This window comes from Lissotriton vulgaris, chromosome 10 (assembly GCF_964263255.1).
Source record: "Lissotriton vulgaris chromosome 10, aLisVul1.2, whole genome shotgun sequence".
In the NCBI taxonomy this organism is placed as follows: domain Eukaryota; kingdom Metazoa; phylum Chordata; class Amphibia; order Caudata; family Salamandridae; genus Lissotriton; species Lissotriton vulgaris.
The window spans coordinates 1018736165-1018808253 of NC_141698.1; the positions used below are offsets into that span (position 1 = coordinate 1018736165).

At 49.3% G+C, this 72089-nt stretch overlaps 1 protein-coding gene across 1 annotated transcript; it reads left to right on the forward strand.

Annotated features, from left to right (window-relative positions):
* Positions 1-13569: 13569 nt before the first annotated feature.
* On the forward strand, positions 13570-25722 carry LOC147689223 (uncharacterized). Its single transcript, XM_086940039.1, has 10 exons — positions 13570-13717; positions 13862-15322; positions 16096-16188; positions 16563-16667; positions 17340-17449; positions 17614-17808; positions 18671-18833; positions 23391-23556; positions 24078-24172; positions 25637-25722. The coding sequence occupies exons 1-10, from the start codon at positions 13570-13572 to the stop codon at positions 25720-25722; spliced, it is 2622 nt and encodes an 873-aa protein (XP_086796165.1).
* Positions 25723-72089: the final 46367 nt, after the last annotated feature.

Consider the following 72089-nt stretch of genomic DNA (forward strand, 5'->3'; position numbering starts at 1 on the left):
AATACCATGGCCTCCCTACCCATCGCCGACAGCCAGCGCGTCCCTCTCTCTCTCTCCTGACCTCGCAGGCATCCCCGCGCACTGACAGCCCCCGCTCTCACATGCTGGGGCCATAAACCCCTCTTCAGCGCAACCCTGCCTCGGAACCCCATCCTGTTCCCAGCTCGACACCTCCCTCCACTCCTTTCATGATCCCGGGTCCTTTGATGAAACCCCCTCTTTCCTCTGTGCCCAATTGTCCTGCTCGTTCCCAGGCCACCACCTGGCCTTGCGGATGCTGTTTATTGCCCCCCCATACAGTAGGGAGCTTCCCCCATCAAAGGATCCACGAGTTGATCAAAGCCCCCACCCCCTGAGACCTGATCGACCACTTACATTCCGGGAATCTTCGGAATGTTCAGCTGCGCGACAATCGTCACCTGTTGTGACCGGGGTGGGGACATCCACTGTAAATGTGTGTGGGAACGGGCCTGAAGCGGGGATTCCGAGGATGTCCTGCCATACTTCAAAGCATTTGCAAGAATGTGCCACATGCAATAAACTATAATAAAGATCATAAACCTGTGTATAAGAGGCCAGGCCTCAGAGATGCGGGGAGAGCACCTTGAGAAGATACCCTGTTGTCTGATTTGATGTGTTCTGCTCCGTCGGAATAAAACTTCTGTTTCCTGCCTTCCAGTCTCCAGCGCCTGCCTCTTTGTTTGGTAAATTGAGTGGTAATAGAGGCAGTTAGCGCCGGGCAACTTTGAAAAAGGTCATCGGCCCTACCTTTTTCCACACCCCCAGCACCCAAATCACTCCCAGAACACAGTCACCCACCCATAGAGAAACCAGACTCCCAAGCAAATACGATTCACAGCCCCCCGCTAACCCCCACTCCTCAAGTACACAGCCACCCCCCAGAGGGGAACACTACTCCCATCCCCAACTAGGCCATAATCCCTCCTCCCCCTCCAGCCTTTCCACAGTGGAACTCTAAGCCAGAGTTAACACCCTCTCCTCCTCCTAACCCCTCCAGAACTGACACGACCTACAGCCCCTCGCCCACAGGGCTCAGCTCTGCCCATCCTCCCCTCCCCCCCCCATGCAAGCTGACGCAACGCCTTGATCTTCTGGAAAAGCAGCTCGCAACCCTGATTCACTGCCTGAAGGAAATCTTATGATCCCCAGGGAAAATCCAGCTGCCGACCCCTCACTCCGCAACACCCCCCATCCCAACGCTTCCCAAAAGCAATGAATCTCCTCCCCCCCAATTGGACGCTGACACCCCCAGGTTCTCGGCCATCACTCACCAAACCCTGGACTGAGTCCCGAGATGACAGACCCAGAAGAACAAATCCCATCCTCTCCCCCCAGGAAGCGACTGTGTTTCGCCTCATCATACGAACACCCCATCAACCAGCTAGCTCAGGCTCCGTCGCCAAACTCTACTCCCATGTCCTTGATCCAAGTAATTACTGGAATGGGTAGGGACCCTCCCCACCGAAGAGCCACCAGACCCCCAAAGTATCTTTCCTCCATACCCAGAGCCCAGCCTGACAATCCGAAAATGATAAACTTTCCATTAACTGTATGCGTATCAACAGCTGTTCTGCCGTCAAACATGCAACGGAAATAGCAGAAGCCATCCTCTCCCACAACCTGGATCTAGCTTTCATCACAGAGACCTGGCTGAACCCCCTGTCCTTCCCCAATATGGACCTGCTGGTGCCGTCTGGTTTATCAATTATCCACAAAGACAGGCCCGAGCAAAAAGGTGGCGGCATAGCAATTATTCAAAAAAGTGACATCTCCATCTTAGAAAGTCCCTCTTGCCTGTATAACTCTTTCGAATGCCTATCGGTCAACATCAAATCGCCCACAATCAGTTCACTACAATGCCACCTCCTATACCACCCTCCAGGCAACTCCAACGAATTTGGAGCTCAGCTGTCGGACCTGAACACCCAATCCGCACTCAACAGAGACAACAGCATAATTCTGGGCGACCTCAACCTAAGATGGAACAAAACAAAAAACCCGCTCAGCCAATCTCTCAACAACCTCCTGCAAGACAATGATATGATCCAACACTGCTCAGAAGAAACACACCAGAGGAGCGATCCTGGATGCAATCTTTGCGGACAAAAATTAAATCACCATTGACCACATCATCCTAGTGGACTGGTCTGACCACCACATCATACTTTTTCATATCAACTAACCCGCCCTATCCCAACCACCTATTCAAGCCTCTCCTAAATGGGTCAGGAACACATCCCAAGTCCCCTGAGAAAAGCTAGAAGAAGGACCAAGCACGCTTCTCCCACACACGGCGGAGCACCTCTCAACCACAGAACTCACCTCGCTCTACTATTCCAACTAGGCACTCACCTTGGACCAGCTGGCACCCTTGAAACTTAAAAAACCCAGAAGCATCCCCTCCAGGTCCTGGTTCACCACAGACATAAATGAGGAAAGAAGACACCTCAGAACCCTAGAATGAACCTGGAGGAATAACCCCTCCTCCTTCCTCCGGGATCAACTCAAGGCAGCACACAGAAACTACTATATACACATCAAGAGCCAAAAGACAACCTTCTTCTGTTCCACCTTTGACAATGCTAAAAACCGCCCGAAAGAACTCTTTAATATCATTAAGAGCCAAACATCCAACCTAGTGACAGCCAACTTGGTGGCATCCAAAACCCACTGCGACAACTGTGCAAGCTTTTTCAATGAAAAAATCACCAAAATTGATCGATCACTCAGCACTAAGCCCTACTCCCCCACGGAGATCCCGACTCCAGCAACAAATTGCAATAACCCAGTGATCACGTCTACCCGTTGGTCATCCTTCCGGCCCGTCCAGGAAGAAGTGATAAGCAATCTAATCGCCTCCGCTAAACCCTCTTCCCACTGCCTCGATCAGCTACCCGCGAGACTGACTAAAGACCTGTAGTTTACACTAGCCCCAATTTGGTGCAAGATTATCAACAGCTCTTTGAGCGAGGGAACCATTCCAGACTGCCTCAAAGTAGGACAAGTCACGCCGCTACTAAAAAAACCTGGCCTTGACACTAAGGACATGAACAACTTTACACCGGTATTGAACCTTCCTCTCTTATCCAAAATTCTAGAAAGATGTGTTCTGCCACAGTTAAACCAACACCTAGAGAACATCAAACTACTAGACCCACACAAATCAGGATTCAGAAGGGCTGCAGCACCTAAACCGCAATCTTAAATGTCGTAGACGATCTTCACATGTCACTTGACTCTGACCAATGTAGCCTTCTCATCCTCCTAGACCTTTCGGCCGCATTCGATACAGTTGACCACACCCTGCTCCTCAAAGTCCTCCAGGAGAGAGCGGGTATTGAAAAGACGGTTCTAAAATGGTTGTCTTCCTTTTTCAACAACCGCACACAAAGAATAAAAATCAATAGCTTTGAGTCGGAACCCCTCCCCATTAGTAGAGGAGTTCCACAAGGTTCAGTACTCTCCCCACAACTTTTCAACATCTACATGGGACCCCTCACCTCACTTCTAATGAACTCCAATGTCCCCTTCCACCTCAATGCGGATGACACACAACTTTTTCTGGAAACCACCTCGATCGCAGACATTCACAGACTTAATGTCACGCTCATTGAGGTCCAACATTGGCTCTCAACCAACTACCTCAAACTCAACCAAGAGAAAACAGAAGTGTTCCTCATCTCGAATAGAGATGAAAACCCCCAAATCATAGAATGGCTCAAAGCCATAGACGCCCTCATTGGTGCCCTTGCGCCAACGGACTCGGTGAAATCTCTAGGGATTACCCTTGACTCCAAACTGGACATGAAAAAACACATCTCAAAAACCGCCAAAAGTGTGTTCCTTAACCTGAAACTGCTCTACAAAATAAAACCCTTCCTCCCCCCGAAAGATCTGAAGCAGACCACTCAGGCATTGGTGCTCTCCAGAATTGACTATGGTATCGCAGCACTGACCGGAACAGCAAAATCTCACCTAGGACCTCTTACCACTACCCTCAACGCCGCAGCAAGAATGGTCACAGAATCGAAGAAATACGAGCACATCTCACCAGCACTCAAGGAACTGAAGTGGCTCCCTATCTACCAACGAGCCAGCTTCCGTACAGCTTGCCTCGCACACAAAGCCTTGCACACAGGCAAACCAGAATATCTGGCCGCCAAACTCAAAAGGGCCGGTCAGTCTAGGAACCTCAAAAGTTCCAACACGCTTCTACTCATCCCACTGAAATCACGGAAACACAAAACCTCAAATAAATCCTTTGCTGGAAACGCTCCTAAGATCTGGAACTCCACCCCCCCATATCAGAATGACCACCTCCTTCCCGAAATTCAAGATACTACTCAAAGCCCTCTTCCTCGAGCGCTCTCGACCGTAACGCGAAATACACGATTGACTAGGGGAAGGACTGCTTTCTCTCCTTCTCGAAATCCCACAGCCTGAAGACGCGCTCTTGAACTCTGTTCCATATTGCTCTCAAGTTGTTGATCTGCAGACTATTATTTCTCTTTCTGCTCTTTGCTCTTGTTTACCGCTCAAAATTTCTTGTTCATAACTGTACATGCTGTGAAGCGCTCTGACACCCTCAGGTCCAGCTAGCGCTATACAAAACTTCAATAAATGAATAAATAAATAAATACTTCAGCATGAAATTTGGATGTCATTTTGTGTTTTTCATTTGCCTCTCATTTTGGGTGTTTCTAATTGCTTCATGTATGACCATCTGGTAGCAGGACATTTAAGGTGAGCAATGTCTATGCAGTCTTACATTTGCGATTACCTTAGGTGGGGCAGTGACTTAGTTCCCTAGCTGGCAATACTTTTTCAGAAGAAAAAAACCTGAAAAACGCAGACGCCATTGCACCATGGTTGGTGAAAGGGTGCCTGTGACCATGGTTGGTGCAAGGGTGCCTGTGACCATGGTTGGTGCAAGGGTGCCTGTGACCATGGTTGGTGCAAGGGCGCCTGTGACCATGGTTGGTGCAAGTGCGCCTGTGACCATGGTTGGTGCAAGGGTGCCTGTGACCAGTTGGTGCAAGGGTGCCTGTAACCATGGTTGGTGCAAGGGTGCCTGTGACCATGGTTGATGCAAGGGTGCCTGTGACCATGGTTGGTGCAAGGGTGCCTGTGACCAGTTGGTGCAAGGGTGCCTGTGACCATGGTTGGTGCAAGGGTGCCTGTGACCACGGTTGGTGCAAGGGTGCCTGTGACCATGGTTGGTGCAAGGGTGCCTGTGACCACGGTTGGTGCAAGGGCGCCTGTGACCATGGTTGGTGCAAGGGTGCCTGTGACCAGTTGGTGCAAGGGTGCCTGTGACCAGGGTTGGTGCAAGGGCGCCTGTGACCATGGTTGGTGCAAGGGTGCCTGTGACCACGGTTGGTGCAAGGGTGCCTGTGACCAGTTGGTGCAAGGGTGCCTGTGACCATGGTTGGTGCAAGGGCGCCTGTGACCATGGTTGGTGCAAGGGTGCCTGTGACCATGGTTGGTGCAAGGGTGCCTGTGACCATGGTTGGTGCAAGGGTGCCTGTGACCATGGTTGGTGCAAGGGCGCCTGTGACCATGGTTGGTGCAAGTGCGCCTGTGACCATGGTTGGTGCAAGGGTGCCTGTGACCAGTTGGTGCAAGGGTGCCTGTAACCATGGTTGGTGCAAGGGTGCCTGTGACCATGGTTGATGCAAGGGTGCCTGTGACCATGGTTGGTGCAAGGGTGCCTGTGACCAGTTGGTGCAAGGGTGCCTGTGACCATGGTTGGTGCAAGGGTGCCTGTGACCACGGTTGGTGCAAGGGTGCCTGTGACCATGGTTGGTGCAAGGGTGCCTGTGACCACGGTTGGTGCAAGGGCGCCTGTGACCATGGTTGGTGCAAGGGTGCCTGTGACCAGTTGGTGCAAGGGTGCCTGTGACCAGGGTTGGTGCAAGGGCGCCTGTGACCATGGTTGGTGCAAGGGTGCCTGTGACCACGGTTGGTGCAAGGGTGCCTGTGACCAGTTGGTGCAAGGGTGCCTGTGACCATGGTTGGTGCAAGGGTGCCTGTGACCATGGTTGGTGCAAGGGCGCCTGTGACCATGGTTGGTGCAAGGGTGCCTGTGACCATGGTTGGTGTAAGGGCGCCTGTGACCATGGTTGGTGCAAGGGCGCCTGTGACCATGGTTGGTGCAAGGGTGCCTGTGACCATGGTTGGTGCAAGGGCGCCTGTGACCATGGTTGGTGCAAGGGTGCCTGTGACCATGGTTGGTGCAAGGGCGCCTGTGACCATGGTTGGTGCAAGGGCGCATGTGACCATGGTTGGTGCAAGGGTGCCTGTGTTGGTGCAAGGGTGCCTGTGACCATGGTTGGTGCAAGGGTGCCTGTGTTGGTGCATGGCAGCCAATTGAGCTCAAGCATAGAGAAAGAGGACAGGAATGCACCGTAGCTGATGGATAGGGTGCATTCCTGCCCTTTTCTTCTGCCCTAAGGCAGTGCAGCAGGAAGGTTTGCAGCGCTGACCTAAGGAGGCCCACAATGCATTGCTTGGGACATTTGCAGTCTCCATATGACACTTCCGGCTACAGGCTTCAGACACCGAGAGTGACCTCAAGGGTTCGTAGATGGACAGGACTTGTAGGTGAAAAACTGCAAAGTTTTCCTCTTTCTGCAAACATGTGACAGTACATACGCTCTGACTCAGCAAATGGTGAGGGGCCCAAGTCGTTTTCAGAAGAAAGCGCAGATCTAAGACATTAGCTATTTATTCACTGTGACCATCGCAGCCCTGGCTCTGATTGTGACAAAGACAAACTAACTACACACATGTCATGTATTCAGGACACGCATGACACACGGCTCAGCGCTGCAGTCTGTGTAAAAAGTGAAACACTTCCCACCTGTAACCCATGTTAGAGTTAGGTTTGTGTACTACTCGTCTGCTCCTGAAGTACTGAGAAGATGTGGCCTAACACCGCCCCAGCTGTCGACTTTGAGAATGGTGAACTAGGTTTGGATCCCAGCGTCTATTCACCACCCTGTGATTCTAGGCAAACCACGTGATCTTCCCGGTCCTAGAAACACAAAAAGGCAAAACGAAACCGACCTTACCAGATATTTAAGCGCACTGACGTCAGCAGTGACGTGTCCGCGTTTTTCAAATAATTAAATGAAGAGGTGTTATGCTAATTGAGGAGTCTTTTCTGTCCCAAAACAAGGTTCTTGAGTAGTGGTCCCCAGCGGGGCCGACTTGTCAGTCCGGTGCTACTTCAACACCCCTCCGCCATCAGAAGAGATGGAACTTCCCAACCGGAGCTGAAAGTTATGCGCCCCTCTGCTTCTGAGATCTCACCTCACAGGAACCCGAAGAAAGGTGTGGATATTTTTACAGTAAAATTCTATGCATATTTGTAATAAAATCAGGAGCTTCAGAATTGAAAGGAGAAACACCCAGAGTGATCTTGTTGCGGGAGCCTGTACTAGGCCACGCCCCCTACACTCCAGAGGTCATGACATTGAGCTCTTTGTGAAACACATACCTGGCCGTGGCCCAGTCCCAGCACCCCTAATGTCACTATATCTAGCTCTGGTGACACACATGGAGATGCTTGTGAAACACATACCAGGCCATGGCCAGGTCCCCGCACACCTGATGCCAACATATCTAGCTCTGGTGTGACACATGGAGCTCCTTGTGAAACACATACCTGTCCATGGCCCGCTCCCGGCACTCCTAATGTCACTGTATCTATCTATGGTGTGACACATGGAGCTCCTTGTGAAACACACACCTGGCCGTGGCCCAGTCCCTGTACTCCTGATGTCAATATATCTAGCTCTGGTGTGACACGTGGAGCTCCCTGTGAAACACATACCTGTCCATGGCCCGCTCCCGGCACTCCTAATGTCACTATATCTATCTATGGTGTGACACATGGAGCTCCTTGTGAAACACACACCTGGCCGTGGCCCAGTCCCTGCACTTCTGATGTCACCATATCTAGCTCTGGTGAGACACATGGAGCATCTTGTGAAATGCATACCTGGCTGTGGCCCAGTCCCCCCACTCCTGATGTCACCATATCTAGCTCAGGTGTGACACATGGAGCTCCTTGTGAAACACACACCTGGCCGTTGCCCAGTCCCTGCACTTCTGATGTCACCATATCTAGCTCTGGTGAGACACATGGATCTCCTTGTGAAACACATACCTGGATGTGTCCCGTTCCCTGCACTCCTAATGTCACCATATTTAGCTCTGGTGTGACACATGGAGCATCTTGTGAAACACACACCTGGCCGTGGCCCAGTCTCTGCACTCCTGATGTCACCATATCCAGCTCTGGTGTGACACATGGAGCTCCTTGTGACACACACACCTGGCCGTTTCCCAGTCTCTGCACTTATGATGTCACCATATCTAGCTCTGGTGAGACACATAGATCTCTTTGTAGAACACATACATGGCCATGGCCCAGTCCTTGTACTCCTGATGTCACGGTATTTATTTCTGGTGTGACACATGGAGCTCCTTGTGAAACACAGACCTAGCCAGGACCCAGTCCCAGCACTCTTGATCTCACCATATCTAGCTCTGGTGTGACACATGGAGCATCTTGTGAAACGCATACCGGGCCATGGCCCAGTCCCTGCACTCCTGATCTCACCATATCTAGCTCTGGTGTGACACATGGAGCTCCTTGTGAAACGCATACCGGGCCATGGCCCAGTCCCTGCACTCCTAATGTCACTATATCTAGCTCTGCTGTGACACATGGAACTCTCTGTGAAACACATACCTGGCCATAGCCCGGTCCCTGCACTCCTGATGTCACCATATCTAGCTCTGGTGTGACACATGGAGCTCTTTGTGAAACACATACCTGGTTGTGGCCCAGTCACTGCACTCTTAATGTTACCGTATCTAGCTCTGGTGTGACACATGGAGCTCCTTCTGAAAAACATACCTGGCCCTGGCCCAGTTCCTCCACTCCTGATGTCACCATATCTAGCTCTGCTGTGACACATGGGGCTCTTTGTGAAACACATACCTGACCGTGGCCCAGTCCCCCCACTCCTGATGTCACCATATCTAGCTCTGGTGTGACATGTGGAGCTCCTTGTGAAACACATACCTAGCCGTGGCCCAGTCCCTGCACTCCTGATGCCACTATATCTAGCTCGGGTGTGATACATGGAGCTCTTTGTGAAACACAGATCTGGCCATGATGTCCCTGTGTCTAGCTCTGGTGTGATACAAAGGTCTTCTTGTGAAAGACTTTGCAGGTCCCTGCACCACTCCTGCGCTCTCTGTGAAAGACAAACCTAAGACCTCCACTACTTCCCTCAACTTGACTGTCACCACATGGAGCTCCTTGTGAAAGACATGTCTAGGATCTGTATCACCTCCTCAACCCCGGTGGAACCACATGAGCTTCTTGTGAAAGTCGTACCAAAGGCCCTGATCCACTCCCTGCACTCCTGGTGTCACCACAGGGAGCTGAGCTCCTTCTGAAAGGCGTAGCTGGAGCCTGCACCTCTTTGCACTCCTAGTTTCACACACAGAGCATTTTGTGAAAGACTTACCTGGGCACCACTTTTCCCATTCGTGAGGTCACCACAGTGAGCGTCTTGTTAAAGACATACCTGGGCACCACTTTTCCCATTCGTGAGGTCACCACAGTGAGCGTCTTGTGAAAGACGTACCTGGGCACCACTTCTCCCACTTGTGAGGTCATCACAGTGAGCTTCTTGTGAAAGACTTACCTGGGCCCCACTTCCCACACTCGTGAGGTCACCACATTGAGCGTCTTGTGAAAGACGTACCTGGGCACCACTTCCCACACTCCTGAGGTCACCACAGTGAGGTTCTTGTAAAAGACATAACTGGGTACCACTTTCCCCGTTCGTGGGGTCACCACAGTGAGCGTCTTGTGAAAGACTTACCTGGGCCCCACTTCCCACACTCCTGAGGTCACCACAGTGAGCTTCTTGTGAAAGACTTACCTGGGCACCTCTTCCCACACTCGTGAGGTTACCACAGTGAGGTTCTTGTGAAAGACTAACCTGGGCACCACTTCCCACACACATGACAGCACCACATGAAGCTCCTTGTGAATGTATGACCCAGGCACCGGCCACCCGGACTCCCCGCACTCCTGGTTCAGCCACTGTGATTTCATTGTACACGGTTGGCCCCTTTCACACCCTCTCTCACAATCAGACTCACTTCCTTACGGCGCTGAGTAACTATTCACGAGGAAACCCCGGCTCGCGGCAGCGCGTGCGGGGGACAAACTACGCACAGACGGTGTCCGTGTGGGAACTGCGTCTCGTCGCCCAGACCTGCCTTGAATATAATAATACTAATAACCATCATCATCATTATTACAAAAAACCTTTTAAATATATGTTTGTCAAACTAAATATTAATTCATCTCTCGAGCTCTACCATCGTGTGTTTATTCTGTTTTTATTACAGTCCACTCTGTCTTCGGTGACCTGTGCCCTAGGAATAAAAATCTCTGAATTTTAAACTTTGTTTCAAGATGAATAAAAGATACGGGTCATTCTTTAGCCCCCTGGAGTGGGAGGGGCTCGGGTGACGGACAGGTTGAGGTGACGGGTGGAGGAGGGAGAGGACGAGGGGGAAATTCCACTAACATTGCTGGGCTACACTCCCCCCCCCCCCCCCCCCCCACCAGCCCCTCCCACCTCAGATTGTGTATAAAACCTGCCCGAGCCGAGAACAGGCAGAAGAGGAGCAGCTGGCCTGCCCTCACAGAGACACCCCAGAAATAGGACCGGAGTCACAGGGCGTCTATCCAGACCAGACCCTCAAGGAGAGACCCTCGGATACAGGAAGCTAGACGACCCTCACCCGAGCAGCCCTCACAGAGGAGAGACAGCAGCGACCCTCACCAGAGCAGCCCTCACAGAGGAGAGACAGCACCGACCCTCACCAGAGCAGCCCTCACAGAGGAGAGACAGCACCGACCCTCACCAGAGCAACCCTCACAGAGGAGAGACAGCACCGACCATCACCAGAGCAGCCCTCACAGAGGAGAGACAGCACCGACCCTCGCCAGAGCAGCCCTCACAGAGGAGAGACAGCAGCGACCCTCACCAGAGCAGCCCTCACAGGGGAGAGACAGCACCGACCCTCACCAGAGCAGCCCTCAGAGGAGAGACAGAACCGACCCTCACCAGAGCAACCCTCACAGAGGAGAGACAGCACCGACCATCGCCAGAGCAGCCCTCACAGAGGAGAGACAGCACCGACCCTCGCCAGAGCAGCCCTCACAGAGGAGAGACAGCACCGACCCTCACCAGAGCAGCCCTCACAGAGGAGAGACAGCACCGACCCTCACCAGAGCAGCCCTCACAGAGGAGAGACAGCACCGACCCTCACCAGAGCAACCCTCACAGAGGAGAGACAGCACCGACCATCACCAGAGCAGCCCTCACAGAGGAGAGACAGCACCGACCCTCGCCAGAGCAGCCCTCACAGAGGAGAGACAGCAGCGACCCTCACCAGAGCAGCCCTCACAGGGGAGAGACAGCACCGACCCTCACCAGAGCAGCCCTCTGAGGAGAGACAGAACCGACCCTCACCAGAGCAACCCTCACAGAGGAGAGACAGCAGCGACCCTCACCAGAGCAGCCCTCACAGGGGAGAGACAGCACCGACCCTCACCAGAGCAGCCCTCACAGGGGAGAGACAGCACCGACCCTCACCAGAGCAGCCCTCACAGGGGAGAGACAGCACCGACCATCACCAGAGCAGCCCTCACAGAGGAGAGACAGCACCGACCCTCACCAGAGCAACCCTCACAGAGGAGAGACAGCAGCGACCCTCACCAGAGCAGCCCTCACAGGGGAGAGACAGCACCGACCCTCACCAGAGCAGCCCTCAGAGGAGAGACAGAACCGACCCTCACCAGAGCAACCCTCACAGGAGAGAGACAGCACCGACCCTCACCAGAGCAGCCCACAGAGGAGAGACAACACCGACTCTCACCAGAGCAGCCCTCAGAGGAGAGACAGGACCGACCCTCACCAGAGCAGCCCTCACAGAGGAGAGACAGCACCGACCCTCACCAGAGCAGCCCTCAGAGGAGAGACAGCACCGACCCTCACCAGAGCAGCCCTCACAGAAGAGAGACAGCACCGACCCTCACCAGAGCAGCCCACAGAGGAGAGACAACACCGACCCTCACCAGAGCAGCCCTCACAGAAGAGACAGGACCGACCCTCACCAGAGCAGCCCTCACAGAGGAGAGACAGCACCGACCCTCACCAGAGCAGCCCTCACAGAGGAGAGACAGCAGCGACCCTCACCAGAGCAGCCCACAGAGGAGAGACAACACCGACCCTCACCAGAGCAGCCCTCACAGAAGAGACAGGACCGACCCTCACCAGAGCAGCCCTCACAGAGGAGAGACAGCACCGACCCTCACCCAAGGGCCCCTCAAAGAAAACGGAGGCGCGGCCCCGTGACGGAAAACAAAGCTCCCCTCCCTCGGTATGTACACACTTTGCGTCTCTGTGATACCTTCCTCTTGGGAACAGCCTGTCCACGCCTGTACCTTTCAGTGTGAGCGACCTGTCCTTGTCTCTCCACACTGCACAGCCTGTCCCTTCACAGTGCTTTACTCTGATCTATCCAGCCTGCCCCGCTCTCACTGTACACCTGTCCCATCTCCACCTGCCCGTCTCTCTGTGGCTCTCACCTCTGGTTCATATTTAACTCCTTAACTCGTTTCACCTCGTGAACTTTCACCAAATTTCAGCTCCTGTTCTCACCTCTAAGCTCCATTTTACCTCCTGCCCTAGTCTTAGTTTCACTGCCCACCCCATCTCACCCCCTGCACCCCTTTCACTGGCTGTTCTCATTTTACTACCTGTCCCTGCTCCACCTCCCCCCCGGTTCCTATCTCAATTCTGGATCGAATTCTGCCCACTGTCCCACTCTCACAAGTGTCTTCGATCACACTCACTGTCCCACTCTCACAAGTGTCTTCGATCACACTCACTGTCCCACTCTCACATGTCTTCCATCTCACCCACTGTCCCACTCCCACAAGTGTCATCGATCTCACACACTGTCCCACTCATGTCTCTTCCTTCTCACTCACTGACCCACTCTCACGTCTTCCGTCACACTCACTGTCCAACTTTCAAATGACTCTCATCTCATCCACTGTCCCTCTCTAATCTGCCTTCAATCTCACTCACTTTCCCACTCACATGTGTCTTCCATCTCACTCACTGTCCCACGCTCATACCCTGTTCCCATTTCACCTCTGTCTGATATTAAGCCTCCGCCTCCTGTCTCACCCCTGTTCCCCATCTAACCTTGTGCACCAATTTACCCACCCAGCTACCCGTCTTCGATCTCATTCTTACCCCCTACCCCTCTCACCTCCTGTCCCAATCTCACCTCTTGTTCCCTCTCACCTCCTGTTCCAATCTCACCTCTTGTTCCCTCTCACCTCCTGTCCCAATCTCACCTCTAGTTCCCTCTCACCTGTGGCTAATTTCTTATCTTTTGCCCTCTCTCCCCTCCCCAGGTCTGCCACTCAACATGGAAGGCTTCGCCTCTGTCTACTACAGTGAACCATCCGTCATGGGCTTCCTCGCCAACGTCATCAGCGCCTTCCTGGTGGCCCTACAGAACTTCTTTTCCTTCCACACCAAAGTGAACGCTGAAGGGGTGGAGAACATCCTGGCAGGTGAGTGCGGAAGCCACAGATCACACAAAGAGTTACAGGTGGCTCTGGGATAACATGCATAGGACACTTGGAGGGAGGGGGTACACACTTGCGCACCCACACACACACGCACGCGTTGTTCAATGCCTGTGTTATCTCTTGCAGGGGTCCATCTCATCCTGATTGGAGGACTGACACAGCTCATTGCAGGCTTCCTGTGCTTCCGGAAGTACGATCACCTTGGGAGCACCGCCTTTGTGGCATTCGCCGCCCTCTGGAGCAGCTACGGGGCTACACGTGTCGCCCTGGGCGCGTACCCCACCATCCACAACACCACACAAACCCTGAACATTTCTAGCAGCCAGACCATCATGGCCGCCTCCCCGCTTCCGGTTGCTGAGAGCGCAGTAGCAGGGCTGGTGGCGTACACCGCCGTCGCCTTCATCCTCTCCTTCTGCTCGGCCACCGTTAACTACGTCATGCCCTTCGTGTTTGGCGCCATCACCCTCACGCTGGTCTTCGAGGCGGTGGGGCTCTTCGGACAGTGGGCGCTGGTGGTCTCGGGGACCCTGGAGCTGCTCATCGTGTTGTTTGGTTTCTATGGCGCCACTGCTCTGCTCCTGAAGGGTCTGACCCAGAGGTACGTCCTTCCAGGCTTCGGGAACCCCTTGTTCAGCGTCTTGCTTCTGGGCTCGGCCAACAGCACCTCTTCCAGTGGCATCGGGGAGGAGACCAAGAAGAACTCCAAGTACGCGGAGCCCATGGCCTTGGGACACATCGCCGACGCGGTGGCCTCGCTCATCTTTGCCTTTTATTGCTTTGGGTACATGAAGACCTTCTACATTGGCGCCATTTGGGTCAGCATCAATGCGCTGTCCCAGCTCTGCGCCAGCTACTACAGTTACTTGAGAGAAGACGTCTACCACACCACCAAGCTTGGGCTCCACAGCCTCTTCTGGCTGCTAATGTCCTGGGAAGAGTTCATCCTCACAGTGCTCCTCACGGGGGACAATGTGGACAAGAGCCGAGCGGGCATGGTGGGGGGCTGGTTCTTTCTGGTCGCCGCTTGCATCCTCTGCCTGATGTCCCTCAACAGAGACCTCCTGGAGGTGCTGCAGAATTCATGCTTCCTCCTCCTCATGGTCTCCACCATCCACCAGATTCCACTCCTGGGATCCCATATCTTCTTCGGAGTGGTCTGCAGCATCTACACCGCCACCTCCCTCTACGCCACTTTTGCCAGCCTCATTAACTCCATCGCTGATAAGTCGCTGATCTCTACTGGACCCCAAGTGATGTCATCGGCTACGCTCCAGGACTTGCTGCTGAGCCTGAAGCGCGTCACCAGCAGGTCTAAGGAGGGCCAGGAGGTCAGCACCACCAGATGCCAGCTCCCTGATGCCCTCTTCTTCTTCTGCAATGGCCTGGCATCACTCTCTGCCATCCAGGGGTCCCTCAGTGACCCCACCAGAGCCCACCTCTCCATCCCTTGGGTGCTGATCCCCGGCGCTCTCTTCCAGTTGTACGTCTGCAGGATCGTGGTCCAGAGAGGGCGAAGATTTGGGTCGGTCCTACCATTCTTTTACGCTGCTGTATGGGCCACATGGGCGTGGCTACGACTCGCAGGTAACTTATGATCTCCTAATCTTTACAATGTGTAAAATGTATTCACAAAAGTCCTAGGGATCCAGTGTCATGAAGCTTCTGAGTGGTTTAGATCCTCAGGCACACCAGTAGGGGCAGTGGGGGATGTATATTTCTGGTTATTGGTTTCATTTGGAGCAGCCATGCATGCAGGTAGTTTCTTGATGACATCACATGCATTCTTTGTCTGACTGGGGGGCCCTTGTGACCTGATGAAGTACCTGGGAGGGGTCATATGTGATGGCTGCCAGGTGGGGGCCAAATGGTTGAAGAGGAGGTGGCCACTAGGAGGGGACTAATGACTTATGGAACCATTAATAGGTCTGGATAAACTATTGATAAACTATTGTTGATAATCCAGGTGTGGGAAGAACTAAAAGGCATGAATATCATTGTTCAAATAACTGGTCATTTCTTGTACCCTGGGGCATATTTACCAGAATGTAATTTTCGCTTGTCTTCTGACTCATGCGAGAAAACGCCTTATACTGGGATAAGGAGCTCAGGGAAGTGTGTATCAAGAAATCGGGGCGCACCTGTTCAGGGTGGGGAGGAAGATACAGTTTTGCACATCATCAAAAGTCAACATCCAGCCCCATGATTGGCTGTTAGATGATCGAGGTGTTGACAGTATATGGTCCTCTCCATCTCTTGTCTCTGCTCCTGGCCCTCTCCTGCCTTTGAAGGAAGAGCTCCTTCCTGTGTTCTGTTTCATCCATGACTAACCCTCTGCCCCCCTCCTCTTCCCTCTCCAGGTCCCCTGCTGAATATCCACGTCGACAGTTATGGTGCATTCACTGTTGGTGCCGTCACCTTCCTGGTCATCAATGTCTTCCTGATATCCTTGGGTAAGTCTCTCCAGATACCGAGGTCCATTCATCCCTCTGTTGAATCCTTGCGGCCCAGGTGGCCTAGAGCGTCTGACCTTGCCATACTGCCATATGAACCTTATGAAGATCGATTCAAGATGTTTAATCACTCTCTCTTCTAAGAGAAGAGGTATAGCCCGGAACAGGTACTATACCTTGGGAAACATAGTCATTTTTAAAACGTTCCGGCTGCAGTGGGTATAGGCCGGAGTCTGTCCCTCGATGGTCCATATGGACAGTTCAGGGGCATCGTAGCGTCCTCATCTAAAGACTTAAACAACTGCGAACCCCGCTGACCTCTGAAATATGTCATTTCCGGCCTCTGACGCCATCTTGTTCTGCTTGTTCCACAGTCGCCTATGCCAACGTGGTGCTGGTGCTGCTCGCGCTGCTGATGGAGGCGGCGATGGTCTGTTTCCTGCTCTTCACCTTGGAATGCATGCCCCTCGCGCTCGAGAGTAAGTGGACGCCTTGACTGTGGGTTCCTCTTGTGTGTTAATGCATGTCAGTGATCTCTAAAGGGTTAATAAACAGGCAATATCGATCAAGTGCCATCCCGAGTCCAAATGCCATGTGGTGGGGGCTAAAGGGAAGTGGTCTGTAGAAAGGACTGGAGTGCGCCTGACAAGCCTGTGCTTCTGAAGGGCTGTGGGGGGTGAACAGTCAGTTACGTGTCAGACTCTGCTAGAGTTGGTCTCTTCAAGGCAAGGTGGGCTGGAATGGAGTCAGTCACAAACCTGACATGTGTCTAGTTCTCTGCCAGACCTCCACGTGTCTTAGTTTCTGTACCTGTCTCTCCACTGCTGCCTTAACATCACCTTCTTATAATACGAAGAGTTGAGGTGAGCCCGATAACACTAGGAACCAGGATAATTAAGTATAAACCAAGATAGGAGTTCCTGTACCAGTTTAAATGTTTTACCACACTTAATTTCGTACAGACAGAAAATTAGTAAAAAGTAATCTGTCTTATGTTTTTATTTTATTGCCTTGGGTGGCATTTCCCTTCTTGAAATCCCTCCTGAAGGGAACCCCGTCTTGGTTTAACATTAACTTGATCAGCACACTTGTCTCTTTTGTTGATTTTATGAACATTATGTCTAATTTTCCCCTCTTTGTGTTACTTTCAGTCACTATATTGTCCGTCTTCAGTGTCGTCTGTATCTACGGAGCGGCGGCATCTCTTGGAAACTGCATTTTCAGCAAGGACCTAATTCCCATGGGACCCTCTTTCTTCAAGGTACAGTGATAAGTGCATGCAATATGTTACGATCACTATTCTTTCCGATATGTATTTCAAATATAAGTCCATCTCTGTCCTCTAACTCTGTGATGTGCATGTGCTGCTCAAAGGCAGCTGTAGATGGCGCTGTCTCACTCCTTGTCTGCTCTCTGTCTTTTTAGGAAACGAAGTCAGAGGAGAAAGTTGAGGCGTCCGACTCCTGCGTGTGCCCCGATTCCTATCGCACCGGCAGTCTAAGGACCATCGCCGCCCTGCTGGACAAGGGTGGGGTGTGCGGGGTCCCCACAGACACGGTCTACGCGCTGGCGGCCTCCTACAAACACCCCGAGGCCATCCAGAAGATTTACACCATCAAGGTGAGCACCGAGGGGCGGACTTCCAGCGGAATTTACCGAGTCCGAGACAGATGCTCTGTCATTGAAGAATAAGGGACCCCTTTTACCAGAACAGTTAGAAATCACCCTGTGTGCGGAGACATTGTCATGGAAACGTCAGGGTGAAACCATTCTGCAGGGGTGTGATTACCATGGTGATACCAGCCTGGAGTATGTATAGTTGGAAATATTGACATGGAAATTACAGGGCAAAACCATTCTGCAGGGGTGTGATTACCATGGCGATACCAGCCTGGAGTATGTATATATAGAGATATTGTCATGGAGACGTCAGGGTAAAACCATTCTGCAGGTGCGGGGTTACCATGGTAATATCTGCATAGAAAGTTCCAGTGTCAAAACTTAGTTAATTATTGGAAGCAGCCAGGGTACTTGTTATCAGATCATCCTGTGCAGAGAGTGCTGGATGGGGGTGATAAGGGAGCCGAGGGCTCAGCCCACGCATGGCCTCAGGAGAAAATCCTGCTTCGGGGCCAGAAGTGACCAATTAGAATCTATCACATGCACAAGAAAGATGCTAATGCCCCAGAGCACACAGCGAGTCTGCGTTCTCAGACTATGAACCCACTGTGCAGATTCCAAAGCACTGACTTCTGTGGCCAGTGTCTGTCCGCTGTAGGTCATTACAAGGTCCCACAGGCTTTTAACTTGTACAATCTCTTGGCTAGCACTAGAGACATTTAGTTTATTTTCAGAGGTGGTGTGACTGGGTCTAAGCTCATTTTTAGGTATCACGTGACCCTGCACAGAATGTCTGAAGGTCATGACCTCCCTCTTCTCTCTCTAAACCAATCATTTCTCCCCTCTCTTACATCCTCTGCAGGACCGACCCCTGGAGAAGCCCATCTGTATCTGCATCTCCCACCTGGACCAGCTGCGGGCCGTGAGACCCCCCTTCAGCCCCCTGCTGTGGGACTTCATGGGGAGCGTCTACCCTGGGGGTGTCAGCTGCATTGTCCAGAAGGGGGAGTGGCTGAAGAGGATGGGTGAGTGTGACCTCTTCTGCATGGTCTGTTTCTTTCTCCAAAGAGGGGTGGGCTGGGGAGGGTAGAGGGGTGAGGGCTACACATGCCAGAAGTTGTGCCTGGGGACGTTCAGGGGTGGGCCACTTCATATAAGTGCTGCTTGTCTAGATCATGCTTCATTCACCCCGCACCCCCAATGTGTACCGACCCACATCTCATGCAGGTATTACACCCACCTGTCACTCCATTCACCCCCCCCCAATGTCTATAGACTCCCAACTCTTGTAGGTATTGTTTGAATGTATTACACTCCATTCATGCCCCAATGTCTACAGACCCCTTCTCATGTACCCATTGCATGCACATATCAAAGTCCAGTCACCCCTTTAATGTGTGCAGACCCCCACTCATGCAGGTATTACTTGCACATTCACCCCCAATGCGTACAGAACCCCCATCTCATGTACCCATTGCATGTACATATCAGGGTCCAGTGACCCCCATTCTGTGTACAGTCCAACATCTCATGTAGTTATTGCATGTGCATATGAGGGTCCAGTGACCTCCATTCTGTGTACAGACCCCTGTCGCATGTAGCTATTGCATATACATATCAGGGTCCAGTCACCCCTTTAATGTGTACAGACCCCTGTTATGCAGGTATTGCATGTATATTCACCCTCCTGATGTCTACAGACTCCCGGCTCATGTCACTGTTGCATGTCCATATCAGGGTCCAGTGACCCCCATTCTGTGTACAGTCCAACATCTCATGTAGTTATTGCATGTGCATATCAGGGTCCAGTGACCTCCATTCTGTGTACAGACCCCTGTCGCATGTAGCTATTGCATATACATATCAGGGTACAGTCACCCCATTTATGTCTACAGATTCTAATCTCATGCCGGTATTACATGCACATTCACCCCTAAACCCCACAGACCCCCCATCTCAAGTACCCATTGCATGTACATATCAGGGTCCAGTGACCCCCCATTCTGTGTACAGGCCCCTAACTCATGCAGCTGTTGGTTGTTTAGACCACACTCCTTACACAGTTCTTATATAAGTATTTGCATTAACTTCTGGTTTTCTTGTAAGGTCTCAGGCTCTTCAGTTCATCAGCTGGATCTGTGCAGCTCTGTATAAACACAAATACATATATTGCATAGTGTCCTTTGTTTCAAGTAACCATCATTCCACATTTATGCAGCAATATATTGATGCTGAGTCGTTTCCTGTTTTGTGTGTGTAGCTTCTTAGATGCTGTTTTACTTTGCATTCTGGTATTTGTAGTCCAGCATTTGTAATGAAAAACAAACTGAATCAGAACTCAGTTGAAAACATTATGGGACAGATTCCTTCTCTTCCATGAGACAACACAGGGGCTCTTGTCTGTTTGGACTGGAGATCCAACTCTAAATCTAAATGTGGCCATGTCAGTGCCAGGCCAGGCAGGCGCAGTGGCGTAACGCATAATGATGGCGCCCCCTACAGAGTGTAAGGAGGAGCCCCTTAGTCTCCCATATCTCACAGATATTCATTGGCTATTGGCTAAATGGGCCCACCTAAAGCTTTTGGGGTCTCTGATGTCTTTGGGGCCACCTGCGCCGCAGAGGCTCCGGGGGCCTGTGTTAGTCCCCTGCCCCGGCGGCCTTACATCAGTGAATAGTAGAGCAGGAGGCGCGATGGAAGCCAAGCTACGGCCTGGCCCTCCCTGGCCCAAACCACCAATGGGAGAAACAACAGAGAGTGCCCATGCCAGGTGATTCTTCCTACACTACTGGAGTTGTTGAACTCCTCGATAGTGACCAGCACAGTTCCACTAACATGGAAACATGCCAGGGTTCGAGCACTCTTGAAAAAAACCTCACCTCGATCCTGCCAACCTCAACAACTATCGCCCTATCTCACTGCTCCCCTGGGCAAGCAAAATCCTCGAAAAACACATTAACACCTCCGTAAACAGGTTTTCGAGAGCAACCACCTGCTTGACATCACCCAAACGGGCTTCCGTCCCAAGCATGGTACGGAGACGGCGTTGGTGGGAGTCACAGAGGAAGCAAGGCGGATCCTAGATCAAGGGGGATCAGTGGCAGTGATCCTCCTTGACCTGAGCGCTGCCTTTGACACGGTGAACCACAAAATCCTCCTTCACCACCTCCTGAGCTTGGGAATTTCAGGAGAAGCCCTGGCTTGTCTCAAGTCCTTTTTAAAAGACCGTACATTCCGAGTCTTCGAAGGAGCCTCAGTCTCCTCAAGCAAGCCTGTGGGGTGCCGCAGGGCTCCTCTCTAAGCCCCACGCTTTTCAACGCATACATGAGACCACTGGCTGAGATTGTTCGTCCGCATGGTATTAAGAACGTTACCTATACGGACGACACCCAGCTAGTGGTCTCCCTTGCGCACAAGAACAGTCAGCATGCACAGACCAGCTTGATTCCCTGTCTGGAACAGGTAAAGAGCTGGATGACGAAGTCATGCTTAAAGCTCAATGGGGATAAAACCGAGCTTATGCTCCTCGGCCCCTCAGCCCCCTCCACCATAGAGCTACTGTGGCCCCCCAGCTTAGGTGCCCCCCCTACACCCAGAGACAACATAAAAAGCCTTGGAATATGGCTAGACAAATCCCTGACATTCAACACACAAGTCACCAAACCATCAGCAACATGCTTTGGTCTGATCAGGATGATGAAAAAAATCCTCCCACTTCTCCCCTTCGAGGCAAAACAGGTAGTCATCCAGGGTCTAATTCAGTCCTGTATTGACTTCAGCAAGGCCCTGTATTTAGGGGCACCTGAATACTGCCTGAACAAACTTCAGCGGATCCAAAACTGTGCAGCCCGCACACTGCTTGGAATCCCCCGCAGAAACCCTATAGGCCCTGGCCTAAAAACTCTGCACTGGCTCCCCGTTAGGGAAAGAATTAAGTTCAAGGCCATGTGCATCACCCACCAAGCCTTTTGGAAATCCGGCCCTGCGGTCAATCATTCTCTGGTCACTCCTCACCACCCCAAGAAAGAGCTTCGCTCCTCCAAAGCCTTCCTAGCCGCTGTCCCACAGATACGAAGATCCAGGGCAGGAGGCCGTTCTTTCTCCTACAACTCATCCAAGCTGTGGAACTCTCTCCCCCTCCATTTAAGGTCCAATCCCAATTTACTAACCTTTCGCAAACAATTAAAAACCTTTCTTTCTAACTAAAAATAACCTACCCCCCCAGTGATCTACTTCAGCAGAAGGTTCATTCTATTCACTAGCGCCTGGAAGCCTCAGGGCAGCTGTTCGCGCTCTATAAAAATTCTTTTCATTTCATTTCATTTCATGCTTGGGGTGTGGCAGGGTTTGGAAGAGGTCCCTTGTGACTTAATAATAATCACTTTTCTGTCGTAATAATGACATTGAAATAACAAGCATTGGCACCATCAATAGGTCTGACATTAATGAACTAATGCAAGCAAGCTGCATTTGTGATTTTACTTTTCTCCATTTATTACCACTTTAAAGCTAGCCCTATTGACTTTACCAGAGCATGCCTGCTTTAAAGAGTTGGACTGTGCACCATTATATATTGTGTGTCTGAGAGTGTATGCATGTGTGTTTGTGTAAACATATAAATATATGTGACTCTTGCACAGGTCCTGAGTAAAACATTAAATACACCCTGCAGCAATGACAAATCAAAACAAAGAAGGGTTATTTTTTGTATTCTGTGCATGCATGAGATACATAATTTATTGTGTGATGAGTCAATGCACTTTGCTGTTGTAAAATTGTCCCTAATGCAGGCAGGCTGATACACTAAACAGCAATAAAATTAGGATGACATGAGGGATAAATACTTTCTGGTTGGAGACTATTGTAAACAATTTATAACAATGTGTCTTGCCGACAGCTGGACTGTCAAGACAGAACAAACCAATGTGTGCATGTTTCTCACAGTTTGTAATACTTTCGTAGTAGCACAAGTTCTTTCATACTAAATGTACAAATGTCTGTCCACTGCACAACCAGTGAAATCATGTTTCCAAGGACCTCAATTAAGTGTCGGTGTTCCGAAGCGAAACCATTCAAACATCAGCTCAAATTAAGCACTGTCATCTGCAGGCCTGCCAGCTCCAATGGTGCCACCGTGTGACCCACCACATCGGCTCCCTTCACACGGTCATCCGGTGAGGAGCCGATATCACACGGTGACAGAGAAACACGCTGGAATCCACTTAAACTGTGCATGTCCAGCTTGCTCCGGAGGCTTTGAACTACCCCCGCCATTAAGGAGTGTGAAAACACCACAGGACATCAGCAACAGCCTCAAGCAAGCTTTCTATTGGAGGAGAGGGCTTGGGGCAGGGCGGAGCCAGAAGCACCTCTTAGGCACTTCTAGGCACGAGGCTCCACCCCTCCAAGGCACTGACATTATGGTGAAAATGCTGCTTTAGTTGTTAGGGCTGCATCTGGTGGAATTGCTATACAGCACCTCAGTTAAGGATGCAGAGTAAATAAATACAGTCAAACACAAATGCTCACTCCCTCACACCTGGCATGTTGCGGATTAATTTTGTTATTTTCTCCTCCTGCAGGAGTTGGACCAGCTTATGACATTGTGGGCACCAAAGACTCCATCATGATCCGAGTGCCGGACCACACTATCTCTGCCCACCTGACCGACATGACCGGCCCTCTGGCCATCACATCTGCCAATCCCAGCGGGGAGTGTGATAGCACCCACCATGACATGGTCATCTCGTGAGTACACACTCAGAACAGGGGTTGGATTCAGGAAAAGGGTGTGACTGGACCTTCTGTGGATGTGATGGTGCCTGGGGTTTGAGAGTTACTAGATGGCTGCTAGGGGCTGAGGGCAGGGGCAAGGGTTGCTGAGGGCGTGAGCTGAAGATTCTGAAAGGTTAAAGGAAAAGCGTAGGAGTATTGATGGGTGATGTGCTACTTTGAATGAGTTCTGTTTTTTTAAGGATTGGGCTAGCGTTGAGCGTTACTTGGTGTCTTCTGAATGGTGGGTGGTTTACTGGTTCTATTGAAAGGTGAAGGAAGGGGTAACAGTGTTTGTGATATCACAGCTATATGTAAGGGTGTTTGAGATGCTTGGCATAAGCCTATATGTGGGCGCATTAAACACAGGTGTGTTTGACCGGTTGAGGTCAGGTAGATGTTTGCCAGCCTGCAGCTTCCCCTCAATCCCCAGCACCTGAGCCTTTGTCGATGATTACTTTAAATTAGTGATTTTGTATTTCCTCTCTGTGTTCCAGGCGTCTTCGACACAAGCTGGAGGGGGTGCTGTGTGATGGCGACTCCTACGAGATGGTGGGCTCCACGGTGGTGAACTGTCTGAGGATAGACGAAGGTGGGTCTCAACCAATGCTTGTTTCTGTTTCATCTCTCCCCCTGCTATTCCCAAAGTAGACTCAGGAGCATCCATGGATGTGAACAGAGTGCTCTGCTCCCCACCCCCCCTCCCCACCCACCAAACACCTGCCATGAGATTTGGGAAACACCAGTCCTGGTCCAGTGCATTCCTGGTGTCCAAGGCAGACAGGCCTACAAAGCCCACAATGAAGGGACAGCTGAAGCATGAAAGGGGCCAGAATGAATGTGTAACTAAAAGATGCACTATATTGAGCCCCTGAGGAAAACTCCAAGCGCTTGGTATAAGTTTGCAGGGATGCCACCTGAGTTTTCCTACCTGTGCCGACTCCTGACCCCCACTTTCAAATTAACAAGCCTTTCTCTTTATCATTAGTCTGCACCATTGGTGTAAAATGTTGCATAATTTGTTTCACAAAATTTTGCAAAAATTACATAAACGGTTGGAAAGTGAGGATATGTATGGCTATCTCTTCTTTCTCCATTTATATACGGATCAGATGTATGAGGATAAAACATTTTTTTTTTTAATTACATGAACGGTGTAAAATGTGGTTGCATGAAAATTTCATGGTGGTTAGTACATACTGCACATTAAAAAGTCCCATTAGATACTGGCAGACGACTTAGACAAAAATGTTTCTTACGGAGACATTTTATGCTCAAAGCCGTCTGCACTGATGAAGAAATGATGCAAATTTCCTAACGCAAATTTGGCAAATTTTGGAATAGTAATTAAAAATTCACCCAAACTTAGTCAGCACATGGACCCAGAGCCTCCCTCAGTAAGACAATATCCCTCAAGGTGGGATCTTTATATTCCTCCAACTCATCGTTCTTTCTCGGGGACAATCCTACCCTGCCGGAGTTACGCGATACTGAAGGTTCTTACTCTGATCCCATCTGAAAATAGAGACGTCGGAATCGCAGATTTATGAAACATTGACGTACACAAATATACACAAATGTCTCTTTAAAGAGCATTCGACCTGTTAAAAGTTCCTAATTCCAGTGAGACTCGCATCCTAATCATAGGAATACAGAGTTAACTTACTATTCAATCTCCTATCTGAGTTTATTGGCCAAGTGCTTGATAGTGAGTTTACTGCTGGTCGACATTTTTGTAGGGAGACAGTTTTGTGTGGAAGATATTTTGGCCGTGGAAGTTTTTGAGTCTGTGTTTTAGCAGTTTGTTGTTTCCATGATATCCCACCCTGCCCCAGCCATTCAATGTCTCCTTGAGGGCGCAGACCCATGCTTTCTCCTGTCGGTATATGCCATGTGAGAGGGCGGCCCCACCTGTACTCCTTCACCCATTGGTTCCTGAGGGGCCAATCCCCAATGTGCTCATTATGCTTGTCTCCTCCCCTCCCTCTGCTGCTCACAGACCTCAGACCTGTCCACACTCTCTCAATCTCATGCTGTTGTGCTTCTTTCTTTCCAGGGATCCTGAGCATCGTGAGGGAGGGCTGCGTCCCCACCACCCACATCATGCAGACGTTCGAGCGCGTGAAGAACGCGCAGGTGTGAGGCTCCCACGTGCTACGACCAGTCTTGTTCTACTGACCACAGCAGCATCCACACAAGACCTGAGCCAGCTGCCATTTGCACTTTATTAACCGGAAATGGAAGCATCACAATCTGAGGCCGTATATCCGCATCGAGACTGGGCCGAAAGGAAGACATTACCAGAACAGACTTACAGACCGCAGTGGAGTCGGACATTCTTACAGACAGCTCACAATACTTTTTTGTCATCATACTTCATTTGGATTGATAGGCAGATGTTTTCTACCCTTCACTCTCCAACAAGGCATTGACCTGAAAGTCAGTGCTTGATGATGTGTACAGCGACAGATCCTCGATTCCACGCCCCTCAGGATGCACGGGCACAGATCCAATGTATATATACTGTTGCATTCTGTTTGCGTTCTTTGCTTGAATATTATATTTTACCCTCTGTCCTTTTAATTTAATTTTAATGTAATGCTGATATCGATATTGATGATAAATTCTATTTATTTTGGTACTCTGAGGATGTCTGGTCCGGTCAGATCTCACCAGACTCGTGTGACAGAATACTGCAGAGACAGAGATCTCATATTGTTACAACCACAACTATTGGCTTCACTGGATGGTGCCGGCCACCAATCGAGAGAGCTTCAAGAATCACTGACAGAAGTTTTTCCGTCCCAGTGACCTACACATAGTATTTAAGTTATTTAATATATTGGAGTTTGTATTTATTGAAATAAAATTGCCCTTAAAAAGAAACTGTCTTTTCTCTTTGATGCCAGGGGGACCCATAGCATGAATCCTCCTGTGTTGCAGCTGTGAAAGAAAGGTGTCATGTGTGTGTGAGTGTGTGTGTGTGTGCATTTTTTTTTGATAAGCACATTTTATTGATTTTAAAAACTTGTAAACAATTCAGCCAATACACGGTAATAATCAGTATAAATTCATTCACACAAGCACTGTACTCCCCAATCACGATCCCCATAAAAGAACACAGCCGAAATTCGGAATCAGGTTAGTCAAGACCCTCCACAGTCCCCAACCACTTCATCCACACTTTACAGTATTTCCTGACACACCCCTTGGTGTTTTAAAGGGCCTTTTCTTGGGTTGCACACCAGTCTACCCCTCTTCGCCACCGCTCTAGGTTAGGAGGGTCGGGGCTTATCCAGGCCACCGCAATGTCCCTCTTGGCCACCATCATAGCGTTGTTAAAAAACAGCTTGTCATTCCTGGACCCATCCAGCCCATCAGTGAGCCCCAGCAAGAAATGACGCGGGTCATGAGGAACCTCCTAGCCCAATACCTCCATTAGCTCCTCTTCAATCGATCCCCAGAACTGCCCCAAGCGGGGGCACAACCATACCAAGTGGAGGAAGTCAGCCGGGGCATGGTTACATCTTGCACGCAATGCGTCTGGGCACAAACCCGCTTGATGCATGCGCAGGGGAGTGAGATACGCAGCGTGTAAATAGTAGAGCTGAATCAGCTTGAGTTTGGCGGAGAAGGTGACTGTTCTGGGGGCCATAAGGGTATCACGCCAGTCTGCCTCGTCAAGGGGGCCCACCCTGTCCACCCATTAATCCCTCAATTTGTCTAGGGACGTGGGAGTGTTGTTAATTAGGGTGCAGTAAATACGGGAGACCCCCCCTACCTAAGTCTCCCATCATCGTCTGCGCCGCAGTAGGGCTGTATTCGGGGAGCCACGTGTCGCCCGTGATGTGTTTGTGGAGGGCATGTCTCAACTGCAAATATTTATAAAACTTGGACGAGTGTAGGGAGTAGCAAGTTTGGAGCTCCTGGAAGAACAACATATGGCCCTTTGCCTATACGTCCCCTAGCTGGGAGATACCAATAAGATCCCAATCTTTAAACCCCTGCAACCCACTAACCTCCCGAAGCCAAGCGCCCTGCCACAGGGGAGTACATTGGGTCAACTTCCCCATCCACGTGGTGTGGCGGAGCGAGGCCCGCCATGCCAACAACACAGAGTGCGTCACATCAGGCAATCGGGTCGGAATGGGTTACCCGTACAGTATGGCTTGGATGTTCGTAAGCCCCAGCTCACACAATTCAAGCCTGTAGGCTGGGTCCGACCAGCCCCGATTGAACCAGTCACAGACAACTAGTAGGCGTACCGCCAAGAAGAACAGGTACAGGTGCGTCATCCCCATGCCGACAGAGCCACTCAGACCCGTCCTCCGCTCCAGAGAAATTTGGGGATTAGACTATCCAGTTCCCTGAACCAAGCCTTGGAGAAACAGAAGGGAGTATTCTGTAAGACGTAAAGGAACCTGGGGAGGATCATCATTTTAAACAGGGCCGCCCTCCCCAGGGGTTTCAGAGGCAGCTTCTTGTCTAACGGGGCCACATTGAGCGACCATCCCAGCTCGGGAAGAAGGGTGATCCAAATCCCCAGATATTTAAAAGACTGCCTCCGGAGTGGTATGGCAGACTGCCAATGGAAGCACTCTCTAGAGAGATGAAGGGGGACCAACACAGACTTCCCAGGGTTTAGCCGCAATCCTTAGGCCTGCGTGAAGGCATGCAGGATCTGGAGACACTGGGGCCCGGAGGAGGCGGGGTCGGACAGGAAGATAAGAACATCGTCCGTGTATAATGCAATCTTGTCCGTGTCCGTATTGGGCCGCTCCCATTCACGGAGGCGGTCTTCAGCTCGCACCAGGGACGCCAAGGGCTTCATCGCCAGGGCAAATAGCACAGGAGAAAGGGGGCATCCCTGCCTAGTGCCCCTGGCAATGGGAAAGGCCTCGGACAGTACCCCGTTAACCAAGACTCTCGCTCTCGGGTGGGTCTACAGGACCTGAACCAAAGAGCGGAAGTAGGGCCCGAACCCCATCTCGGTCAGCACGCCTCGCATGTATGTCCAGTCCGCCGAATCGGAAGCTTTTTTGAAGTCCATAGACAGGAATGCCAAGTATGGGGTAAGCAGGTGCCGATTTTCCAGAGCCAGCTGAAGCCTTCGGAGGCAGTGGCGGGTCCCCCGCTGAGGCATGAACCCGCATTAATCCGGTTGCACCAATGAGGCCAAATAGGGTTTCAGCCGTTGGGCCAGAATGGTGGCATAAAGCTTAATTTCGGTATTAAGGAGGGATATGGGGCTGTACTCTGCACACAGTCGGGAGGGAGGCTGGGACTTCGGGAGAACCACAATGGTGGTGATATATGCCTCCGGTGGAAACAAACCTTTCTCCACAGTTTCTTTAAATAAATTAGCGAGGTGGGGTGCTAGGGTGCCTCGGTACGCCGCGTAATACTCCTGCGGAAGGCCATCCAGACCCGGGCTTTTACCCTGGGAAAACAGGGTGATCGCCTCCTCAATTTCCTTCAAGGAGAAGGGGCGCTCTAGATCCTTCTGGGCTGCTGGCTCCAGCCTGGGGAGGCACACCCCACCCCGGTCAAGGAGGGCAGCAACGGTCAGCCCGGGGGGTTGCGCAGTGTACAGCTTCCGATAATAAGCAGCAAAGGTATTTGCCAGTGCCACAGGAGCGCATTGCACCACTCCAGCTACATCCGCCACCTCTGGGATAATACAGTTTGCCCTCGGGTATGTGGCCAACCTGTGCAAGATCGCACTGTTCTTGTCCCCCCAGCCGTAAACTCTTGCTACCGAGGACCTCCAAAGGAGCTTGGCCGCATCCAGGGATAATTGCTTATTGTTGTCCCGGATGAGGGCCAATTGTCGGTTCTGAGCAGCATCCTCTGACGTGGATAGTAGCTGTTCCAAGCGAAGCGCCTGCACTTCCTTGGACGAGATCTCTTGCTGCTGTGATTGTCTCTGGAATTTAAGCTGCCGTTTTGTAAAACCCCTTATGGTCGCCTTCCCAACCTCCCACGGGATACCCGTATAGGCTACCGATCCCTCGTTGGTAGCAAAGTATCTTATAAGCTCTTTCCCTACCTCCTTCTTAAAATCTATATCCTGGAGAAACAAGGCATTCGTCCTCCATGTTTGGCGGGCCGGAAGAGGGGGGGCCCTGAGCTAAGGAGTATCGAGGAGTGGTCGGAAATGCCTCTCGGGAGGATCCGGACGTCAGCAATCTGTGAAAAGTCTGGCGCGGGCACAAAGATCGCATCTATGCGCGCTTGTGTTTGGTGAGCCGCGGAGGTGTGTGTAAATTGGATGCTGCGTGGGTGCCATGTGCACCATGCATTCCAAAGCCCCAGAGACTCAGACCAGTTTCGCAGTTGTTTCGCACTCGCCACCCGAGCGGCAGATGGGGATCCCGATGCATCGATGGCCGGGGCTAAGACTGCATTAAAGTCACCCGCAATGACGATGTTGCCTGCGGGCAAGTTATGTAGCAGGGAAGCAGTGTGTGCAAGTGTGGGCGCAAGCATGGAGGGCGGGGCATATATCGACATGAGAGTGAGGGGTGTACCAGCCAGCAATCCACAAACTGTCACAGATGAGCCTTGGGGGTCATGTACCACTTGGGAGAGGACAAAGGGCAGTGTACGCCTTAGAAGGATTGCAACCCCTCGAGAGCCTCTGGAAAAGCCAGAGTGCCATACCCTATGGTAGCCATAACGAGCCAAGAAGGGGCAGCAGTTACCCAAAAGGTGCGTTTCTTGAAGCATGAGGATATCTATGCAGAAACGCTGCACGTACCTTAAAACCGCTGTTCGTTTGTGTTGATCCAGCAGACCGTTGACATTTCACGACAACACATGGAGAGATACCATAGGGGAAGTGTTATCTGTCATAGTAGACGGTTCCTGGTCTAGGCGGGGCGCGCGCTTTGGGTGTACAGATGCGCTTGGGAGCCTATGGTGGTGCATGTGATCGCGTACTGCGGGGACACACCCATCCCTCCCACCGGTAAGTTGCGTCATTCCATGATAGCTGAAACAAAAACCAACAAAAAGCAGAACAACATACAGGGAATAACTTTCCCAAACCCCCTCTTACCCCCACCCCCCACCCTACACTTCAAGAACAGAAGCATCTGTCGACCCCCCAGTAAACAACACCCAGTACACAGGGCGAACAACAAAACTAAAACGCTTCGGAATGGGGAAGCGTGAAGGACCCCTCCTTGTGAGTGGATGCGTGTTTACAAAGACCATCGGAAAGTTAGGAACAGATCAGCGACAGTGCGCTGTCTCCAGCCGCGGAGCAAGGCCCGGCGGGCAAAGACCAGTTCAAGCAGGGTCCCTCAACACCATCGGTCTACAGGAGAGGTCTGTGTCCTGAAGATCAATCGCGGAGGGCCGGGACGCATCCCCTCCATCGTCCAGTCGGGCAAACGAACCTGAACGCCTCCCTTTCGGGGTGGCTGTTGTGTGTCATCCGGCGGGGAGTCTGAGCGGGCCCGCCTCCGGTCACGGCACCTGCGGGAGTGATTACACGGAGGCTGAGGAGGGGAGGGAGCGCAGCAACCTACCTCGCCCCCGCATCCCCCCGCCCATGACACGACCCTCAGCCCGCAGAGGGCATTCCTCCGTCGCCCAGGTCCAAGCCTCCGTCGGGCTGTCGAAGAACAGTGTCTTGTTCTCAAATACCATCCTCAGACGAGCCGGGATGAGGAGCCGATATTGAATCTTAAGTGCCCTTAACTTTGGTTTGACCTCTCCAAAGGAGCGCCGCTAGCCCTGGACCTCACGGGTGTAATCTGGGAAGATCAAAATGGCGCAATTTTCGTGGAGGAGTCGTTGTTGTTTGCGAGCTTCAGACAGGATAGCTTCTCGGTCTTTGAAATTAAGAACCCGCATTATGATCGGGCGGGGAGGAGCGCCCGGTGTTGGCTTGGGGAGCCAGGGACCGATGAGCCCGCTCAATCGCAAACCATGGGGACAAGGCTCCCTCAGGGACTAACGATCTCAGCCACCTCTCAAGGAAGTCCACTGTACGACCTTGTAGGGGGTAGTGAAGTGGTCCATTTTGGTCTGGCTGGAGGGGACTCTCACAGATCTGTCCGCGCTGCCCATGTTTTGCCCCCCAGGGAGGTCTGGGTTCTCAATGACCCCCTGGCCAGACTCCACTCCATACAACCCCCAGCGACCACAAGGGTAATGTCAGTTCCAATACTGTTGCACATGGCGATCACTGGAGTACGGTACCGGACAGCACCAGGCTTGGGAAGGAGAGGTCCAGCCAGGTTAGCCCACCTTGGCCGCAGGTCACAGGAGGTGCGCCAGGAGTGGGGAGAGGGGGAGGAGACACGGCAAAAGGAAGGAAGCCGAGCTGACCAGGGCCCCACGCACCTGCCTTCTGCCCAACCGACGGCTGAGTCCTCCACCCCAACTCAGCACCCCCACTCCTTACCTCCACTTCAAGGCACAGGAGCTCGCTGTAGGCCCCCCACCGACCACCGGTGGGGCCCGCAGCATAGGCCCCAAGGTCAACAGGGGCAAGCAGGGAGCGAGCAGGTCTCACCACTTGGCCTCCGTAGGTCTGTCACTACCAGGGATGGCCACAACCCCAGCACAACCCACAGCAGGCCGGGCCTACCCTACAGGAGAAGTCCGCCCAGGGCCAGGCAGGAACCAGCCCAGCAAGTCCACCTCCGGACTGCGATGGGGGTCCGCAGCATCCGGGTTTCCAGTCCAGGCCCCATGGGGGTCACTTAAGGTAGTCCACAAGTCCAACAACCGCGGTGTGATGGGGCCCCACAGCACCGCCGCATGCAGTCAGGGACAGCGGGGCCCACCGCTGACGCACTCACAAACCTTGAACAGAGTCCCGCAGAGCCAGGCAAACCGTACTAGCACACATGGCAGCGGCAGAGACCTCCACCCCCAGCGGGGTACGTCGCAAACGCCACCCCCCAGCGGCTGCTGGGCTACAAGCACAACAGGGAGGGCCCCCGTGCCCCCAGGCGCAACACTTAGACCCCCAAGAGCACTGGTGACAGTCACAACGGCCCCTGCAGAGCCGAGCCCCGACAGGCAGAGCCAGGTCAGCCCCCGGCCAGTAGCCAGGAGGGATCTTCACCCCCAGCGGGGCACACCTCAAGCGTAAGCCCCCAGCGGCCGCCAGGCCGGGCCTCGAGAGCAACAAGGAAAGTCAAAAGCCCCGCAGGTACATTCTCGCCACACCGAAGACACCAGTCCAAACAGCAGTTGGCGATGGGGCGGCACTGCCAACAATGGTGCACGCAGCAGGGCAAGGTCACATGAGCCTAAGGGGGATCACCCCCCCCCCCCGCAGGCCGCTTCCCCGCTAGGCCGTGGCAGCAGAACAGTCAGGCAAAATCCAGAGTCAACAGCGGGCCGCCGATATCCCCAGGGCCCACAGCGGGCAGCCGATATCCCCAGGGCCCACAGAGGCACACCGACACCAGCTCACCACTCTGTAGAAGATGTCCTGCTACTCTGTACACCCCATGACGGTCAGCAGGAAGGATCCAGTGGGGCCCTCAGGAGCATCACAAGTGGCCCGCGAGCACAGAGACCCCTCGCGGAGCCGCGACGTCACTTACTCCCCAGCTCCACCACATGGGAGTTGAGCGGCTCTAGACAGCCACGTCAGGCCCACAGCATCTCCATGCAGCAGCACTAAGCCCCTGAGTCGGCACCAGCAATTCCCACAGAGGAGGCCACGGTGTGTCCTGGACAGGGAGGGGCACACGAAGGAAGGAGCTCCCCCCGCGGGCATGTAGGAACGCCCGCGGACCATCCAAAGATCTCAAGTCCGTGCTGCCACAGCCGCCATTTTGAGGAGATCCGGGAGACAAGATCCGCCCAAACTGCGTATTCAGTGCTCCACGACTAGAAAGGAGCTGCGGGAGGCCCCCAGGCATCCAGGTACGGGGCACAATGTGTCAAATGTTCCCGATGGCAGCGGCTGATAGAGCGGATGACGGAGGGGTCGGGAGCACATCTAAGGTGCGACCGACATCTTGACACTCGTAGCCACGCCCCGTGTGTGTGCATTTATTGTGCAAAATTCAGTGGTATAAAACCTATATTTACCATGAAGTTTGGAAATTATTTCATAGTTTCATTGAAATATTGTTTTATCATCATAATCACAGCCCCAACAAGCATTTGCAATGCAATAGGTCTCGCATTAGGAAAGTTTGAGGTATTGGTATTGCAAATGACAATTATTTTATTTATGTGTTGGTATTGAAAGTAGGGAAATTACTAGCTTTGTCATTTACAATGCCAATATTTTTAACTTTTGCAAACGTGACACCTATAGAATTCTAATGCAATATGTGGTCTATTTACATGACTTTGAGGTATTAATATTACAAATAACAATGGTGTTAGACCTGACATCATTGGCTTGAGTCTCTCCTCCATTTTTTCTGTTTGCCTCTACTGTTTTTCGATGTTTTGCTGGTATATGCTTTGGGCGCCGTGTCACTGCTGATCAGTGCCATAGCGCAAGTGCTCCCTATGTTAAATTGATGTATCTATTGTATCCATGTTTGGCTTATTTGGTTTACTGTCAGTCCCTAGTCTAGTGCACCAGGAGTGCCGTGGCTTGTAAATACAAATGCCGCTCGTGGGCTTGCAGTACGTGTTGTGCCACCCACAGGAGCGGCCTCGTAAAAGAATGTCTACGGGTCGGTCATTGCGAGACCCACGTGCAGCCTAGTGCTGCCACGCCGGCTGCGCAAGTATACCTACTTGCCAGCCCCCCAAACCTTCCCTTGGCTTCATGTTAGTCACCCCTATGGTAGGCCCGCGGGCAGGGTGCATTGTAAGTCTAAGGAAGGACACGCCTGACCAAGTTGGCATGTCCTAATAGTGAATTACTGCCATCTTCGTTCTTCACTATTGCGAGGTAGCCTGCTCTCCATTGATTAGAATGGGCCGCCAGGATTGTAATGCTATGATCCTAGCTGGCTCGGGGAGCATGGTGCAATGTCGAGTTTGGTATCCCTGAACTCGGGGTTTAATTACGCATCCGTTGGGGTGGATGGTTTTTGGACTCTGAGTTCGAAAATAGCACTTTTAGAAAGTGTCTATTTTCTTGTCTAACCATATCTGGTCTCTGCTGGTCTTGCGTGTGTGTGACAGGAGCTGGGTGGCTCCACAGGTCTGGATGAGTCAGTGTGGGATGAGTGGGACATTTACGTTGAGAGTAGGGGGAGAGTAGTTGTTGATAGCCTGCCTTGCCTGATACAATGCCGGCTCCACCTCCTGCCAAGCGGCTGATGGCTCTGTGCCTGCCATGGACGATCCTAGCCCCACCTCCTGCCAGGAGGCCGATAGCTCTGCTCCTGCCAGTGTCAATGCTGGCTCCACTTCCTGCTGGGCGTCTGAGGACCCAGCCCTGCTCAGTGAATAGGCCAGGTACGTCTGCCTGGCTCCACCCACAACAGACCCAGGATGTTGGGAAACCCCCGGCATAGACAAAGGGATCAAAGACGAAAAGGGGTATAAGAGAAGGACCCCTGAACTAAGAAATCAGATCACTTCTGACAAGGAACCCTGTAACCAAGGACAAGAGGCCTACCCCTTCTGCCGGTGTGCTGTTGTTGGGGGAATCCTGCAGTGCTTCTTTATTTTTGCCAAGGAACCAGGAGAGAGGAACTGTGTGTGTACTCTCACGCTTGCTAAGAAAATCTCCAAGGACTGGAAGAGTTCCAGTCTCCTGCTGAAGTCACAGGGCTAAAGGACTTCACCTGCTAAAGTGCTATTTGCTGGAAGCGAGAATCCAGCACCTCTGAAAGAACCAGCAATCACGACGACCAGACGCCGGGCCCGACCGACGCCAGCAGCAACGCCAGTGAGTGGGAGTACGGCTCTAACTCCAGAGGACCTCGTGTCTGCCCCGCTGCTGATCGCATCACCTGTGTGCCCGTCGACGCCGTGAGCGCTGCTCACTCTGTGCAACTGCATCATCAACGACGACGCCTGCTGAGGCCTGATCGACACCGAAGACGCGACGCCGGATTGCTCGACGCCGCTGATCATCGTGTGCTGCATTTTTCCTAAGGTACTGTGTTGTTGGGGGTCTGTGTGACTCCAGGCTCGACGTAGCGCTCCTCGCGGTCGACGCCGAACCTTTGGATTAACTTTGCCTCGACGTCGTGTAGCCCCCGTGTGGGTTACCCTGTTGCTAAGAACTGTGTTTCCAAGAAGAAGATTTGCTTCATACTAAAGACTTTTGTGCTAAAGAAGAACCTACCTTTGAACTATCCTTTCTCCTTCCCAACGTATTTATTCCGATTGTGTACAGTTTTTCGTTATTGGGTCTTGTGCTAAGCCTTATATAAAAATACTTATTTTTATAATACTACTGTGTCGTGTCCATTTGTAGTGTATTCACTGTATTACTGTATGTGGTCATAATTGCTTAACACACAGCCTCTGAGATAAGCCTGTTCTGCTCTGCCAAGCTACCAAGGGGGTGAGCAGGGGTTATCGAAGGGTGTGATCCCCTTGCCTTGACTAGAAAAGGAGTGTCCCTATTTGTCAGAAGTGCATATCTCTGCCGACTAGAGACAGCCGGTTCTAACATTGGATGCAGCGGTGAGTATTTGGACCTTGCATTTATGACCCATGTACAGTGATTAGTGTGCGCTACATAGTGAAAGCAGACCATAACGCAGTCACAATCTAATTGGGAAGGATCCTATTTTTTGTTCTCCGCTTTTCTGAAACTTGATTTTTTTTTAACACTGCCAGTTTTAACCATGAGTGACAACGGAGTCACTGCCCCTGCTGTTGTTGTGGAGGAGTTTGAGAGGAATAAGCTAAAGAAATACAAAAAAGATGAGCTGAAACACTTTTGCGACCAGTTTAAAGTTCCTACCACCGGCCTCTCGAGAAAAGATGATTTTCGTAAAGCATTACAGGCCTGGTAGGAGTCCAGAGATCCCTCTGATGTGGTGGTGGTACCCACAGAGGAAGGGGATGAGGAGGTGCCAGTGAATGGGCCTGTGTCCTCTCCCGGTAGCAGTGTTTCCTCCAAAGGTCTTTCCCCTGAAGAAAGAGAAGAAAGGGCGAAAGAGCGAGCTTACAACATGGAAATGGCAAGGCTAAAGATAAATGGGCAGTTGGAGTTAGAAAATGCAAGAGGTAGAAGAGAAGCTGATTTGGAGATCAAAAAGTTAGAGTTTGAACGAGAGAAGTTAGCTTTGGAGCGTGAAGCCAGGTTGAGGGAGCTGGATATCCAAGCTAAAAAGTTAGAGTTGAATCCCTCTGGTGGCAGCATCCCATCCGAGCATGCAGAAAGTAAGTTTTACTTTCCGAAAGATGTGATAAAAGATTACCATAGGAATGAAGATATTGGTCAATGGTTTAAAGCATATGAGTTAGCATTGTTGGCCCACCAGGTCCCTGAGAAGAATTGGGGAGCGGGGTTGTGGGGTCGCTTTGTGAATGAGGGAAGAGATACCCTGTTAGACATGCCTGTTGCGGATAGGATGTTGTATGCTCATATGAAAGATGCTTTAATGTTGCGGTATGGCCTAACCCCCGAGAAGTACAGACAAGCTTTTAGAGAATGTAAGAAGTTGCCTGGTACGACGTGGGTTGAATATGTGTCTTATTTTTGCAGAGCCATGGATGGTTGGGTAAAGGGCAGCAAAGTGGAAAGTTATGAAGCTCTTTATGATTTGTTTGCTTGGGAGCATTTGTCGAATAACTGTTTTCCAGAGCTGCGCCAGCACCTGATTGATAGCAAGATATCTAACCCTAGAAAACTTGCTGAGGAGGCGGACCGCTGGGTCAGTACCAGGGTCCACAAGGGTCCAGTGGGAGACTCAGCCAAAGGTGGGCAGGGTCCCCAGCAGAAGAGTGGGGGGGACAAGGGTAAACAGAAGGAGTCTCAGGAAGGGCCCCAAAGTAATCCCCAAGGGAACCAAGGGAAAGGTTCCCAGCCTCCCCCTGAGAAGAAGCCAGGGGCCCCGACGGGTAAACCTGTTCATAGGGGCCCCCTAACCTGCTACGGTTGTGGGCAGGTGGGACACCGGTTTTATGACCCCCAGTGTACCAAAAAGGATTCGAATGCACCGCCGCGTGCACCCCCCGTCAATTGGCGAGTGTAGCCTTGGGAGGGGAGGAGATGGTTGTCCATGGTGGGAGGGGTCCCGCAGAAATGTCCCTGGTCTCGCTAGGAGACATGCAAATGGTCCCTCCACCCCCTTTGCCTAGTAACACTAGTAAATATAGGCAGTGGGTGACCATTAATGGCCATAGAGTGGAAGCTCTCAGAGACACCGGAGCGAGTGTGACAGCTGTCAAGTGTCACTTGGTGTCCAAAGAGCAGGTGGTTCCCCACGCATTCTACCCCGTGATAGCTGCCGTCAACTCCCAGAAAGAGTGTGAGGTGGCTCAGGTTTCCTTTGAATGGGGGGGAGTTTCAGGTACTCTTCAGGTTGCTGTGAGGCCCGCCATGCCTGTCGATTGTCTCCTGGGCAATGATTTAGAAGACTCCCCTTGGGCTAAGGTGGAAAGAGCGGCGCACTTGAAAATGTTGGGTGTGCCAGAGTGGGTGTGTGCAACCACTCGATCCATGACAGCGAGTAAGGGTGTTGATGGGGTCCCGGAGCCTGAAAGTACGGCCCAGGACCCAGCTGTGAAGAGAAGAGGCAGGAGGCGCGGGAAACCGGCCCCCGTAGTTCCCGTGGTCCAGGAGGAGGTAGACCCTGAGGGGGATACCCTGGAGCCCACAGGGGAACAAATTGACGAACTGGGAGACCTGCCCGAGCTGACCCACAGGCAGCAGGATGGTGGTCCTTCCAGGGAGGAATTCTGTGCGGAACAGAAAGTGTGCCCTTCTCTTGTGGGCATGAGGCAGCATGCCTCAGCCCAATCCTCAGGTGATCAGTCAGGGTCACATTTTGTGTACTGGGAGAACGACCTCCTGTATAGCGAGCCTAAGGCTGCTGAGCCTGGGTCAGCCCGTGTGCTGGTGGTACCCCAGCGCTTCAGAGCCTTCCTACTGGGTTTGGCTCATGACGTTCCGTTAGCTGGACATCTGGGGCAGGACAAGACCTATGACAGGCTTGTCACCCATTTTTATTGGCCTCAGATGCGTAGGGATGTAGACATCCATTGCAAGACTTGTCGCACTTGCCAGGCAAGTGGGAAAAGCGGGAGGAAGCAGAAGGCTCCCCTCCAACCTTTTCCAGTGGTCAGCACCCCCTTTGACCGGGTGGGTATTGACATTGTTGGGCCCCTGGACCCCAAGACAGCCCTGGGCAACAGGTTCATCCTGGTCTTGGTGGACCATGCCACAAGGTACCCGGAAGCCATCCCTCTCAGAACAGTGACGGCCCCCGTGGTGGGACGGGCACTGATGGGTGTTTTCTCCCGGATGGGGTTCCCCAGAGAGGTGGTGTCAGACCGAGGCACCAACTTCATTTCGAACTATATGAAGTCTCTGTGGAAGGAGTGTGGGGTAACCTACAAGTTCACCACTCCTTACCACCCTCAAGGAAATGGGCTGGTTGAGAGATTCAACCGGACCCTGAAAGGCATGATTATGGGTCTTGAAGAACCAATGAGGCGGAAATAGGACGTCCTCTTGCCATGCCTGTTGTTTGCTTACCGTGAGGTGCCGCAGAAGGCTCTAGGGTTCAGCCCCTTTGAGCTCTTATACGGTCCCCCGGTAAGAGGACCTTTGAGTCTGGTCAAGGAAGGCTGGGAGCAATCTCCCAGGAAACCTCCCCAGGATGTATACAGTTACATGCTGGCCTTTCGGAACCAGACTCGGCGCTTCAGAGAACTTGCTCAGGCAAATCTGGAGGCCAGCCAGGAGGAGATGAAGCGTTGGTACGACCGGAATGCCACTCTGGTAGAGCTTCAGCCTGGTCAGGAAGTGTGGGTCATGTCCCCTGTGGAACCTTGTGCGCTCAAGGACAGGTGGACTGGACCGTTTAAGGTTGTGGAGAAGAAGAGCGATGTCACCTACCTGGTGGACTTGAAATCTCTCAGGAACCCCTTGCGGGTCCTGCATGTCAACCGTTTGAAGCCCCACTTAGAAAGGTCCGAAGTGGGCATGCTCCTAGCTACAGATGATGGAATGGAGGAGGAGAGTGAGCCTCTTCCTGACCTCCTATGTGCTAAAGAGCAAGATGGGTCGGTGGATGGTGTGGTCCTCTCTGACACACTGACCCTTGAGCAGAAACAGGATTGTCGCCAACTGTTGGGACAATTCCCGGATCTGTTTTCCTTGGTTCCGGGTGTCACTCATTGGTGTGTCCATGACGTTGACACCGGAGACAGCCATCCTGTGAAGCACAAGGCTTACAGGGTGACTGACAAGGTCAGAGCGTACATTAAGGAGGAGGTCTCCAAAATGTTCGCGTTAGGGGTGATTGAGTCCTCTAGCAGTCCTTGGGCCAGCCCAGTGGTCTTGGTCCCGAAGGCTGCAGCGCCTGGTGCTTCACCGGAACTCCGGTTCTGCGTGGACTACCGAGGGCTCAATTCAGTCACGAAGACTGACGCGCACCCCATCCCCAGAGCTGATGAGCTCATCGATCGGTTGGGGGCTGCCCGGTACCTTAGTACGTTTGATTTAACGTCTGGGTACTGGCAGATCGCCTTGACTGATGGGGCAAAGGAGAGGTCCGCATTCTCCACACCAGATGGGCTATACCAGTTCCGGGTGATGCCCTTTGGGATGAAGAATGCCCCTGCCACCTTCCAGAGGTTGGTCAACCAGGTCTTGGCTGGACTGGAGGATTTCAGTGCCGCCTACCTGGACGACATCGCAGTGTTCAGCGCCAGCTGGGAGGAACACTTGCGCCACCTCCAGGAAGTGTTGTTGGCCCTGCGCGGAGCAGGCCTCACAATCAAAGCCAGTAAGTGCCAGATTGGGCAGGGTTCGGTGGTGTACTTGGGGCACCAAGTAGGGAGCGGCAAGGTTGCCCCCCTGCAACCCAAGATTGATACCATCCTGGCTTGGGCGCCGCCCAAAACCCAAACGCAGGTGAGAGCCTTCCTAGGACTCACGGGTTATTACAGGAGGTTTGTCAAGGATTACGGTAACATTGTGCACCCCTTGACTTCGCTGACTTCCAGGAAGCAGCCACGAAACGTGATCTGGACTGATGCCTGTCAAACGGCCTTCGACACCCTGAAAACTGCAATATGCACAGCACCTATACTCCAGGCACCCGACTTTTCGAAAGAATTCATTGTTCAGACGGACGCTTCAGAGCATGGCGTGGGGGCTGTTCTAGCTCAGGTGAATGAAGAGGGCCGAGACTTGCCTGTAGCCTTCATCAGTAGGAGGTTACTTCCCAGGGAAACGAGGTGGAGTGCGATAGAGAGAGAAGCTTTTGCTGTGGTCTGGGCGCTGAAGAAGCTAAGACCCTACCTGTTTGGGACTCACTTCCGGGTTCAGACAGACCACAGGCCCCTCAGATGGTTGATGCAAATGAGGGGTGAGAATCCGAAACTGTTGAGGTGGTCCATTTCTCTACAGGGGATGGACTTTACGGTGGAACACCGCCCTGGTACAGATCCCGCCAATGCTGATGGTCTGTCCAGATTTTTCTGCCTTAGTGATGAGGACTCCCTAGGTCAAGGGTAGTTCTCCCCACATTTCAGCTGGAGGGGACACGTGTTAGACCTGACATCATTGGCTTGAGTCTCTCCTCCATTTTTTCTGTTTGCCTCTACTGTTTTTCGATGTTTTGCTGGTATATGCTTTGGGCGCCGTGTCACTGCTGATCAGTGCCATAGCGCAAGTGCTCCCTATGTTAAATTGATGTATCTATTGTATCCATGTTTGGCTTATTTGGTTTACTGTCAGTCCCTAGTCTAGTGCACCAGGAGTGCCGGGGCTTGTAAATACAAATGCCGCTCGTGGGCTTGCAGCACGTGTTGTGCCACCCACAGGAGCGGCCTCGTAAAAGAATGTCTACGGGTCGGTCATTGCGAGACCCACGTGCAGCCTAGTGCTGCCACGCCGGCTGCGCAAGTATACCTACTTGCCAGCCCCCCAACCTTCCCTTGGCTTCATGTTAGTCACCCCTATGGTAGGCCCGCGGGCAGGGTGCATTGTAAGTCAAAGGTAGGACACGCCTGACCAAGTTGGCATGTCCTAATAGTGAATTATCGCCATCTTCGTTCTTCACTATTGCGAGGTAGCCTGCTCTCCATTGATTAGAATGGGCCGCCAGGATTGTAATGCTATGATCCTAGCTGGCTCGGGGAGCATGGTGCAATGTCGAGTTTGGTATCCCTGAACTCGGGGTTTAATTACGCATCCGTTGGGGTGGATGGTTTTTGGACTCTGGGTTCGAAAATAGCACTTTTAGAAAGTGTCTATTTTCTTGTCTAACCATATCTGGTCTCTGCTGGTCTTGCGTGTGTGTGACAGGAGCTGGGTGGCTCCACAGGTCTGGATGAGTCAGTGTGGGATGAGTGGGACATTTACGTTGAGAGTAGGGGGAGAGTAGTTGTTGATAGCCTGCCTTGCCTGATACAATGCCGGCTCCACCTCCTGCCAAGCGGCTGATGGCTCTGTGCCTGCCATGGACGATCCTAGCCCCACCTCCTGCCAGGAGGCCGATAGCTCTGCTCCTGCCAGTGTCAATGCTGGCTCCACTTCCTGCTGGGCGTCTGAGGACCCAGCCCTGCTCAGTGAATAGGCCAGGTACGTCTGCCTGGCTCCACCCACAACAGACCCAGGATGTTGGGAAACCCCCGGCATAGACAAAGGGATCAAAGACGAAAAGGGGTATAAGAGAAGGACCCCTGAAATAAGAAATCAGATCACTTCTGACAAGGAACCCTGTAACCAAGGACAAGAGGCCTGCTGATCTGAGGACTGCCTACCCCTTCTGCCGGTGTGCTGTTGTTGGGGGAATCCTGCAGTGCTTCTTTATTTTTGCCAAGGAACCAGGAGAGAGGAACTGTGTGTGTACTCTCACGCTTGCTAAGAAAATCTCCAAGGACTGGAAGAGTGCCAGTCTCCTGCTGAAGTCACAGGGCTAAAGGACTTCACCTGCTAAAGTGCTATTTGCTGGAAGCGAGAATCCAGCACCTCTGAAAGAACCAGCAATCACGACGACCAGACGCCGGGCCCGACCGACGCCAGCAGCAACGCCAGTGAGTGGGAGTACGGCTCTAACTCCAGAGGACCTCGTGTCTGCCCCGCTGCTGATCGCATCACCTGTGTGCCCGTCGACGCCGTGAGCGCTGCTCACTCTGTGCAACTGCATCATCAACGACGACGCCTGCTGAGGCCTGATCGACACCGAAGACGCGACGCCGGATTGCTCGACGCCGCTGATCATCGTGTGCTGCATTTTTCCTAAGGTACTGTGTTGTTGGGGGTCCGTGTGACTCCAGGCTCGACGTAGCGCTCCTCGCGGTCGACGCCGAACCTTTGGATTAACTTTGCCTCGACGTCGTGTAGCCCCCGTGTGGGTTACCCTGTTGCTAAGAACGGTGTTTCCAAGAAGAAGATTTGCTTGATACTAAAGACTTTTGTGCTAAAGAAGAACCTACCTTTGAACTATTCTTTCTCCTTCCCAACGTATTTATTCCGATTGTGTACAGTTTTTCGTTATTGGGTCTTGTGCTAAGCCTTATATAAATATACTTATTTTTATAATACTACTGTGTCGTGTCCATTTTCAGTGTATTCAGTGTATTACTGTATGTGGTCATAATTGCTTAACACACAGCCTCTGAGATAAGCCTGTTTTGCTCTGCCAAGCTACCAAGGGGGTGAGCAGGGGTTATCGAAGGGTGTGATCCCCTTGCCCTGACTAGAAAAGGAGTGTCCCTATTTGTCAGAAGTGCATACCTCTGCCAACTAGAGACAGCCGGTTCTAACAAATGGCTTTTATTTGTTTTAATAATTAATACTTAAATAAAAGTTATTGTATTGTATAATGGCAATAGCTTAAACTTTTGTAAATAACTTATGGGAAGATTATGTTCAGTGTATTTTACTGTGATGAAAATCCAAGAACAGAAGTGAAATATTAACATTATTCTGTAACATTTCTAATAAAGCTTAAAACATTGAGAGAACATATTAGAACCAGTTGTTGTTGATTGGTTGCAAAGAGTGATACTGTGGCGTTCAGTGATGCTGTGGCCTTCAGTGGTGCTGAGTGATGCTGTGGCCTTTAGTGGTGCTGAGTGATGCTGTGGCCTTCAGTGGTGCTGAGTGATGCTGTGGCCTTCAGTGGTGCTGAGTGATGCTGTGGCATTAAGTGGTGCTGTTGCGTTGAGTGGTGCTGTGGCATTGAGTGTTGCTGTGGCGTTGAGTGGCGTTGAGTGATGCGGTGGCGTTGAGTGATGCGGTGGTGTTGAGTGGTGCTGTGGTGTTGAGTGTTGCTGTGGTGTTGAGTGGAGCTGTGACGTTGAGTGGTGGTGTGGCGTTGAGTGGTGCTCTGGCGTTGAGTGGTGCTGTGGCATTGAGTGGTGCTCTGGCGTTGAGTGGTGCTGTGGCGTTGAGTGGTGCTGTAGCATTGAGTGGTGCTGTTGCATTGAGTGGTGCTGTGGCGTTGAGTGGTGCTGTTGCGTTGAGTGGTGCTGTGGTTTTGAGTGGTACTGTGGCGTTGAGTGGTGCTGTGGCAATGAGTGGTGCTGTTGTGTTGTGGGGTGCTGTGGCATTGAGTGGTGCTGTGGCATTAAGTGGTGTTGTGGCATTGATTGGTGAAGTGGCATTGAGGGGTGCATTTGGAGGTTGGAGTTGGAGGTTGGAGTTGGAGGGTGGAGTTTGAAGGTGGAGTTGGAGGGTGGAGTTGGAGGGTGGAGTTGGAGGGTGGCGTTGGAATGTGGCGTTGGAATGTGGAGTTGGAATGTGGAGTTGGAATGTGAAGTTGGAATGTGGAGTTGGAATGTGGAGTTGGAATGTGGAGTTGGAGCGTTGAGTTGGAGCGTTGAGTTGGAGCGTTGAGTTGGAGCGTTGAGTTTGAGGGTGGAGTTAGAGGGTGTATTTGGATGTTGTATTTGGAGGGTGGAGTTGGAGGGTTGAGTTGTAGGGTGGAGTTGTAGGGTGGAGTTTGAGTATTGTGAGGGTGAGGGTGTGAGGGTGAGTGAAGGCGTGTAAGGATGAGGGTGTGAGGGTGTGGGGATGTGTGGGTGAGGGGGTGTGAGGGTGAGGGGGTGTGAGAGTGTGTTAGGGTGACTGAGGGTGAGGGTGTGAGGGTGATTGAGGGTGTGAGTGTTGTGAGAGGGGTAAGGGTGTGAGGGTGAGTGGGGGTGTGTGAGGATGTGGGTGTGAGGGTGTGATGGTGAGTGATGGTGTGTGAGGGTGAGGGGTGAGGTGTGAGGGTGAGTGGAGATGTGTGAGGGTGATAGGGTGAGGTGAGGGGGTGTGAGGGTGAGAGGGTGTGAGGGTGAGAGTGTGTGTGATAGTGTGTGAGGGTAAGTGAGGGTGTGTGAGGGTAAGTGAGGGTGTGTGAGGGTGAGGGAGGGTGAGGGTGAGAGGGTGTGTGAGGGTGAGAGGGTGTGTGAGGGTGAGAGGGTGAGTGAGGGTGAGGGGGTGTGAGGTTGAGGGGGTGTGAGGGTGTATAAGAGTGGGATGTGTGAGGGTGGGTGAGGGTGTGAGGGTGAGTGAGGGTGTGTGGGTGAGTGAGGGTGGGTGAGGGTTGTGCACAGAGGAGACGAGTAGGGTGAAAAACGGAGCCATTGCTGGGACTTTTCTGGTAAAATACTTGATGAGAACCCAGGCCAGTATAATGCTGTCTTCTGCGTGCAAGTCTGGGCGCCCCCCTCCAATCGGGGGGCGGGGGCGAGTTGGCAAGCAGCTGGGGAGGGTTTAAATAAGGGCACAAAGGGTGATGTAGCATGTTACATAGTGCCACAAGAGAATTGTAGCTAAGCTTTTATTGTTGTAACCAGAACATGATGATCACGGCTCCAGCAGCGTGCAGGATTTGCTGTGAGGTGTTTGAGGCAGCAGTGAAACAGGGGGCGGTTCAACTCACAAGGCGCACGGTACTTGGTAATTTAGCAGATAACGTTTGTTCAAGTGGGTTGAAGTACGTTCTCAGTTGGAGCAGACAGCAGCTAATTCTTGCTATGGCAGCATACGGTGATAATAAAAAAGTGTTTTCCGTTTCTAAGGTGCTTTTAGAAGTGCAGGTTGTTTTTAATGTATCACAAATTATTGTTTATTGTATACTGATAGGCATGCAAGCACAACAGAAGCAAGTTTAAATTGGGGCAAGATGCTCTTAACAGTAATAACCACAGTGACTGATAGGTATGCAAGCACAATGGAAGCAAGTTTTAAGGGGGGCAAGAGAGGTTCTTCATGGGGCCAGCATCACAGCGGGTTATGAATCCAGTGCAAAGCAGAGAGCGGCCGTGAAAGAAGTGAAAACAATGGAGGAAGGGTGACGAGACGCATGGGGAGCAGCAGCCTTTGATGTGCTGGCCGGCCATGCAGTGAATAATTAGGGGAGGAGAAATGCCGGCCTGAGGCCGAGCGCAAAGCAACAGATGGCTTTGATGTGGAGGCAGGCTGCAAGCTCGAGCACGAGGCGTGCACTTCTCAAAATCCGCTGGAGAGCCCCTTTGGCAGAAAGTATGGTTTGGCTGCATTAGGGCTCTTTTCCTATTCCTGCGGAATAGAAAAGGGGCGAGCCCTAAAAAGCACTCTGCAGCAGAGTTTTACCATTGTCTGGGCTACTAGATTTAGGCTCAATGGAAAACAAAAATATGTGTCATGGCTATCAAAACTAAGTGGAAAGAAAAGGTAAATGATGAAACACATTCTCTGAAAATATTATTTTTATCCATTTGAGATAGAAACAACATTTTCTGTTCAAATTTGCAAATTATGTGTTAAATGTGATAAATTATGCAGTACACTCTGCAGCCACAGAATCACATCAATCCAAAACCCTTCACCGTTGCCCATTATGTACACTTTTATGTTTGCCTTCAAGCCTATCCAGTCTGCTCCCATACAAGCCACTCATGCACATTCATTGTCTTCCTTATCCTGCAGTTTGCCCTAAAGCTTTCCTGTTAATCTCCCCCTGCACTCAATTTCAAAATCATGGTCGATCTCAATTATTCATATAACCTTCTCATGCACATGGTCACTATAGCAGCATATGCTTTTTCATATGATCTAGTTTAATCTGCGGTTCCCTCACCCTTTCTTTTCTCGAAACATATGACCTCGTTTCATATGTTGTTTCCACACCCTTTCATTTCTCAAATTCCCAAGTCACATTAAAGTGTCAAAACTTAAAGTCCCAACCCCTCCATTCATTGCTCAACATGCTACATTTGGTCATCCTCTGTTGCTGTCATTTAGTATTCTAATATCACATCACAAAGTGATGTTTCAGAGACCTTGTTACCACCCTATATTTTAGCACCACCATCCTCATTTATGAGAACATCAGGGTCTCGCCTTTCTCCCCTCCTTCTCTTACCATCTCATTTGACAGGGTCTTGTAATTAAATCCAATCGCTAGAATAACCCGTGTCTCATTCAGATTCCTTAAATAGGCTTCCAGTTAGGTAAACTCATTTCACCTGCAGTGGGGCCTTGAAATCTCCCGAATTCCGCTGTAACGTGGGCGCCATCTTTACCTGGATTCCCGATTGTTGCGCTTGCCTAATCTTAATTTATTTAATTCCTGCCTTATTATATGCAGACGACGCTGTGTTGCTTTCTCCGACTGCTGCGGGTCTCCAAAGTCTTTTAAATTCTTTTATTGATTTCATGGACTCCTTAGACCTTTCAGTCAGTTTTCTAAATCGCATACTATGATGATTGGCGGTTAGAAAACCATTAGCCGCAAGTTCCTCTGAAGGGGGGCAGAACTTACCAAAGGTTCTACTTTCCCTTATTTGGGGGTGTTGTTTGATGAAAGAGGGTCAATGGTGGCACAGAGAGCACTTAAAGAGAACATCCTGACAAGGGCAGCGGGTGCCACTATGGACTCTGCTAAGAGATTAGGGGCTAACCTGTACCCGCCCTGATAAAGGTCTATAGAGAACAAGCACTGGCATAGCCAATAGGTCTCGCCTTTGGGACCTTAGCTAGACTATTGGCTCTGCTAATATGTTTAAGCTATGTTGTAGACAAGTGTGGCTTGTGTGTAGCAAAGTTATAGTAAAAAGTGGTGTAAGCATTTGGTTAACTTTTCTATAATTAAGATGATATGTATAACTAAACAACCTTATTAAAAAAGAATATAAAAATGTTTCTTTTTTTCTTTTTTGGGGGGAATGTTGGCAACTATTTCCTGCCTGTTCTATTGGTTGTTTTCGTTGTTTTGGTTTGTCTATCCCGACACATCATGACTGCTCAGTCGAGTCCCCGCCAGTTCTGGCTGCTCGTGGCCCCTTTATTGACAGCGAAACCTCACCAAAGCCTTGTATCCTGTAGCAGTCTCCTGCATGCACGACAGGTCAAGCCCCAGATCACGAAACCCCATTAGAGCGACTGAGTGCATTCATAATACTGAACGAATTAGCAGCTTTTATTGGTGTAGCAGGTGCTGTGGCCTTGGGGCAATGGCGCGTGAGGGACCCACAGCAACCCAATCAGGCCTCTTTTACGACCAAAACAATTGCAGTGGGAGGAATTTTCCTTCCTGTGCCACTGTTTACTGGTAACGCTGAAATACATGTATATGTGTAGATATCAGCGCTTAGAAGGTACCGGAAGGAGCCATTAGGTGCTTTGCAACACACCTAAAATATGTATGACTGACGGGAGCTGTTACATTGACTTTTCTATTTTTGCCAATGTTAGTGTGCAATAGGTGTGTGTGTGGAAGGGCGGGGGCTGAGTGAGATAAGATTAGGTGGTTTATATTACGAGAAAGAGCCATTGTATAATACATTAGAAAACTTTTGAGGTATTAGAAAAAAAGAGAGGAATAGATGAGGGCGAAGGGGAGAGGAGGGAAAGCGAAGTAGGGGCTAGAGAAGGGATGGTGGAGGGAGGCAGACCTCCTGGGTAGGACATGCAAGAAGCTAAAGTGTAAATGAGAGAGAGGGTTGGTAGAGAGACAAAGGTGAAAGAAGTGTATAAGAATGGGAGATAAGAAAGGGGAAAATAGAAGGAAGGTGGAGAGGCAACACTGAAGGAATTTGGAGAAGTGTAGCAATTAGTGATGGGGAGGGGCAGAGAAAATGAAGCTGGGGAAGATTTATAGTGGAGGGGTAAGAGGGCATGCAGGATTTGAGGGGAGAGGAAATGATCAGGTGAGAGGTGGGTAGCAAAAGACAAGAAGAGGGGTACTAAAGGGTGGAAATAAGAACAAAAGGAGTGGTGGGGTGGGGGAATGAGAGATGGCCGAGAGAGGTCTAATGAAGGGCGGGGGGAAGAGGGATGAAGGCAGGGCGGGAAACGAGAGAAGAAAACGGACACGGGTGGGAACCGGAGGGAGGCGGTATGAGGGCTGAGACGCAGACCTGAAAAGGTGAAAGCACCATTAGCAAGTCGATATTAAACGTGTATATCACCGATTCAAGCACATAGATGCCACGCACTATATTTAGTTAGGGTAACCACAGTGCCCAGCAGTTGAATTAAAGGCTATTCCCAGTAGTGAGGATCGTAGTCAGTGCTCAATCACAAACAGCATATTGTGCACGTAACAGTAGTAAAGGCTTCTCATTAAGAGATGCGGTATGATGGAAAAAAGACCCTGCATCCGAATACGGTGAGAATAGTACCCATTAATGGAAATCTTTATGAGGCATACTGCACACACAAACATAGTGGAGGCTAAATCTCAAGAAATGGGGTATGCTAATATGTGTTGCATGATCTCAAATATGCAGCCACTTTATTCGGCGTCACCATAGGTAACCATATGTTAGATAACATATGTTATGTACTACGTATAAACACATACACTGCAGAGTGCCAAAATACCGTAGATCTAATGACCAGAAGCCGCATCCAAATAGGGCCAATCCTTAACTTAGTCAGATGCGTCCATGAGTATTTCCAAACAAGGATAGGCTGCCCGAGCTGTTCACGAACCCAAGGCCACTACGCCACTGTGATATGAGGGGCATCAAAAACATGTTTTGGCCAGGAACATGGGGGAAAGGGAGGGTACGGAACTTGCCACACCCACAGTGGGACAATATATAATGTTGACTGCAGGTCCACTAGGACAGTCTTATTTGTTGTTTATTAATAATGTCCACCACCGTTTCCTGCTGACCAGATTCAGATTTAATTTTATACACTGTTTTTTAGCTATTCCTAAAGGATTTTCAAAGCCAATTGTTTTAAAGCCCTGTCCTTGTGATAATTTTTCAGAGCAAGAAAACATGCACTTGATATTTTTCTGCGAGTTTTATAGTATTGTACGGAAAAAAAATATCCTTCCGTTGGCAAGGACTTATAATTTTGGACAAGTGAGGCCCGCCCTGGTTTGTCTACAAATACTGTCTCCCCATGATCTGCTTTGAAGTTGCAAGCTTTTTTTCAAGAGCCCTAATACACAGGAAGAAGTTGTTTAAGGAATAAAGAGCTCCTATTTCATTCTGTGTCTAGGGGATTTTTTCACGTATTATTAATTCTGGTATGTATCACAGACTGTTCCCGATTACATCGTTTTCGTGCTTGCACTTCACATGTCCAATTTTTATTCTTCTGATTCTGTGTTTTTGTGTTCTTGTTCTAAAATCTTGATTTTAAGTATGGGCGAATTTTGCGGATATGTGGTCCGCGAAATTGCAAAAAAGTCAGCGAATTCGTGGATTTTCCCGCAAAATCGCAGAATTTTTGGGATTTCCATCTACTCAACTGGAGTACTTTCTACTGGCTAATAAGTAAGTGCTACCTCGTTGGGTAAATGTATAGTGATTTTCCTACACTGCAGCTGAGTAAAGGGCCAGAAGATTTGTCTTCACTGACCATGTGTGCCTGTAACTTTGCCACCGCGCCAAAAGGCGCCAAGGTCCCTTGAGTGAGCTGTCCAACATAGTTGGGAAAGGGCGGGAAGATGTTTGATACCGTTAGTGTGTAGTGGGGGCTTCTGTGCGTGTTAACATGCCTCTTGTGTATAAAGGGTCAGAGAGCGAGCAGGGCAGCAGGTGAGGAGAAAGCAGCCTCCTGGTCACAGGAACTACACGGGGATTGCCCTCGAGAAACTCAGGGATGCAAAGACCTCTCTCGGGTACTACAGCTAATATTCAACGGCAGATATGGGGTTAAAGCACACTTGCCCAGCCTCGACCATGCTCACTAATGCTTTTGGGCTGATTAAAACGTTACTGAATTTGAGCTTCAACTCTGGCACCTGGTTAATTTATATCTGTAAGTGCTTCCTGTTGAGGTTTAATTTTTATGACAGGAGCCTCGTGCCAGAATGAATCCTGCCCTGCATAGTTATCCACGAAGATGCCACCGTTTTGTGCAATACCTCTACTCAACTGGAGTACTTTCTACTGGCTAATCCAGTAAGTGCTACCTCGTTGGATAAATGATAGTGCTTTTCCTACACTGCAGCTGCGTAGGGCCAGAATATTTGTCTCCACTGACCATGTGTGCCTGTAACCTTGCCACAGCGCCAAAAGGCGCTGAGGTCGCTTGAGTGAGCTGTCCATCATAGTTGGGATTGGGAATGGGCGGGAAGACTTTGATACCGCTAGTGTGTGGTGCGGGGCTTCTATTTGTGTCAACATGCCTCTTGTGTATAAAGGGTCAGAGAGCGAGCAGGGCAGCAGGTGAGGAGAAAGCAGCCTCCTGGTCACAGGAACTACACGGGGGTTGCGCTCAAGAAACTCAGGGATGCAAAGACCTCCCTCTGGTATTACAGCTAATTTTCGACAGCAGATATGGGGTTAAAGCACACTTGCCCAGCCTCGACCATGCTCACTAATGTTTTGGGCTGATTAAAACGTTACTGAATTTGAGCTTCAACTCGGGCTCCTGCTTTATTTATATCTGTAAGTGCTTCCTGTTGAGATTTAATTTTTATGACAGGAGCCTCGTGCCAGAATGAATCCTGCCCTGCATAGTTATCCATGAAGATGCCACCGTTTTGTGCAATACCTCTACTCAACTGGAGTACTTTCTACTGGCTAATCCAGTAAGTGCTTCCTCGTTGGATAAATGATAGTGCTCTTCCTACACTGCAGCTGCGTAGGGCCAGAAGATTTGTCTCCACTGACCATGTGTGCCTGTAACCTTGCCACAGCGCCAAAAGGCGCTGAGGTCGCTTGAGTGAGCTGTCCATCATAGTTGGGATTGGGAATGGGCGGGAAGACGTTTGATACCGCTAGTGTGTGGTGCGGGGCTTCTATGCATGTTCACATGCCTCTTGTGTATAAAGGGTCAGAGAGCGAGCAGGGCAGCAGGTGAGGAGAAAGCCGCCTCCTGGTCACAGGAACGGGGATTGCGCTCGAGAAACTCAGGGATGCAAAGACCTCCCTTCAGTATTACAGCTAATTTTCGACGGCAGATATGGGGTTAAAGCACACTTGCCCAGCCTCGACCGTGCTCACTAATGTTTTGGGCTGATTAAAACGTTACTGAATTTGAGCTTCAACTCGGGCACCTGCTTTATTTATATCTGTAAGTGCTTCCTGTTGAGGTTTAATTTTTGGCCCACAGTAAGCACTTACAGAGTTAAGGCAGGTGCCCGAGTTGAAGCTAACTTTGTAACCATTTTAGAATGGCGCCAGCAAGCACTCTGGCAGCTTGCCGGCGCCATTCTAAAATGGTTACAAAGTTAGCTTCAATTCGAGCACCTGCCTTAACTGTGCTTCCTGTGGGCCAAAAAAAAAAATCCGCCCGCTCGCGAATTCGCAAATTTTTCGTCAATTTCGCGAGATTCGCGGATTGCGAAATTGCAGAAAATTCACAAATTTCGCGAGCGGATCGGATTTTGCGCCCATACTTACTTATATTAACTTACCCTCTTACAAAAGGTTTTAGTTTTTTTTATTCTTATCAAATTGGAAATGAACATGCATTATTGGTCTGTTTTTTGAATATCCATGTATAAACAACAAAAAGGATTGGATGAAATGGACAGGATTCAGTTCCACAAAGATAAGGAACAGCAACAATTTACACATGGGGTAATCTCAGATAAATTGACATGGAAATGTAGTTTTGTTTTACACATTTTCCGATTATTAATTGTTTTTATGTAAAAGATTGTGAAAAACATAACATAAGATGTATGATATAAAAATTGAAAAAACGATTTTAATTAATACAATGCACTGATTTTTGTATATTTTCAAAATCTTTTTAGGCCCTGATAAATTCCTTATAAGGATGAAACACGTTGGCTGGGTCTGCAAAAAAAGGGATGTTTTTTAATTGAATAAAGGATCTTAAGATAACATACAACGTTTGATGATTTACTTTAAAATAAAGATAAGAGGCTTGGTATACACAATTGAAAAATGAGTGATTACAGCTACTAAATCGAATAACCAGTAGAAAAGAATAAGAATACATTATTGCCCTCCAATGTATGAAAAAACCATTACATGAGAAATGTAGTGTTGTGCAGTGTGTGCACAATGGAAGCATTTGCTGGGTGTATGTATGCTTGCGAGAAGTAAAATACATGAAGGGTGAAGTGTTTTGCATATGCACACAGGGAATGTGTGTACTGGCAATGGGTGTGTTTGCATGTAGCACACCAGTACACAATACAGAAAGAAAACAGTACTGAGCAGTGCACGCAGAGGGATTGTGTGTGGTGAATTTATGTGCGCCTTGGGTAGCACAATACATGGAGGTGAAAGTACTGGACAGTATCTGTGCTATGTATGTACAATAAGAGCAAGCATGCCTGCAAAGGAAGATTACATGGATGGCCCTGGGTTCCATTTTGGGAAGCCCAGGCCTGCCTGGTGAAGACATGGGGAGTAGAGGAATACCCCAGACAGATCTGTGTATTGCTGCATTCCTGTGAGGAGGGCGGGACAAACTGGAGAGTCCCCGTCTATACTTCAAAAGGCCACCATGAATTCCATATTGGAAGGGCCAAAGCCTGTGCAGAGCCTAGAGACGTCCCCAAATCACAGGAGAAGCTTCCGAAATGTAAGTAGTTCGGAGGGTCATGCCATCCCCTAAGAAATCTGAGCCATGATGCGTGGCAACATGGATTGACCCAGCACTGCCCCTGTGAAACTGAGGAATATGCAGTGTGTGCATCGCTGCATCATCATAACCCCGGCCAGGAGTACAGCAAAACAACCCCTGCCGGTGTGTGGAGCACAAGATTTATTGTGCAGCAGAAGCACTGGTGCACTTCTGACTGCTGTTGCTCTAGCCATCTGTGCGCACTCAGGAGAGAGCTTTGGGTTATGAGTCGAGTTCACTGACCTGTACTCATACTTCCCCCTGTGCGGGAGCCTTGGACTGCTGGAACCTAGCTACCACTGGGAGTCAAGGGCAGAAGGAGCACTTAGCCCAGTTGCTCAGGATCCATAGCAGGATATCAGAAGTGAAAGGATTCAACCCCCATGATTGGTTCAAGTAACCACTGCTTGCCACGAGGCCGTTTGAAAGGGGTTCTGAAACTGTCCTTTCAAATACTTCCCAAGTGTTATATGCAAACCCAGCAGACCTGTCAAACAGGGTTGGAGACTCTAAGAGGATTTGAGATTGTAATGTTAAAAAGGATGCTCACAGCACACCTTTCTGCGGTGATGTATGATAGAACCCCACATGCATTTACCGCACATTCCTTTACAACCCAGTTTCTACCCCGACTACAATGTTATCACGTATTCCTTTACCACACATGTCGTTACAACGACTTGCGTTAGGGGCACTGGACTTTGGAATAGTGGAACTTAACTATTCCAACTCCAGTCTACGCAACAGTAGGGAAGGTGTTGGACTGAAAGTCCAGCACCAGTCCAACAATGTGCCCCCTAAAGCAAGTCGTTGTAACGATTTGTGTGGTAAAGGAACACATGGTAACGTTGCAGTCGGGGTAGTGACTGAGTTGTAAAGGCAGACTGTGGTAATGACAGCGTGGGAAAGGAGTCTTCCCTTTCTGCTGAGCTCAAAGGAGTTATCCTTGCCTATTCCAGTTAAACTATATATTACACAGACTCATTTTTTTAGCTCCTGGGATTAAATTCACAAACTCATTCACACCTTTTTGAATGCTGGTTACAGGGAAGTTGGAGAGCAAATACAAATTAACTTTCAGGAATTTCAGGCAAAGAACTGTATCTTTTAAAAATAGCTGTGCTGAGGTGGCTCCTCCATGTGGGCGTAGGAGCATCGCCTCACTGCTTTCTCGCAGCGCGAGAAGCACAAACATAAAATGGTATTGTGAATGCCATTTAATATTTCTGCTTCTCACACTGCTAGAAAGCAGAAGGGTTTGGTTGGGGGCGGGCGGTTGGGCAGTCCTGCTGCAGGGCAAGGGAGGATTGGCTTGCCCACTTTTGTGGGCGCTGACTGTTTGGTCGACCCGTTTTCTCCATGTAGGCTGCATTCAGCCTGAATGGGTGAAAACAGTCTCCCATAGACGCCTGTGTTGTGGGCGGCATCCCAACTAATCACAGCACTGCCATTGCAGCAGTGTGATTGGCTTAGGGGAGGCGAGGGAGACTTACTGCTTCGTGGGACTCGGAGCAGAGAGAGGACATACAATGTGGGACCGGAGGTGAAGGCAAGTTCTTTTTTTATTGAACCCCTCCCCTTCCCCACGCAACCTTGCGCCCCCCCACCCAGGAGTCATGCCGCCCACGACTGTAGCTGTGTAGTTATTTTGCTTGCTAACCTTATTTCTGAGGTAGAGTATGAGAATGTTGATCTGTATTCTGATTTATCTCATGGGTCCTTATGTGAGTAAATCCTTTTCCTCTATTCTTCACGTGTGTTAGTGGTTCCTTCGCGCTCTGCCATTATCTAACCTTCTATATTACCATTGCGCTTATGTATCATAACCTCATAGTACATCATTCCACAGAAACGACTGCTTTTCCTATATTACCTACTGGAGGTCGCCAGTAGGTAGTTATAGTTAGTTAATATCGAAATTTATAGATATCAATATTTGGGAATTCTGCCATCTAATTGGCTGAGGCGTTACGAGCACGAGCTTGCTGCTGATTGGCTGCGAGCGGTTGCAACTAGGTAGTGTTGGCTGCCATTTTGTGATTTGTTTGAAGCGAGTAAGGGGGCAGAAGGAGATTCCTGACACCACAAGTTGAGTCATTGGGCCAGACTAACCCCCAGCGTTCGGAGGCTCATGGGGCCTTGTACCTGCAAAATAAAGTTATTTGCACATTAGCGAAAACTTCATATCATTTGTAGGCACATTGTAGCACTACATTTCTTTTCTTTTTGTTAATACATAGTTATTTAGAAAAATGTGAGTAAGTTGGGGTGTGGTGCACCCTGTCCTGAAGAAGGAGTTGATCTCCGAAACATGTCAACGCACCCAAGAGGTGTTGTGCTTAATATCACATAACCACCTCGACTTGCACCTTTTATTTTTTTCTAACAGTAAAAGCCCGGGGGTTCATTAAAATTGTATTGACTATCCCCACGAGCCAGGCACTTTTTAAACAACTCACTCACTTAAATTTCTCCACCACATACTCACATGCAACCCTCACATGCACCACGCATAGTCTTGATATTCAGTGCTCCCACGTAGTCGTAGGTTGTAGCAAGCCGCATCCCACAGAGGGGTGCGAAGACCCCAATGATGAAGCATGACACCAAGGGTCCTTTTGGTGTGTGAGGGGTATTTTAAAAACACTATGTGCTCCCCACCACAGTAGGGAACACATCACCCACTTAGGCAGATTCCTATTGTTTATTTATAGTACCAAAATGAAACACATCAACAAGGAGCATAAGGCACACAACCCGGCAACATCACACCTCTGAACGAGCATAGAAGTGAAAACCACACTGCTTTCATACAGGATGTGTACAAAGGCCGGTCGTGGGTGTTGTGGTATGTGTGCGACCGTGGTCATCATGGATGAGATGCCCAGCACGAGGCACATGGGCGGGTTCACTGTGTGTTACATTGCCAAACAGCTGCTTCTCCCTCCCATGAGCCCCAACACTTTTCTACGGTGCGCTGTTGTATCCCGTGCACTGGTACGGCACAGCAATGTAATGCGCAATCCGGCATGTCCTGCGGCATTCGAACTACACCATGAGAGTGCCATTTGGTGGTGGTGCATGCCCCTTTACAACATCGTCTGCCGCGGCCCTTGTGGCAGGCCACACCAGAATACAGAGACATACTTACTGTACTTCCTACACACGGACATGTTCGAGACACCCCGTTTCACTTACCGGATAGGCACACCCCTGCGCTGACCTGTGTAGGCCAGAACAGCATGATGGAGCAAGGATTCGCACATAAAGCGACTTGCTTACACTCAAGAACCTCGTATAACCTTTAATAAATATTAACCAACCTTGTTCGTCTTTAAAATCACATTTATACAGTACACGCGGGTGTCCCAGAGACGCTTGCCTATGTGTTTTCTAATCATAACTATGCTTGCACTACTGAATGGCCGCTTCGCAGAAATCCAGTCTGCGCATGCGTCGGTCATACCCATGTGATGTGACGCACTCGCAATTTGGAGGGATGTTTTCGCTCATGCGCATTACTGCTAAATATGGCCGCTTGTCTTTAACCATGCTCTCTGCTAGCTCACGCTGCTTCTGCACATCTTACTTTTCCGCATTAACCCTTAATGCTATAGATAATATAAAATAAGGGGTGCAGTGAAGTCATTCATGGTATACAGTGTATTCATTTTTTCTTGTCATTCTAATTTGTTTTCGCTTACTTTTCATGTACCACGTAACTGGGGGCCTGGGAGTCGGGGAGCGGCGCCATATTAGAAGCCTGTGTGGACTTGATCACATGACTTGAGGACCAGGCCTTGCATCAGTGGAACTCAGCCAGCTGGCTACCAAAGCTGAGACGCTCCTGGGAAGCTACCTTCGCCCCTGGAGAAGATGCTGCATTACATCTAAACTCGATACAATGTTTCTTTCCAATGTGTATTCTATTGTCCTCTTCCACACGTATGCCTGGGAACAGAAATCCAAGGGGTGGGTGCTGTCATATGAATATTAAACATGGGAACGGAGAATTTAGGAGGTGACAATGACCTAACCACCTCTCCTGACCAATCATAAGTCGGGACCTTGTCACTTGCAACATTTGTGGGTGGTCTGGGGGGTCCCAGAAAAGTATAACTAGTCTAGTTTAGTTTAGGGAAATTGTCCGACTTGTCCGAGTAGCAGACCTGTCACTGACCCTACGAACTCTATAGGTGATTGATACAGAGCGCTGCGGAGCACTCTGTCCGTACTTTCCACAAACTCCAAGGGGTGGAAATAGTCTTAAGTGCTGGCGAAGCACTTTACTGGGAGATTCGAAAACCCAATCGGGGTTACTGGCGGATTCCGTGCAGAGAGGGGGTAACGCAGGCGTTGCATCCGAAGCTGCAGGTGTTGGTCGTACCCTTTGATGAGCCCAGTCCTGATTCAAATCCTGAGGGGTATCCTGTCCTGACTGTCCCCGAGCTGTACCTGCTCGATTTCTGGTATTCCAAATCCTTGAGGGTCCTTGTCCCCGTCTTCCGAGCTGACCCGTGGCCAGGGTTAGTGCTCACTCCGTCGTAGGTAATTATTAACTGTGGGTGTGCGTCAGTCTATCACTTTACCTTTTTCTTAATAAAGCACTCTTGCCTGTGATACTAATTTTTCTCCTCCTGAAGTGATTTTACATGCAATTGTTTATTAGCTATGTTCCACTTTTCCCTTTACCTATAGGATATTATTAAAACTGACTGTTTATTCAGCTTGTTCCCTTATTCCCTTCCCTTTAGTACGGTTTGCCTTAAGGTTAGTAAGAATAGCATAAGGTTAGGAATTAGTTTTTGAATCATTAGAAAACGTTTAGGTCCTACTTACTCCCCTGCCTTAGTGTAAACTTTTTACTGAATTACATGTTCCCTAGTATTCATACCCTTTAATGTTCCCGAGTAATCTATGGTGCTTGCTTTAATCCATAGTTACATTGTAGCTTTAATTTTGATTATTGATGTATTAATCTGTATCTGCCTTATAATCATGGCATATTCATTCTAAAACTTTTTATATAAACCTTTGAAAACCCTTCAGGTGTCTGTGGTCATTTTATCTCAATAAAAACATTAATAAATGTATTGAATGTATTAGTAATCATATCACCTGTCCATTGCTAGCTCCTTAAGACCGTCGAGAGAAAGTACCTGTGGTAAGTCAGGTATGTTAGTCATTGTGATAAGGTAATCACACCCGAATTACTCATAGTAGCGTGTAAAATCACCCGATTCATGCAAAACACTGTCATCTTATGCACGCCAGGGCCCAGTGCGTGGGACAAATTGGTAAACCTGTGAGTCGGGTGACCTGCGCGCTCTATCAGTAATTTTCTGGTAGCAGAGGTATGGTTAGGACTAGTTAAGATAGGTAGATAAGATAGAGTGTGAAAATATAACATATACTGATGAAACTTATTGCTGCTAAAGTATAGTGCTGCTAAAAGTGAATTTTCTATGTTTTTATTCTAAATATTACAAAGGCCTTGATGACTTATTATTATATGATTATATGTAACTGTATGTAACTGTTTATAGTTGTCTGAATCCCCGGGGAAAGAAATAGCCAGTGGTGAGTAGAATCCATTGGGCTGGTGATTTCACAGTGTTTGAGGAAAATTAGTGCATGGTTAGGTAGAACTGGAAGCGCTAATTAGGGTCTTTTTCTGAATAACGGAATAATTGATAGCTACGAGTCCTATACGTAACCGCCCATTGTGATATCACCTAGTAAGGGTCACATAAGGGAGGGTAGTGGGTCGTCGGAGCTTGAATGGTAAGCAAAGGAGTTCAATGGTGAAAGCCTGACTTAGTATATATCCCGGAAAGAAGTGGATAAGTCAGGGGGAGTAGCAGGTTCTCTGATGCGCGTATGAGGCGATAGGCAAAGAAGTCTATCTGAAGTGTATGAAAAGTAGACAGAAGTGGTTTACTTGCAGTGAGAGGAGAATTTTCTTACTTTCTAGAACACTCAAACACCGTGGCAGACGTTGTACGTTGTTAGTTAAGTTTTGCACTTGCACTTTAAGAGAAATTCGAAGTTTTCGTTACCTTGTGAAGGAGGGAGTCAGTTGCAAGGCTGCGCTGACATCACTCCGTGCCGCGCTAGTATTGGTCAGAACCGCGTGTGTGTAGCAGAGCTGAAATTGTAAAGGAGGGGTGAGTGTTGGTACGTGAGACCGCGTCTCGCGAAAGGCCGCGCACCCATTGGTTGAGAAGTTTTGCAAACACAGTACTGATTGGCTGCCGCAAATTAAAAGTCGCGCTAGCATTGGAAGCAATAAAGTAAACAAAATTTATCAAACCGAGCTTGTAGGTTGTTTCGAAAGGTGTATGTTGTATCCTGAATTTTTACCTGATCCAAGAAATCTAGGTATTCATAAGGAGTTGATGAGCAAAGGTAGACCTTACAATATGTACGGAGTTAAGAGAAAAATGTCGCTTGCCGACAAAATAAAGAATTATTTCAAGAAAGACAAGCCTATTCGAACTAGGGAGGGCATGATCATTCCACCGCCAAATACTCCTGCCTCATTCATGATGTTTGACAGAGGGTATCATACCTGCGTATGGTTAGAAAATTGGGTAAATTATACCGAAGACGATGGAATCTTAGCATTTCCCCTCGATGGTACCTTTAATGGTACAATCCTGTTTAACCTAAGAACCAGAATGAATGAATTACATCCCAGACCCAGATTAACGCAATACGAAGCCCTAGAGGAATGGGAAATTGAGGCACTAGAACGGGATAGACCCCGAATGGATAAGGGGGTGGCCAAATGGTATCCAAAATTACAGAAAGAAACCAGAGAGAAAAAGCTGCAACAGTGGAGACAGAATATGATGGTTGAAGGACTGTTTCCAATGTTTGGGGTAACTGAACACGGGGGGGGGAAAGTTAGAGAAAACCCGACACTTAATGGGTATGGGGGACTCGGAGGATGAACACCTAGAAGATTTATTGATGAAAAATCCACCTCCCTATGCTGAAGAATTGGAGTCTTTAAATTCACAAAACCCGTTTTCTAAATATCCGAGATGTAGAAGGGCCAGTGAGACAGATGTGACTGGTACTGGAAGTAAAACCAGTGATAGTGACGGATTTTGCAGACCTAGCACAGCGGTTCCAAATTACCGACCGTTTGGTGAAGACAGACCGGGATTAGCATTCCCAACTGCCCCGAATATTTACCCTACATTGGTACCTCAAGTGTTGCATGATAATTCGACCGAAAGGGTTTCGCGTGAACGAGAAAGGGAAGCCCTGAATAAACAACGAGATGATTTAATTCAGACCATAGCCCAGATAAATACCTGTCCGGATTCACTGACTATCCCAGTAACTATTGGTCCTGCTATACCTCTTTACGGAGATAGACAGGCCAGTCCAAGAACTCCTATTATCACTCCAATTGTACCGCCCCCTCAAAAAGAGCCGCTCATAATCGATGATCAAGAAAGTGAATGTGAATCTGTGATCTCTCTAATGGATCTGCCCATAAGGGAACCTGGAACAAGTGTACCAAGGGCAAGAAATCAGGCTAGGACAAAAGAGGTACTAATTGAAACAACTTCAGGGATCAAAAGTGCCACTGTAGTAACTCCAGAAGAATTGGATAGATAGACCAAAGAGTTAGAAAAGGACACACCCCAACCCAAACCGTTAGAAATCTATAGGCTAAGGATAGAAATAGAAGAACTAATGGCTGGTAATGTGGGATTAGACAGATTAAACACCCTTAGTGAGGAAGAATTGCTATTTATCAGCAAAAGCCTTACCTGGAACACCCGGGTGCTCCACGAAAGATTGGTGGACACTGCCGCTGATATGGGAATTGATATTAGTCGTTCCAAAATCCTTCAGAAACCTTACAGAGCGGAATTTTCCGACAAAGATTTGGAAAACATGAATGTGTCAGGAAAGAAAAACCAGATAAAAGAATTACTGAACATCCTACAGAAATGGGGAGATGTAGAAAAATGGAGAACCCGGTGGGCAAAGAAAAAGGAAGATAGTAAGGCTAAACCAAAGGCTTCAGAATATGTGCTGAAAGAAGTAGGGCCGGCAGAAAAATTGTGTCCCATGAGAGAAGTACCGGGAGGGAAATATGTCCACGTCCCTTGGTCCCGACAAGATATTGTGTCATTTACTAATGATTTCCCTAAATTGAGGGAGAAACCAGTTGACTGGTATACTATAGACAAGTTGAACGCTTCATAAAGGTTCAGAAATGTCTCTTGAAGGACCTGGATGGGTTCTTTGACATTGTGGTGCCTGTAGACATGTGGACCGAATGCAAAATCGAAATTGATTGGCCCAGTGATGAATATGAAAGAGACTCCAAAACCGGAGCTCCCTCACCAGAAGTAATGAGGAAGTATGATCAAGTCATACAATACCTAAAGAAAAAGGTGCCCGCAAAGGAAACTGACTGGACTCGAATAGATAGAACTACCCAAGAGCGTGATGAAACAGTACATTCCTTTTATGAAAGGTTACTGCAGGTGTTCAAGACTTACAGTGGAATCGATAATATTGAAATGAAGGATATGACCCATTTCAGTTATCGATTCGTGTTAGGGTTGAGACCTGAAATATCCCAGTGGATTAGAGATAATAAGATTAGTTGGCAAGGTAAGCCCATAGATGATGTTCTCAAGTATGCCAAGTACTGCGAAGATGAAATGGAAAACAAAAAGAAAGCCCTGAAAGAGAAAGTGATGTGGGCACAGGTGAAATTGGCAGAACAGCAAGAAAAACAGTTAAGTAAATTGAATAATAATACTCAAAACTCATCTTCGGGGGGAGGGGGAAAGCTCAGAGTAAAAATGAGTCGGGAGGAAGCCATGAAGAAATTTCCCTGTCACGGGTGCGGTCAGATAGGGCATTGGAGAGACGAGTGTCCGCATTTGCAGGCTGGTAATGCCCCCATAAATGGTTTAACTCCACAGGTGCAGAAAGAGGGGCCACGACAGAACCAGCAGCAGGTAAAACAGCCTCCGTTACCTCGAGCCCCTAGACCAAATTATAAGAATCAGGTTCAGCAGAATGAGAGGGTTGAGGTATGGGAAGGAGGGAATGAAAGAAATGCAGCAGCTTCACAATTCTTGTTAAACAACACTTTCCTCTGTGACGACACATACTGACGGGGCCTGAGGGGGGAGGACGAGGAGTGCGTGCTTGGCGCCTCCTTACCGGTAGACCAGACAGGGCCATACATTGAAGGAAAGGTTGAGGGAAATGATGTCACCTTTCTGTTGGACACTGGTGCTACCCGCTCTACTGTAAGAACAGTGGATGTTCCTAACCTACCCCTCTCGGGAGAAGCTATCCAAGTAGTAGGTGTTTCAAATCAGAAAATCAGTACTCCAGTAACCGAACCCATGGAGATTTCCATAGGGCATTTCAAAGAGATGCACCGGTTTGTGGTCTGTGACTCTAGTCCCGTGAACATATTAGGACGAGATTTGTTGTGCAAAATGAATTGTACCATCTTTTGCACACCAAAAGGCGTCGAAATTCAGACCCCAGATGAAGATGGCCTGTACAAATTGATGTTACTAAGGCCTGACACGGAAGTTAAGCTCCTGTCCATAAAAGACTTACCCGAGGAACTACAACTAAAAGTGACACCCGAAGTGTGGGATTTCACTGGAAAGGATGTAGGATTAATGGCAAATGTAGACCCAGTTAAAATAGCAATAAAAACAAATGCTGTTTACCCAAGAACAAGACAGTATAAAATGAGTGCAGAAGTGAAAGCTGGAGTCACAATTGAAGTAAACAGGTTGCTCGAAGCAAACATCATACAGGAAGTAATGAGCAGTCCCTGTAATTCACCCATAATTGGAATTAAAAAGCCTAGCGGAAAGTACCGGGTAGTGCAGGACCTGCGCAAGGTAAACCAAATTGTTGTACCTTGCTGTCCCATTGTGCCCAACCCCGCAGTGATACTGTATCAGATTCCTTGGAATGCGAAATGGTTCACTGTTATTGACCTGTGTCATGCATTCTTTTCCATCCCATTGCATCCCGAAAGCAAATTTCTTTTTAGTTTTGAATTTGACAGCCATGTCTATGTCTGGAATCGTGTCCCCCAGGGGTACACCGAAAGTCCATCGATTTTCAACCAGACCCTAAAAAGATGCCTTGAATCTTTAGTACTGCCAAAAGAGTCTGTTTTGGTACAATACATAGACGACCTTCTGGTGGCGTCTAAAAGCCAAACCGACTGTGTCATTGATACCATTGCCTTGTTGAATCACCTAGGAAAGGGAGGACATAAAGTATCACCAGACAAGTTACAGTTCTGCAAGAACTCAGTAAAATATCTGGGGCACCAGATAGAAAAAGGAATTCGGAAAGTCACTACAGAAAGGATCAGAATAATTCGAGACATGGAGCTACCCAGAACCCAGAAAGAAGTAAGAATGTTCCTAGGAGTTGTAGGGTACTGCAGGCAATGGATTGTAGGATTTTCAGTTCTAGCCAAGCCCTTGATAAAATTGACCAAGAAAGGAGTGGAGGACCCAGTTAGTTGGGACGACGAAAGTATGACGGCTTGGATAAAATTGTGAAATTGTCTGTGCTCAGCTCCTGCATTAGGAATGCCAGATTATTCCAAGAACTTTGAATTGTTCTGTGACACCAGAGACAATTGTGCGCTCTCAGTCCTAACACAAGAACATGGGCTGACCAGGCGTCCCGTGGCCTATTTTTCGGCCACATTGGATCCAGTGGCTGCTGGATTACCTGGATGCCTGAAAGCAGTAGCCGCTACTTGCGCTAGTCTAGAACAGAGTGAAAACATTGTCATGGGACATCCGGTTACGGTGTATGTTCCACATTCAGTTGTGACCTTACTGACCCGAAGTAAGACTCAGTATCTCACACCTAGTCGGCTGACTAAGTATGAAAGAATTCTTATAGGTGCAGAGAATGTGATCATTTCCCGATGTAATATTCTTAACCCTGCGACTTTGCTGCCTATCCCCCTGGATGTAGAGGCAGAAGATGAAACTGAGCATAACTGCATGGATTTAACAGAATTTAACACCAAGCCACGTCCTGATATCAAAGAAATAGCCTTGCTTGATGAGGATCTTATGATGTTTGTGGATGGCTCATGTTTAAGACATGAGGATGGAGGTCTGAGTGCTGCCTATGCTGTAGTTACATTGGAGAAAACCCTGGAAGCTTCTTACCTGTGCGACATAAAATCTGCTCAAGTAGCGGAACTAATCGCATTGACAAGAGCTTGTAAGCAGGGGAAAAACAAGAAGGTAACTGTTTATACTGACAGCCAGTACTGTTATGGGGTGGTTCATGACTTCGGCCAAATCTATACTACTATTATAAAGAGAGAACTGTGTCATTTGAGCCAGGTAAACTCGAAAAGTACACCACCAATCGCAACACCCAATACAGCGTTGGAAAGGGGGGTCCAGTAGATGGATATAGGCTATATAAAAAAAATTAAAAAAACATTATTAAAAAAATAAACAATAAAAAAAAGTAGTCCCCAAGAAGTAGCGCCGGCCGTGTGCGCTAACAATGTGGACGTGCGTGGACGTGCGAGCTGACATCATCTAGCGTGGGGAGGAGCGGCGGGACAGGAGTGTGAAGAGGTCTAGGAGCGGCGGACGGGAGCTAGGAACTCACCTGTTGAGAGACAGCTGCAGCCAGCCTGCGCCCCGGCCACTCTACCTCGCAGCCTGGCACGTCCCAGAGGCGGGACACAAGGCACTACGAGCTAGAGGCACCGGGAGAACGGGCAAGACCATGGCGCCGCTGACCCTTTTACTGTCCCTCGCCATCCCAGGTAAAAACGTTTCACCCAGGAGTTTGCTCTCTGCAATAAAAATAGCTATAAAAATAGCTGTAAGTAAACGTTTAACCCAGGAGTTTGCTCTCTGCAATAAAAATAGCTGTAACTAAACGTTTAACCCAGGAGTTTGCTCTCTGCAATAAAAATAGCTGTACGTCTATATGTATCTCAGCATTCTGTTACATAGCACCAAACTGTCCACCCCGGGGCTTCATAGCACTTTATTGTGCCAGTTAGATTGCTCAGTAAATTACCCACTTCCTGCTAACAAACCTCCGAGGTTACTGGTCTCATAGCGGGTGCTGCGAGGCTGGCACAGGGGCATGTGACGTCTAACCAACTCCCGAACTACTCTAAAGCAACTTTCAGAGACGCCTCCCCGCTGCCCTGTAGCGCTAAGTTCGTAATGCGATCTGCCCTGGCGCATAACTGCCTCCTCTTCCCCTAAATGAAACCTTCCACCCATTTGTCTTCTTCACGCATAGGACAAAGCCCCTGCTTTTCCAACACCACGAGGAAACAGTGCCTCGAGGCACCTGTGTTGGGAGTGTGAGCTATGCACGCCTGAGGCCAAGGGACGAGTCACTGAGTCCCGGGGCGACAACGGCCAGTCTAAGGCCCACTTTGGCAGCTCTGTACTGTCTGTATTCAGTAGTTTTGGGAGATCGGCTGATGTGACCCAGAACTCACTGTACCACCCACGTCCCCCCTCAGAGTTGCCTAGGTACTAGCAGTTAGTAGAGTTTGTAATGGACCAGAACGGGCACAGGATAACATGCGGAGCCAGTCTTGCCGGGAAGTCTTGGAGGGTTTACGGATCTTTGCAAAAGACCCTTGCAAACACCCCAACCTTGTGTTAGTAAAGCAAATAACGGAAGTTATACTTAAGGGTCCCAAGTTTCCACATGCAAGTGCATACCCAAAACCAGCTATTTATTTTTATTTTTAAAAGTGGAAAAAAGGCAAAATTGCCTCTATACATTTAATTATGTCAATGCTTCAAGTAAAGACTACCATGCATATGGATGTCCCTAACGACAGATAGAGAGGTTATAAAAGGCGCAATGTTTTTTTTTTAAACTTTAAATAGTTGCAGCTGTGCATATGTTTAACCGCTGATGTTTTCATGAGATCTGCACGCAAGTAATGCATTGTATATGTTTTCTTGTACCACTAAAGCCCATCAGATGTCAAAGTGAGTGGACCATCTATCTATACTCTATACTACTATTATAAAGAGAGAACTTGCACATTTGAGCCAGGTAAACTCGGGAACCACAGCGCCAATCTACACACCCGGTACACCGTTGAAATCGGCAGGGTGTGTAGATGGTCATAGGCTTTAAATTAAAAAAAATAAACGTTATATAAAAAGTTACATTTTTATAAAAAGTAGTTCTCCCAAAATAGCGCCGGCCGCGACGTGCGTCGTCACGTCAGGAGCAGGGGAGGAGCAGCGTCCCAGGAGCGGTGGACATGGCGCGCAGGGGAGGAGCGGTGAAGTGAGGCCAGCGGCGGAGCGGAGAGGCGGACATGGCACGGGAGGAGCGGCGGCGGACAGGTGGTGAGTGGCAGAGCGGCGGAGCGGAGAAATATGGACCGGCGGTGTGAGCTGCAGAGGCAAGGTAAGAATCCAGGGCAGCCAGGGTCGGAGCGGGCGGGGGCACGGGCTGCTGGGGAATGTCAGGGCAGGCGGGGGTAGGAGAAGCCAGCATTTCAGGCTTGCGTGCTCTCCCGCCCCGGCCCCCGCCCACCACAACATTGTCCGGGACACAGACAATGTCGTGGCGGGCGGGGGCCTGGGCTGGAGAGCACGCAAACCTGAAATGCATCCCCCAGCCCCCTTCTATCCCAGGCAACGCTGGGGCGGGCTGCTAGTATGGTTACAAAGAGAATTCATGACTTCCTCAGGTACCCCTATCAGAAATGGAAAGGTGGTACAGAACTTACTGGAAGCAATTCAATTGCCCAAAGAATTGGCTGTGGTCAAGTGTGCGGCTCACAGATCTGGAAATGATGATGTGACAGCTGGAAATCGATACGCTTACCAAATCGCACAATACTGTGCCCGATACAAAATGTCCCTCCAAATTAAATTGTGGGGAGGTGGAAGCAGCTGCCAACTTATGGTGTTTGAGAGTGTAGCCACATGGGAGGAATTGAGAGAATTACAACAGGCAACAGACAGGGAAGAGAAGGACAGATGGGAGAAGGATGAATGTAAATTTAGGGACAAGGATGGTGTTATGGTTAACAAGGATGGTGTGCCTGTATTACCAGACAGTCTGATAGCCCCAATGGCCAGGATCATACATGAGGACACACATATTGGGAGGGATGCCATGTGTCGTATGTTTGAAAAGGTATTCTATAACTCAGAATTCAGGAACACAGCGGAAAAGCTTTGCCAGAGGTGTTTAGTGTGCCAACAATTCAACGCAGGAAAGAAGACAGTAGTGGAACAAAGTACGATTGGAAAGTCAGAAGGTCCCTTTGTTAGGATGCAGGCCGACTTTATCCAATTGCCCATGTGCAAAGGATACAGATATGTCCTAGTCATAGTTTGCCTATTTTCCAGATGGGTGGAGGCCTACCCAGCAAAGAAAAATGATGCTATAACTGTAGCCAAATTATTGCTTAGGGAACTGATACCTAGATTTGGAATTCCAGAAACGATTGAAACGGACAGAGGTGGGCATTTTTCCAACAAAGTCCTAAAGGAACTCTGTAAAGCATTTAAAATGGAGCAAAGGCTGCACTGTGCATATCATCCAGAGGCTTCTGGAATAGTCGAACAAGTAAATGGCACTATAAAATCCAGGCTGGCGAAAATGTGTGATTCAACCAAAATGAACTGGATAGAAGCTTTGCCCCTTGTGCTGATGAGTTTAAGAAGTGTCCCGAACCGAAAAACAGGCCTGAGCCCCCATGAAGTACTAATGGGAAGAGTGATGCGACAGGCATGGGTGCCTGGACACAAACTGCTAAGTATTTCTGATGATTTGGTGCTAGAATACTGCAAGCAGCTGGGTGACCAAGTGCGTTCTATCTCTCACCAGATTGGAGAGACTGCTGTCGAATGGCCTACAACTCCAGCACATAAACTGAGACCAGGTGATTGGGTGGTGTTAAAGAAACACACCCGGAAGAGTTGCCTTGGACCAAAGTGGGGAAAGCCAAGACAAGTGATCCTTGTCACCACAACTGCTGTGAAGTGTGCTGGCGTACCGAAGTGGATCCATGCCAGTCACACGAAGCGGGTAACCGGAGAAGACGCGACTGAAGCCGAAGGTAGCACAGCTGAGGAGACTCCAGAAGAGGGTCCAGATCTCACTGACATCGAACTACCGAGCACAAGTCAAGACGTCGAATGGTTCCCTGCCAACGACCAGGTTCTTGATCCAACACGAACCAGAAAATATTCTTACCTAGACAGTGAGTGGGATAGTGAAGGTGAGACAGAATTAGAGGACGAAGGTCAGGTCATCGAGACACACAGAAACCCTGATCAGGAATTAGGCCAAGTAGGGACAGACCAAGTTATCGACACTCCTCCTGAAACTCCAGAAACTATAAAGGGACAGATAGTGATTAAAGCTGAAGTTCATGCGGAAGAAAATCAAGGGGTCGAAGTGCATGAACAGGAACAGATAGGAATAGACGAACGTGTTCAGGAAACAGGGTCCCAAGTACCTGAAATTAGAGATCAAATACAAATTAGACCTGAACAAGGCCAGCTTAGAAACCAGGCAGAAGAAACTAATGAAAGACCTGGGACTAGTCAGACAGGAAGGGAAATACACATTGCCGAAACCAGAGTGCCACAACGAAGCGAAAACAAGAGAGTACACGAGGACGGCCAAGTATCCTCGACCACTAAAAGCCTCAAGAAGAAAAATGAACCCCGATACATAAAAAGACTGAGACTAAGAATAAAGACAGTTGAAGAAAAACTAGAAGACCGAAAAAGGGCTGCCAGTGAAAGAAAAGAAGCCCGAGTCCAGTCCAACTGACGAAGTTCACGAGTAAGAAGACAAAACAAGCTGTATCGGAGTCCTGAATGGACTTACTTGGTGTTGGAAGAAATTGACGATCCTGAAACCAGTGGCAGAAGCGACGAAGAGTCCATTGCTGATCGGAGCTCTGACGAAGACCCTCCGTGAGGCAAACCTGAGTAAGCCTCTGGTATAAAGAAACAAAGAGGGGTTGGAAAACCACCTGTAAGCCACAATGTCTGATTCAAGTGTAAATTGAAGATCCAAATTTAGCTGTTGTAAAACCTGCTGTAAAATATGCTTATGTAGTATAGCGATATTAATAGTGATATGGATAGGATTAACAGTTTTTATACCTTTTATGATAAGTAAAGACCCTAACTTGTATCCCACTAACCCAGTGACTCTAGACACGGAAGCTGTACAGACTGAAGAAACACCACGAAGTGTAGAAAGACGTGACAATGCTGCTGTACTGAGACAAAAACGACCTGACTTAGACGCATCAGATGAGGGTGGACTACATTTTCACAAAATGAAAAACAGAACACAGTTAAATGTCTTCGCAAATCTTTCAGTGCACTATGTAGAAGCTATGGAAATAGAAGATTGTTATGTCTGCATGAAGCTACCTGCTTCTGTAGCTGAAAGTGTGACATATCACCATTTACCCCTGACCTACGGGATTTCCTGTAGTATAGTAGCAAGCTTATTCTATAGAGGCACTTTACAGTACTACTACTCAAACACTGACGTAATCTTTTCAGAACTCCCTGTTAGAGGAAACCTGAATGTTGTACATATCAGAAGCGAGGTAACCCGTTATATGGGAGAATATTTCCTGACTATAGGTGACATAGACTTAAATGAAGCTAGAAAAGCTAATCTCACCTGTTCCTTGCAGGAGCAGGAAAAGATGTTTTTGAAAATGGCAGAGAGAAGGAGGGAGAAATTTCAGAAAAAGGCAAATGATGAGAAAGATAGAATCCCTAGATGGGCAGAAAATATTGAAAGCACCTCAGATGGCGAAGCTACTCCTGCATTGTTGCTGGATTTTGAACGGAAAGGGAAACTCTGTCTTCATAGAGAAAAGACTAGTTATTATAACAATGTATTCATCAGTTCCAGCGAATGCGAACATAATTACAAGGTAATTGGAGGTTGGGGTTTCAAAAATGGGTCAGAACCTGTGTTTCCCGGAATTTATTATATATGTGGAAACAAGGCTTATTTCAAATTACCGGATCACTGGTATGGGAGCTGCTACTTTGGCATTGTTTTCCCGAAAATATACCATGTGAATGATGCTACTGGAAGCAATGAAGAATCTAATGGCTTAGTGCGTAGTAGACGTGAGAGTGTAGGAGAAATTATAGGTGATATATTTAGTGCACTGATACCTGGAATGGGGGTAGTTCTGAATACTCACCGAATCTGCAAGTTGTCTACAGTAGTGGATCGGTTATCAACTGACACTGCTGCTGGATTCCTGCTGGTCAATACTGAAATGGTTGCGATCAGATCAATGGTTTTACAGAATCGCCTTGCTCTTGATACCTTATTGGCAAAAGAGGGCGGAGTCTGCAGAATGCTGAAAGCGCAACATTGTTGCACTTACATTCCTGACAAAAGTGTCAAAATTAAGAAATATGTAAGGAACATAACTAATTTGGAAAAGAAACTCAAACCATTGGAGGTTGATAGTGCCTGGAAGAGACTGACTGATGGTCTCTCTTCTGTAGGTAGTTGGTTCTCTAACTTAGGTAAAAGTCTTCTGTGGAAAATACTGATGCCAATAGCTGGAATAGGTGTGGTTGTACTGACCATATTTATCTGTTGCAAATGTCAGAAATACAGAAAGAAATACACTGTCAACAAGAGAGGAACTAAACGTAATATAGATGAACTAGAATTAGAAGAGTTGAGAAACGAAATTTATAAAAAGGCGAAGAGTTTCCATCCTAATAAGGATGCTGAAAGGAAGCTCAACAACAAATTTGTGGAAATAGAAATGAATGATATGTGAGAATGGAAGTTGGCATCTGTTTCCATTAGTAGTGATGATAGTAAATATCATCAAAGAGGGGATTGATGGAGCAAGGATTCGCACGTAAAGCGACTTGCTTACACTCAAGAACCTCGTATAACCTTTAATAAATATTAACCAACCTTGTTCGTCTTTAAAATCGCATTTATACAGTACACGCGGGTGTCCCAGAGACGCTTGCCTATGTGTTTTCTAATCATAACTATGCTTGCACTACTGAATGGCCGCTTCGCAGAAATCCAGTCTGCGCATGCGTCGGTCATACCCATGTGATGTGACGCACTCGCAATTTGGAGGGATGTTTTCGCTCATGCGCATTACTGCTAAATATGGCCGCTTGTCTTTAACCATGCTCTCTGCTAGCTCACGCTGCTTCTGCACATCTGTCTTTTCGGCATTAACCCTTAATGCTATAGATAATATAAAATAAGGGGTGCAGTGAAGTCATTCATGGTATACAGTGTATTCATTTTTTCTTGTGATTCTAATTTGTTTTCGCTTACTTTTCATGTACCACGTAACTGGGGGCCTGGGAGTTGGGGAGCGGTGCCATAT

What these genes read in the sequence shown, in the direction of transcription:
- LOC147689223 (XM_086940039.1), top strand. Translation starts at nt 13,570, where the DNA reads ATGGAAGGCTTCGCCTCTGTCTACTACAGTGAACCATCCGTCATGGGC. An exon ending in GGCGTGGCTACGACTCGCAG is followed by an intron (nt 15,323 to 16,095) that starts GTAACTTATGAT and finishes TTCCCTCTCCAG; the next exon opens with GTCCCCTGCTGAATATCCAC. An exon ending in GGAGTGGCTGAAGAGGATGG is followed by an intron (nt 18,834 to 23,390) that starts GTGAGTGTGACC and finishes CTCCTCCTGCAG; the next exon opens with GAGTTGGACCAGCTTATGAC.